Source organism: Hyaena hyaena, unplaced genomic scaffold (assembly GCF_003009895.1).
Source record: "Hyaena hyaena isolate Hyena2069 unplaced genomic scaffold, ASM300989v1 scaffold_1484, whole genome shotgun sequence".
Classification (NCBI taxonomy): domain Eukaryota; kingdom Metazoa; phylum Chordata; class Mammalia; order Carnivora; family Hyaenidae; genus Hyaena; species Hyaena hyaena.
The window spans coordinates 127,339-199,427 of record NW_024082116.1 but is presented as its reverse complement, the minus strand read 5'-3'; the positions used below and the strand labels follow the sequence as shown (position 1 = coordinate 199,427).

General features: G+C 38.0%; 1 pseudogene; it reads left to right on the top strand.

Annotated features, from left to right (window-relative positions):
* Nucleotides 1–23,670: 23,670 nt before the first annotated feature.
* Nucleotides 23,671–57,130, top strand: LOC120225709 (annotated as a pseudogene).
* The last annotated feature ends 14,959 nt before the right edge of the window (nt 57,131–72,089 follow it).

Below are 72,089 nucleotides of genomic sequence, written 5' to 3'. Positions count from 1 at the left end.
TCATTGATATGGTTTCATATTCCTCATTGTGACTAACCTTTAAGAAACTCCCACTTGCCAAGTTTTGGTATAGTATCAAAGAAGAATATTCTCAATTATAGGAAAGATTAAAAAACATTCTTATGTTTTTCTAACTATATTTCTGAACAAGTCTGCATTTTCTTCATATACTGAAATAACATATTACAGCATACTAAATCCAGATGCTGATGAGTATCCAGCTTTTATTAAGAAAGACATCAAAGGTACTTATAAATTTATAAAACAACATCACTTCTGAGCTTCTTCTTTTTCTTTGTAATGTTTTATTTATTTCTGAGAGACAGGGGAGGATCAGAGAGAGAGGGAGATACAGAATCCAAAACAGGCTCCAGGCTCTGAGCTGGCTGTAGCACAGAGCACGACCTGGGGCTTGAACCGATAAACTGTGAGATCATGACCTGAGCGGAAGACAGATGCTTAACCGACTGAGCCACCCAGGCGCCCCTAATCTTTTTCTTTTAAAAAGTTATTTCATATGAAATTTGCTTATTAGGGTAAATTTTAATGGATCTAATACAGATATTTTTAAATCAATTCATAAATATAATAAAATGCACACTATTAACATTCACACATTTTTAAAGTCTTATTTCACCTTACATCTTTCTACTAGTCAAAACATTTAACTGTAGACAAGAAACCATCCTATAATTGGGAGGGTCTTTAAAACATCCTATTATGCCCTTTTCTCTTTTCTCAATGCAGACTCCTGACACTCATGTCTTGATCCTTTCTAGCTCTCTACCCTGAGGGATTCAGATACAACAGCTAACTTCTCGTAAATTCAATTTCACACTTCATAAATATGTCTTAAGCAAAATAAAAAATAATGAAACCATCAAAACAAGAAAATCAAGAAGGTGACCAAGTATCTTAAGTAAATTCATTGGCTGCTAAAGAAAAAAATTATCAAAGTGGCTGCAAGAAAATTAGCCTAAAACTGAAATTTAAACAATCACAGGTTACCGCTTCATTTTGCCATATGTTAGGTAGGCTTTTAAAATCTTGCTACTTCTAAAATAAGTCAACGCAAATCTTAAGTGGTGTTCAAAGTGAGAAATGAACAATTTCTGGTGTTAGGCGTTTTCTTTTTGGTTAAGTGTGGGGTTGAAAATGAATCGTCTCAGCCACTGAACTGGTAGCACTTTATTTACAACATATTGTATTTACCCTAGCAGGTTACAGCCATAATCCTTTGCTTCTGACACCCAGGAAGAAAAATTTTCAGTGCCAGGCAGAAATAGTGATGAAAGAATCCATATGGTTCCATTTTTCAAGTTTGTGCAAGCATTTCCTTAACAAGAACTCAAAAGCAAATCTCTAGGAATCTAAAATAGAAAAATATAATGAAAAGGCATTTGGGAAAGCTAAATCATGTTTCCAATCCAATGTCTGTTAATGTTTTATTTTTTAACTTTGGAAAAATATTATCAATTCCTTAGAAACTTAAAACCTCTGCCTGGTCAACTAAGTTTTTAATCCTTTTTTGTGTCTTGAAAACTACAGATTTTCTTTCTTCTTCTTGTTCTCACCCACCCCCCACTCCACTGTGAAGACGCAATGTAATTAAAAACTATTAGTTGATTGACATTTTTATGTGTGTGAGTAATTTTAAAATTAGAAGAAATAGGAATAGGAGTAATGGAAGAAAGGTTGAGCCTCCTACTTTCATTAGCCATTTTTTCTTTTTTTCTTTTTTTTGGGGGGAGGTTAGGTTCCAGTTATAGGGGAGATTTTTACTATGAAATGTACATATTTATGAAAATGTATCATATTGCTTAGGATATTTATCTCATTTCTAAACAGAATCAATAGTTCTTTTCTTTCCTGATACATTATTTAAGGTGCTTCATTTGGAACTGTTGGTGATACCCTTAAAGAAGTGTCTATTTTTGTCAGATGTTTAGCATAGATAAACTTCAGATTTATACTGCCACCAGAGAAATACAGAACATCTGGCATTTTTGAAAATGAGGCTTCCTTGATTTATTTAAGTATAATAAATGTATTTACATGATTGTGATTCTGAATTTTATAGTAATAGACTCTAAGCCTAATGACTCTGAGAATAACTTAAATATCCATTCACTCCCAGGCTCACTGGAATGCCTCTCTAATCTATTTTTTTTTCTTTTAGCTATTCTTCTAATTCATTGCTTAATTGCCTAACATACAAAAAGGCATTTTGCCTAAATGAAGCAACATCAGTAAAATAAATGAGGCTAGACTTTGACTATGATATCCATTCTGGTGCTTAATCACTTATCCACAGAAGATTATCTCTGAAGGGCCCTATTCCCTCTTCTATTTCTCTCCAATGACACTCATGTATATATTCTAGAAGAGTTTGATTTGCATTTTAGTGAAAATAAGCTTATACTTGGGAAAGTTTATAAAGTTTAAATTCACATGGCCGATAATTTTTTTTAAGTATTGAACTATTACCTGAGCTTCCTACCCTAAATTCTTCTCTAAACAATATTCACAAAAGAGTTTTATATGACTAAGTAGAATTAACATCCTTGCTTTTGTCAAGAACAGAAAAAATATATCCACAAGTTTCCAGGAGGATAATCAGGAACTACTGTCAGATTTCACTGGAGATTCTATAGTAAGGGCATCACAGAATGAAGACAAAATAAACAGGTGTGGCCTCATTTTCCCCAGGTCTGTTTCCTATTGATTGCCACTCATTAGCTATTTTAATAGAAACTTCATCCATCCAATTCTATTCTGGAATTGTGTTAGTGGGTTCATTAAGTTCCCAGTAGAAATTGAGAGGCACACTAATCTGGAGTTTTTACAATCATTTAATGAAGAGACTAATTACAAAGAAGGGAAAAGGAACCAATAACGACTATTAAAACATGTCGGGACAAGCGAAAGTGAAAGCTAGCTATTGAACAGAGGCATGGGAAACAGAGGCATGGGAAACACAGTCCAGCCTCAAAATGAGAGTGACAACGTAACACGGTCTTGGCAATGGTATTTTGGGGGCACCTAATAAGCAGTGTGGACTACGTGCAACTTGTTGGCTGTATTGGAGAAAATGTCGAGACCTTAAAATAGTTATCTAATCAAAAAAAGTTATCTCCTGGCCCAACTACTGATGAATCCCTATGTTAGAAGTCACGTGTAGGGCCAAGGCACTCAGGGAACACCAGCCCCAAATACCGATTAGGCCAAAGTCTACAGAGACTGGTCAAGCTTTCTTCCTTCACATTATGTATTTCACAAAATTTGCTCATCAGGTCCACAAAGGTACCTTCCAAATGCAGGAAGGAGCAAGACAATTCTTTTATGTCTATAAATTTGGTTGCTATTACAGCAGAAGGTAACATGCTCTTAAATTCTTAACCTTATAGGTTGTACTGATCTCACTTTGTTTGCAATAGACTTAAGCCTGGGTATAAAAGAGTAGGGAAGGAAACAGTAGGAACCTGCTGAGAGTTGAAGCCACAGAAATTCCTGAAAGGAGATATAATTTTAGAGAGAGAATCAGACCAAAATTAGCCAACTAAAGCTGAGAGGGAGTAGGAAAAGATAGAACTCTTCCTTTCTCCTCCTTAATCTCCCATTGGCCAAACTCAACTGGAAGCCACAGTTCAGAGCAGTCCTGGTGATGATCTGAAGGTCAGCGCCCAGGCACCAAAACAGGGCAAGAAATTTGCATGGGAGGAGAGACACACAGAGACTAATGAAATCAACTAAGTTACTAAAATTGTTGTCATTTTGTAAAGTAAATCCAATATAAAATCAAAAGGGTAGTTGCCTGCCTAAAGAAATTAAGGTGTGAATTCTCATCTTAAGCAAATTTTCAATTATGTTATATTTTAAATATTTTATATCAATATGCAGTCTTTGAATTTATAAATACTTGAATGAAAAAATAATTTTTCTTTAATGTTTTATTTATTTTTGAGAGAGAGTGACACAGAGCACAAGTGGGAGAGCAGCAGACAGAAAAGGAGACACAGAATCTGAAGCAGGCTCCAGGCTCTGAGCTGTCAGCACAGAGCCGGATGCATGGATTGAACTCATGAATTGCAAGACCATGACCTGAGCCAAAGTCGGACGCTCAACAGACTGAGCCACCCAGGCACCCCCAAAATTAATTTCTTTTAAGGGAAAAACTTCTCATTTTCTTTTTTTTAATTTTTTTTATTTTTATTTATTTCTAGGAGAGAGAGAGCGAGCGAGCGTGTGAGCAGGGGAGGGTCAGAGAGAGAGGGAGTCACAGACTGAAACAGGCTCCAGGCTCTGAGCTGGCAGTCAGCACAGAGCCCGACGCGGGGCTCGAACCCACGAACCGCAAGATCATGACCTAAGTGAAAGTCGGACGCTTAACCGACTAAGCCACCCAGACGCCCCTCTCATTTTCTTTTTAGAAAATATTGACTTTAATTTCTTCATTTGAAAATAATTTAATGTTATTAAGTGACCACTAAATGCTCTTAGAGTTACGGTTCTAACTTTATAACACCAAATTGTCCTGACATTAAAAACTCTGCTGATGCAGTGTCATGCATCCTTAAGTTTTATGTAACATCTAAAGCTGTATATAATGCTGTATAACCAAGCAGCTAAGTTAGAGGTTTCTTTCCTTTTTGCCCTGTAGCTCTTTTTAATTTTTTGAGTATAATATGCATATAGTAAATGATAAAATATTAAGCACTATGAAAGTATATAAATATATACATTCAGAAAGAAAGACCCATGCATTCACCATAAAACCACCTCCAGAAAGAATAGGACATAAGTTAAAATTTGACTCAGTATTTGTCAGCCCTATTTATAAGAATCATGACACTGAGTTGCTATTTTGGGCTCAGGTAAATATCCCTTGGGCCTTCTTATCCTTGTCCTTGCCTATTTGACATAGTCATTCTAAAATGCCCTACTTAGAGCACTCAGTATTTGGCTCACATCTCATAGTACAAATAGACACAAGGGTAATGAAAGAGGAATTACCATTTGGCAACCATCATAATAAGAATTGATTTAGGCAAAAATCATCAACACATGTTCAACACTGGAAGTACAGTCAGGATTAGAATACTTATCTGGCCTCACAAGATCTATTTATTAATTACATAATATATGTGTTAATTTTAAGAGGAAATAGTAAGTTTACAGTGCAGAAGCCCATCAGAACCCAACTGATGTGACCTAACATCATCGGTAATTCTTTCTAATATCATGAACTGAGAAAAACCAAACAATACTTCCATGGTTTTCCTGTCAAAATCGAATTCATGAAGTCACTCATGGGGATACATTACACAAACCTATACTGATGGTCATTTTATAAAACATCAGGCCAGTTCTCTTCAATTATGCTAATACCATTAAAGATGCAGAGAAATGAGTAACTGTTCCAAAATAAAGGAGACTCATAAAGAAACGAAGGAGACATGATACCTGAATAAATTCAAATAAGTTCCAAATCTATGGTTTGGAACTCTCTTTCATGAATAAGATTAATACTGGGACAATTATAAAACTCTGAATATGTATACATGTTAATTCCCCATTTTAGTTATTATGCTGTGGCTATGTAAGGGAGTGTTCTTGCATTTAGGAAATACACCACAAACTGTACCACATCTGAGACATGAACTATTCCCATAAAATGATATGAAATGTATAACACAGAAGATATAAAGAGAAAAATATACAGTAAAACCTTGAATTGTGATTGACTTGTATGGCAAGTGTTTCACAAGATGAGCAATGTTTCTAGTAAATTTTAACCTGATAAATGAGAGATGTCTTACAAGTAGTACGTGATCCCAAATGTCACAGGATCATAACTGAGCCAATGACTCTAGAAATTCACTTTGACATACAAGTTCTTTGGATTACAAGCATGTTTCCAGAATGAATTGTGCTCACAAACCAAGGCTTTACTGTATATGTGTACATAGGCAGAGAACAGATGAGAGAAAGAGTGCAGTTGTTAACATTTAGAGGATCTTGAAGGAGGAGTGTAGGAACACATTGTACTATTCTTTTTTAAAAATTTTTAATGTTTATTTATTTTTGAGAGAGAAAGACAGAGTGCAAGTCGGGGAGAGGCAGAAAGAGAGGGAAACACAGAATCTAAAGCAGGCTCTGAGTTGTCAGCACAGAGCCTGACACGGGGCTTGAACCCATGAAGGTTTGCAAGTTTCTTCCTACCACAAAGCAAAGGTTACACTCTCTGTTCTAGCAAAACCAAGGGAAGGAAAGCTTTCAGGGCAGAATGACTGAGTGTTGCTACACAGAAAGCAAGATCCAGACACAGTATCTTTATTCACACATAGCGTAAGCTGTAAGACAGCTGCCTCAGAGGACACCAGGCTTGTTGCCACAATGGGTGCTCTCTGTTAACAGTGAGGACTGCTGGATGCTGATGAGAAAGTGCCCTCAGTGTCCCCCCATTTCACTAAGCCATGGTAGTAGATCCCCAAGAATGGTTGATATTAACACTTGCAGCAGCCAGGCAGAATGTAGACTGCAAGTCAGACTTGCAATGTTTTAAATAGAGAGTTCCATGGCACAAAAACAGGCACATAGACCCATGGAATCGAATAGAGAACTCAGAATTGGACCCACAAATGTATGGCCAACTAATCTTTGACAAAGTGGGAAAGAGTATCCAACGGAAAAAAGACAGCCTCTTTAACAGATGGTGCTGGCAGAACTGGACAGCAACATGCAGAAGAATGAAACTAGACCACTTTCTCACACCATACACAAAAAGAAACTCAAAATGGATAAAGGACCTGAATGTGAGACAGGAAACCATCAAAACCTGACAGGAGAAAGCAAGAAACAACCTCCTTGGCCTCAACCACAGCAATTTCTTACTTGACACATCCCCAAAGGCAAGGGAATCAAGAGCAAAAACGAACTATTGGGACCTCATCAAGAAAGAAAACTTCTGTACGGTAAGGGAAACAATCAATAAAGCTAATAGACGACCAATGAAAGGGGAGAAGATAGTTTCAAATGAGGGCTAGTATCCACAATCTATAAGGAACTCACCAAACTCCACACCTGAAATACAAATAATCTAGTGAAGAAATGGGCAGAAGACATGAACAGACACTTCTCCAAAGAGGACATCCAGATGGCCAACAGACACATGAAACGATGCTCAGCGTCCCTCATCATCAGGGAAATGCAGATCAAAACCACACTGAAATACCACCTCACACCAGTCAGAGTGGCTAAAATGAGCAAATCAGGAGACTCTAGATACTGGGAAGGATGTGGAGAAATGAGCACTCTCTTACAGTCTTGGTGGGAATGTAAACTGGTACAGCCCCTCTGGAAAACAGTGTGGAGGTTCCTCAAAAAATTAACAATAGAACTCCCCTATGACCCAGCAATAGCACTGCTAGGAATTTACCCAAGGGATATAGAGATGCTAATGCATAGGGGCACATGTACCCCAGTGTTCATAGCAGCACTCTCAACAATAGCCAAAACATGGAAAGAGCCTAAGTGTCCATCAACGGACGAATGGATCAAGAAGATGTGGTTTATCTATACGATAGAATACTACATGGCAATGAGAAAGAATGAAATCTGGCCATGTGTAGCAACATGGATGGAACTTGAGGGTGTTATGCTGAGCGAAATAAGTCAGGCAGAGAAGGACAGATACCATATGTTTGCATGTATAGGTGTATTAGGAGGAACTTAATGGAGGACCATGGGGGAGAAGCAAGGGAAAACTAGTTGGGGAGAGGGAGGGAGGCAAACCATGAGAGACTCTTGAATGCTGAGAACAAACTCAGGGCTGATGCTGGTGAGGGAGAGGGTATGAAGGGTGATGGGAATGGAGGAAGGAACTTGTTCGATGAGCACTGGTTTATAGGGAAAAGAACTTGGTTATAAACTATGAAGGGAATAAAAGAAAAAAAAGAAAAAAGAGAAAGAAATGGCTGCTTACAAAAGTATATATAATATAAAATATAGTTTTTAGCCATGAGATAATGAAATATTTTCTATTTATGTATATTTTATAGATTAAAAATTATTGCACCTGAAAAAAATAGAGAGTTCCAGTTTCTTTGCATTGTCACCAACACTTGTCATCTTTCGTGTTTTTGGTAATAGCCATTGTAACAGGCATGTAATATCTAATTGTGGTTTTGATTTGTACTTTCCTGATTATGAGTGATGTGGAACCCGTATTCATATGTCTTTTGGCCATTGGTAAATCTTCTTTGGAGAAATGTCAACTCAAGTCCTTAGCCCAAGTTTTAATTGGTTTATTAGTTGGTTTTTGCTACAGAGCTATAGGAGTTCCTTATATATTTTGGATATGAACCTCTTAACAGATATACAGTTTGCAAATATTTTCACTCATTCTGTAGGTTGCCTTTTCACTCTGTTGATTGTTTCCTTTACCACGTATTGGTGAGGATGTAGAGAAATTGAAACCCTGTGCATTGATGGTAGAAATGCCAAATGTGAGGAGGAGGCAAGATGGCGGAGAAGTAAGGAGCTCCGTACTTGCACTCGCACCCATATATCACACGGAAAAGATGTGAAGCCATTGGAAACCTTACAAAACCTGAGAGATTGGGAGAAAAAGGACCAGAATCCACTGAGAAAGACTTCTAATGTGAGTGCGAACTGGGGAAGATAAAATCGGGCGAGGATCGGAGTCTCCAGGGTCAGAGGCGATCCCCCTCTACCCTCTACAGGGACTGAGAGGGGAAAAGGAGAGTCTGAAACAGAAAAACCTCTGCTCATGGGGGGGGGGGACCTCCACTCGGGGCATAGAAAGACCGTACTTGCCAAATACCTGCACGCCAGGTCCCCTTGCACCAACTGGTCCCGTGGGGCTGAGCACACAGACTGCTCCTTTGTGCCGGCTCCTGGAGGCTGGACTTCAGAGTGGTGGCGCGCCTGCCGCCATTGTAGCTCCCAGGCGGCTGGGGCCCCAGAAAGAGCTGCGCGCGCAGACACCGGGCGTCCGCGCTCCTGGCTGGCTGGGGCTCTGGAGGGAAGGCAAAGAGCTAAAAACTGGGAAATTTGCCTGTGAGTTCGTGTTTCAGGTGACGAGCCATAGAGGGACCTGGTTTTCCTCACTCTAGCAGGCTCGGGCTCAGAGAACCCAGCAGGCAAGCCCCCGCCCATGCGCACCAGCCCGACCCAGAGAAGGAAGCAGCGATTCGGACTCCACCCCCAGAGCTCAGCAGAGGGCCTGGAAATGCCCCGACGGGGCTGTCTGGGAAACTGTGTCTAAGGCAATACCAGCGGGGCACACGGACTGGGATTTGGAGATGGGGACTGGCCTGAGTTGAAGAGCGCAACCAACTTTGGCTGCGCCCCCGGTATGGGGAGTTTACATGCCCAAAAAAGTGAGGTGCAGTGCTTGGTTCAAGAAGGGACTGGAGCACCTTCACTTCCTCCCCATAACCGCCAAGGCAGAGCTCCCGCCTGAGGCATTGGATCACGCCGCTATGCCCATCCCTGCTTGAGAGCTGCCCTCCTCCCTTTTTTTTTTCTTTTTTTCTTCTTCTTTCTCTTTTCTCTCTTTTTTCCCCAGAACACTGACCTGATTAACTCTGGTCGTCGGCTTGCTTAAACAATCACAACGAGTCCATTCTGTAGAAGTAAATTCTACACCTACCGACATTTTCATCTCTTTCTCTCAGGAGTAATTAGACTATATACTTTCTTTGGATAATACCAGCATCCTTCTCTCACCTATCCAAACATATTCTACCCTTTACCTCTTTGAAAAAAGCTTCTTATCCCTTCTGCCTGTTCATTCTATTTCCAATTTTGCCTTATCACCACCCTGTCTTCTCTCTTTCTCTATGCTCTTCAACCAGCACTGCATACACATAGCTATTTAACTGTAGCTGGGAAATCTGGTTACATGCTTTAAACCATTCTTTGTCCATCGGTTTTCTTCTTTTTTCCTTTTCTTTTCTCCTTCTTGACCCTTTTATGTGTTTTATACTCCCTATTATTCGCCCTCCCTCCTCCATCTTTTCTCTTAACTTTTTCGTTTTCCCACTCACTTTGCATGTTAGTTGAATTAGCCTGTGCGCTTGTGTGCTCCTGCTCCCTGTGTGTTTGTCTGTCTGTTTTCTTTTCCGGGCTACCTCAAGAAACAAGCCAGAGTACACAAGGTGGAGAGTCCCAAAAATCACTATGTATAGGAAAATAAAATAACCAAGGTCCCAACAAGAGAGACCAAGAGATACCATTCAAAAAACACTCTCTGAAAGGATATGACCTGGACAGTCAATGAGTCTTCTTGGATATAGCAGCGCTCATAGATACAGAGAGCATAACAGGTCTTTAAAACCAACAAGAGCCAGAAAGCTAACTAAAATGACGAAACAAAAGAGCTCTCCTCCAAAGAAACTCCAAGAAGAAATGACAGCTAATGAACTGCTCAAAACAGATATCAGCAGCATCACTGAACAAGATTTTAGAATAATAATGGTAAAATTAATAGCTGGGCTTGAAAAAAACATAGGGGACATCAAAGAAACTATGGCTACAGACAGAATGGAAAATAAAAATAGGCATGAAGAATTAAAAAATGCGATAAATGAGATCCATAATAAATTAGAGGCCTCCAATGCACGGATTGAAGAGGCAGAAAGGAGAATAAGTGATTTAGAAGACACCATTATAGAAAAACAAGAAGCTGACAAAAAAAGAGACAAACTGATCCAGGAACAGGAAAGAAGAATTCGAGAGCTCAGCGATACGGTCAAACGCAACAATATCCGTATCATAGGAATCCCAGAAGAGGAAGAGAGAGGGAAAGGTGCTGAAGGAGTCCTGGAACAAATTATAGCAGAGAACTTCCCCGACCTGGGGAAGGAAGTAAATGTGGAAGTACAAGAGGCTCAGAGGACTCCCCTCAGACGTAACCTGAATCGATCTTCTGCACGACATATCATAGTGAAAATGGCCAAATACAAGGACAAAGAGAGAATTTTGAAAGCAGCTAGGGAGAAAAGGGCCCTAACATACAAAGGGAAACCTATCAGAGTGGTGACAGACCTATCTACTGAAACTTGGCAGGCTAGAAAGGAATGGCAGGAAATCTTCAATGTGATGAACAGTAAAAATATGCAGCCAAGAATCCTCTATCCAGCAAGCCTGTCATTCAAAATAGAAGGAGAGATAAAAACCTTTCCAAATAAACAGAAATTGAAAGAATTTGTCACCACGAAGCCAGCCCTACAAGAAATCCTGAGGGGGATGCTCTGAAGGAAAGGTTGCAAGGAACAAAGATACCAGAGACACCACCACAAACATGAACCCTACAAAAGATACAAAGACTCTAAACCCACATATTTCAATAATAACACTGAATGTAAATGGGCTGAATGCTCCAATCAAAAGACATAGGGTAGCAGAATGGATTAAAAAACAAAATCCATCAATATGCTGTCTACAAGAAACTCATTTTAGACGGGAAGATACCTTCAGATTAAAAGTAAGGGGATGGAGAAATATATATCATGCTACAGGAAATCAAAAGAAAGCCGGAGTAGCGATACTTATATCAGACAAACTGGACTTTAAATTAAAGACAATCACAAGAGATGAAGAAGGGCACTACATAATAATTACAGGGTCCATCCATCAGGAAGAACTAACAATCATAAATGTCTACGCACCGAATATGGGAGCACCTAAATATCTAAAACAATTAATCACAAACAGAAACAAGCTTATAGATAAGAATGTGCTAATAGCAGGGGACTTTAATACTCCGCTTACAGCAATGGATAGGTCAACCAGACAGAAAATCACTAAAGAAATAATGGACTTGAAAGACACATTGGACCAGATGGATCTGACGGATATATTTAGAACTTTACATCCTGAGGCCAGGGAATTTACTTTCTTCTCAAGTGCGCATGGCACATTCTCCAAGATAGATCACATACTGGGACATAAAGCAGCCCTCAATAAATATAAAAGAATAGAGATCATACCATGCACACTGTCAGATCACAATGCTTTGAAACTTGAAATCAATTACAGGAAGAAGTCTGGAAAACCGCCAAAAACATGGAGGTTAAAGAACACCCTTCTAAAGAATGAATGGGCCAATCAGGCAATTAGAGAGGAAATTAAAAAATATATGGAAACAAATGAAAATGAAAACACAACAATTCAAAATCTATGGGATGCGGCCAAGGCAGTCCTAAGAGGAAAGTACATTGCTCTCCAGGCCTATTTCAAGAGATTAGAAAAAGCACAAGTCCAAAATCTAACAGCTCACCTAAAGGAGCTAGAGGCAGAGCAACAAGAACGCCCTAAACCCAGTAGAAGAAGAGAAATAGTAAAAATTAGAGCAGAAATAAACAACATAGAGACCAAAGAAACAATTGAACAGATCAATGAAACCAAGAGTTGGTTTTTTGAAAAAGTAAACAAAATTGACAAACCTCTAGCCAGGCTTATCAAAAAGAAAAGAGAGAGCACCCAAATAGACAAAATTATGAATGAAAATGGACTTATTACAACCAACCCCTCAGAAATACAAGCAATTATCAGGGAATACTATGAAAAATTATATGCCAACAAATTGGACAACTTAGAAGAAATGGACAAATTCCTAAACACACACTCACTACCAAAATTCACACGGGAAGAAATAGAAAACCTGAACAGACCCATAACGAGTGAAGAAATCGAATCAGTGATCAAAAATCTCCCAACAAATAAGAGCCCTGGACCTGATGGTTTCCCTGGGGAATTCTACCAGACATTTAAAACAGAATTAATCCCAATTCTTCTCAAGCTATTCCAAAAAATAGAAGTCGAAGGAAAACTCCCGGACTCATTTTATGAAGCCAGCATCACTCTGATTCCCAAGCCAGACAGAGATCCAGCAAAAAAAGAGAACTATAGGCCAATATCCTTGATGAATACGGATGCAAAAATTCTCAACAAGATCCTTGCAAATCGAATCCAGCAGCATATCAAAAGAATCATCCACCAAGATCAAGTGGGATTCATTCCTGGGTTACAGGGCTGGTTCAACATTCGCAAATCAATCAATGTGATCCATCATATCAATAAAAGAAAAGATAAAAACCATATGATCCTGTCAATAGATGCAGAAAAAGCATTTGACAAAATACAGCATCCCTTCTTAATAAAGACTCTCGAGAAAGTTGGGATAGAAGGAACCTACTTAAACATCATCAAAGCCATCTATGAGAAGCCTTCAGCTAACATCATCCTCAACGGGGAAAAACTGAGAGCTTTCCCCCTGAGATCAGGAACACGACAGGGATGTCCACTCTCACCACTGTTGTTTAACATAGTGCTGGAAGTCCTAGCATCAGCCATCAGACAACAAAAGGAAATCAAAGGCATCAGAATTGGCAAAGAGGAAGTCAAACTTTCACTCTTCGCAGATGACATGATACTCTACATAGAAAACCCGACAGACTCCACCAGAAGCCTACTAGAACTGATCCAAGAATTCAGCCAAGTTGCAGGGTACAAAATCAACGTACAGAAATCGGTTGCATTTTTATACACCAATAATGAAGCAACAGAAAGAGAAATCAAGAAACTGATCCCATTCACAATTGCACAAAAAACCATAAAATACCTCGGAATAAACCTAACCAAGGATACAAGAGATCTGTATGATGAAAACTATAGAAAACTTATGAAGGAAATTGAAGAAGACACAAAGAAATGGAAAAACATTCCATGCTCATGGATAGGAAGAATAAATATAGTTAAGATGTCATTACTACCTAAAGCACTCTACACATTCAATGCAATTCCAATCAAAATTGCACCAGCATACTTCTCAAAACTAGAACAAACTATCCAAAAATTTGTATGGAACCACAAAAGACCCCGAATAGCCAAAGTAATACTGAAAAATAAAACCAAAACGGGAGGTATCACCATCCCAGACTTCAGCCTCTACTACAAAGCTGTCATCCTCAAGACAGTATGGTATTGGCACAAAAACAGACACATAGACCAATGGAACAGAATTGAGAACTCAGAAGTGGACCCAAAAGTATACAGCCAACTGATCTTTGACAAAGCAGGAAAGAATATCCAATGGAAAAAAGACAGCCTTTTTAACAGATGGTGTTGGGAGAACTGGACAGCAACATGCAGAAGAATGAAACTAGATCATTTTCTCACACCATGCACAAAAATCAACTCAAAATGGATAAAGGACCTGAACGTGAGACAGGAAACTATCAACACCCTAGAGGAGAAAGCAGGAAACAACCTCCTTGACCTCCACCGCAGCAACTTCTTACTTGACACATCCCCAAAAGCAAGGGAATCAAGAGCAAAAATAAACTGTTGGGACCTCATCAAGATTAAAAGCTTCTGCACAGCCAAGGAAACAACCCAGAAAATTAATAGGCAACCAACGGAATGGGAAAAGATAGTTGCAAATGACATATCAGATAAAGGGTTAATATCCAGAATCTATAAGGAACTCACCAAACTACACGCCCGAAAAACAAACAACCCAGTGAAGAAATGGGCAGAAGACATGAACAGACACTTCTCCAAAGAGGACATCCAGATGGCCAACAGACACATGAAACGATGCTCAGCATCCCTCCTCATCAGGGAAATACAAATCAAAACCACACTGAGATACCACCTCACGCCAGTCAGAGTGGCTAAAATGAGCAAATCAGAGAACTCTAGATGCTGGCGAGGATGTGGAGAAACGGGCACCCTCCTACACTGTTGGTGGGAATGTAAACTGGTACAGCCCCTCTGGAAAACAGTGTGGAGGTTCCTCAGGAAACTAACAATAGAACTCCCTTATGACCCAGCAATAGCACTGCTAGGAATTTACCCAAGGGATACAGAAATGCTGAGGCATAGGAGCACATGTACCCCAATGTTCATAGCAGCACTCTCCACAATAGCTAAAACATGGAAAGAGCCTAAGTGTCCATCAACAGATGAATGGATCAAGAAGATGTGGTTTATCTATACCATGGAATACTACATGGCAATGAGAAACAATGAAATCTGGCCATGTGTAGCAACATGGATGGACCTTGAGGGTGTTATGCTGAGCGAAATAAGTCAGGCAGAGAAGGACAAATATCATATGTTTGCACGTATAGGAGGATTAGGAGGAACTTGACGGAGGAACAAGGGGGAGAAGAAGGGCGGAAATGGTGGGGGAAAGGGAGAGAGGCAAACCATGAGAGACTCTTGAATGCTGACAAAAACTGAGGACTGATGGATGTGGGGGGGAGGGGGAATGGGCATGGAGGAGGGCACTTGTGGGAATGGGCACTGGGTGTTATGTGGAAACTAATTTGACAATAAACTAATTGTAAAAAAAAAAAAGAAGAAGAAGAAATGCCTAATGTAACCACTATAAAACCAGTATGGATGTTCCTAAAAAAATGAAAAACAGAACACGTGATCCAGCAATCCCATTTCTAGATATTTATCTAAACAAAATAAAAGCCAAGATCTCAAGAAGATATTTGCCCTCCCATGTTTATAATAACCATGATGTAGACACAATGTAAATGTTCATAGATAAAGTTAGGTAAAGAAAATGAGGCGTATACATACATTAGAATATTATTCAGCCTTAAAAAAGGAATCCTACAACATGTGACAACATGGATTAATCTTGAGGACATTATGGTATGTGAAATAAAGCAGTCACAGAAGGGAAAATATTGAATAATTTTACTTCTAGGAGGTATTTAAAACAGTCAACTTCAGAAACTGAGTACAATGGTGGTTTCCAGGGACTGGTAGGAGGGGGAAATATGAAGTTGTTAATGGCTATAAATTTTGTAACAAAAGGATAAATAGTTCTAGAGACTCCTGCACACCTCATGACTTAGTTAATACTGTACTGTACACTTAAAAGTCTGTTGAGAATAGGGGCACCTGTGTGACCCAGTTGATTAAGCCTCAGACTTGAGCTCAGGTCATGACCTCACAGTTTGTGGCTTTGAGCCCCACATCCCGTTCCCTGCTGTCAGCACAGAGCCTAGAGCCTGCTTCAGATCCTCTGTCGCCCTCTCTCTCTCTGCTCCTCCCCCACTCATGCCCCCCCTCTCTCTTTCTCTCTCAAAAATACACATTAAAAATGTTTCAAAATAATTTTTAAAAACCCGATGAGAGTCGATATCAAGTGTTCTTACCCCAACAAAGTAAAAACTAAAAAGATCCCTTGAGCTGCCCCTGCCTCCCAAAAAAGAAAGAAAGAAATGTTGGGGACACCTGGGTGGCTCAGTCGGTTAAGCGTCTGACTTCGGCTCAGGTCATGATCTCGTGGATCGTGGGTTCGAGCCCCACCTTGGGCTCTGTGCTGACAGCCAGCTCAGAGTCTGGAGACTGTTTCAGATTCTGTATCTCCCTCTCTCTCTGACCTTCTCCTGCTCATGCTGTCTCTCTCTCTCAGAAATAAATAAAACATTAAAAAAGTTTTTTTAAAAAGAAAGAAAGAAATGTTTTAAATTTTGGGTTAAATTCCTGTGATGAATTAAGAATGGTCTCAAATTATGACTCTCCCATAAAGAAGGGAGGTCTGTGGTGGTGGTGAGGGTGTTATTGTTCTCAATGATTCTGAAATGGGCCCATGATTTCTTTGACTAATAGAATATGGCAGGAATAGCACTGGACCAGGTTTTCACCCAGTCTTTAAAAAATCTAACAGTCCCACTTCCTCTCTTTGAATGCTCTTTCCGGAAGCCCTTGACTGCTAAGAAATCTATGTGCTGCAGAGAACAAGTGCAGAGCCCATGTACAAAGGGGAAGAACCTGAGATTACATGTGGGAGAAGCCAGGCAGCCCTAGCATCCTAACCAAAAACAGCCATCCAGTCCTACCCTCCCAAGGCACCAGACATATGAAGGAGCCATCTTGAATATCAGCCCAAGTTGAGCCCCCAGGTGGCTGCAGTCCCTGGAACAGAAGATACACCCAGGTGAGGCTAGTCAACCCTCAGAATCACAAGAGGTCATCAAATAGTTACTGCTTTAAACAACTAAGTGTTAGGGTGTTGTTATGCAGCAAACAATAACGAGGATAGACATATTCATTCACATTCATAATTATTTCCTTCATTAAATATTTTATTAAGCATTTAATAAGGAGCCCAGGGATAGGCTCCTTGCTGGCGATTTCTGTCTAGCTGGAAAAGAGACATCAAACACGCAAGAACGTAACAATACATCTATGATAATGTGCAACTAGAAGGAGGTGAATGGAATAAAGAGAGGAGTTTGGTCCCAAGCATGAAAGTCAAGGCAGTAAGGATTAAACAGAGACCAGAAGAGGTAATAGGAGAGATGACTCCACATGAGAAAAGGTGCCACCTGTGAGAAATCCGTATAGCATTTTAAAGCGTGGCACAGAGAGGACTAAGAGAAGGTTATTGTACCTGGGGTTCAGCATTCTGGGGGATATGTGGTCAGGTGAGGCCACCATCAAAGACTGAGGCCAGAACTGACTTAATAAACATGTACACAGGGACCATCTTGTTCACCTTATATTTTTACTACCTGGTACATTACCTGACACATAGTAGATGTTCAATAAATGCTAAATACTTCCAGAAAGGCAGGAAAGGAAAGGGCGAAAGGTGGAAGTAAGTTGTTCTTTGCTCTTAAATAATTGGCTCACACAGGAGTATGTTTTCATTCAGTGGTTTCCAAATTTTGCTGCATATTAAAATAATTTGGGGTTTGTTTTAAATCTCCATACCCAAGCTGGACTGTATTCATATCTAATGAATTCGAATCTCCTGAGTGGGACTCAGACACCACAGGAGATTCCAGTGCACAGCCCACTTTGAGGAGTGGTGTTCCCATGAGTCTGTGCTCCTCATAGTAAAGTGGGGAATGATGCTCCCTGAATAATTTTCTGCACTGACCTTGCAGTTTTAAAGGTCAGCAAATTAATGTCGAGCCTAATGCAACCAGATGTTAGTAAGAAATGGCGAACAAAAGACTAGCCCGAAATATCATCAAATCTGATATTACTGAAAGAATAAAACCCAGTTTGAAAAATAGGTCTCCATTCCTGTGTGCTAATGAATTATGTAAGTAGACTATGTAGCAGTTATTTACTGAAACAATCACTCAATGGAATATATTGAAAAAATATGCCCAGAAAAAATGAGCAAATCTGGTGCAATGACCACTATATCATGGACTGTTCAATGGAAAAAATATGTTTGATCATAGGTCTCTGCACCAGTCCGGCATAAAAATGTAATTAGTGTTCCAATTGATGGCCGTATTGTTGCTGAGAAATTAGCATGCTAACTTAATTACTAAATCAGTAATAACTGTGGGAAAGAGCCACAAATGGACACACTATTTTCATTTGTTTATAAAATGCAGTTTTGATACAGATGCTGGATAATCTTGTTCATTTTTCTCACTCCTTCTTGTGCCTTATCCTGAAGTGTTCTATGAAAAGTTGTAACTGCACTAACTTTATGGAGAACTTTTGCATGGAGGATTTGAATGTAAGAATTCCTTAGCATTTTTTTGGGTCTGTCTTTATTCTGAAATTCATATATCTATTTATATACATACATGTATATGGCAGGTTTGATGCTCTGAAACACAAAAACGTCTATCATTCAAAAACAAAAAACTACCTAACTTTTTATAAACAGTAAGTGTACCTATGATACTAGTTGCCTCTTAGACTGAAGTCTTATGTTCTAATAAAGAGCAATTTTCATGGAAAGAATATGTCTATTTATTGGAGTTCCAGTGCTCATGGCAAGGCAAGTCTGTTATCTTGGCTGGTAGGCTCTGCTTTCATGTTTTCATTAGTTCAGAAAGCCATGCTTCCTTTATAGCTGAATTATTTGGAGTTGACTATTTAACAGTTTTCATCCGAGTCTCATATCTGTGTAAATGTAACCCTGAAGTTAAACTCCTCACTGTCCTCATCTCCTTACTACTGATCAGATGTGGGTCTACCATCCTCTCTCTGTGTGTCATGAGTTGATACACAGATACTTTGATGACACTGATGGCCTGAAGTCTCAACACCTTTCCAGTTTACTCTGATCTCCGTGGTATCTTGGTACCGTTCCCCCTCTGTCCACATACATTTTCCACCATGCCACATGATCATCCTACTGACTTCCTAGTAGGGTCTATTTCTCTGCTATGGAATTGTTAGGTGTTGACATGTATTGTTAACTCATCTTCACAACAAATCTGTGAGATAGACACTATTATTCTGATTCTAAAAATGAGGAAATGAACACACAGAGATTCTTAGTGACTTGCACAAATTCCCTGAGCCACAAAAGCCAAAAAAAGAGAAAAAAATATAAACCATAACTCCCTAGAATAAGTCCAGTATTATTTAATTGTATTGCATTCTAACTGGAGGGGATTGTTTTACTCAATTAAGTAGATACTGTCTCAACAGTCATTTTGATGAGTTAAAAACTTGCTTTTGAAAGTCCCCAGCACTTAAAATAATAATATTAAATCCAGTTCTCATTTCTAAATATTTACTGTCTTTATTTTAAAAAGAGGAAGTATAACACATTAAACCAAAAACAGACTGCCTCCTTTCCTTGCTACTTTATTACTGCTTTATGGCATTTTCCCCCCATAAATTTTCTATAGCACGCTTTTAGTTTGACATTGTTAACTCCTTGAAAGTATGGAATCAGAAATCAGGCAAACCCAATTCAAGTTTCACTATAACCTGCCTGAGTAAATTTAGTCAAGCTCCTTAGCCTCTTGATGTCTCAATTTTCTCATCTATAAAATAACATTAAAAGTAGAGTCCAAAGCCCAGTTTATTGAGTGTTAAAGAGAGAGATAATACTTACAGAAAACTTAGCACAGTGCTCCAACAATTCCTATGATGATGATGATGATGATGAAGAAGAAGAAGAAGAAGAAGGAGGAGGAGGAGGAAGAGGAGAATAATACTTAGAGAATTCTTTGTATTCAATGAAAGAGGTCTTTCATTGAATGGGCTTGGGTGAATTTGTTTTCAGCAAATTAATATAATACGTAACCTCACCAACTTTAATCCAGAGAAGGTAACAATACAATTTCTTTCTCTCTCTCTTTCTCCCAGTTTCTTTATAACAAGAACCATGCCTTCCTCATTTTTGTGTCTAACACAACTAAGACTATTCACAAAGCAGTTAGTTAGGTCATACAAAAATGGCTGAATAACCAAATCCCTGATCCATGATTTCTGTGCTTCTGGGTCCCACCCTCATTCAATACCATCTTTTCCTGACATATCATTCATAGCCCTTTCTAACTTCTCCCCACCTCCAATACATATACTGCCTTAGTACTTAACCTTTTTAAAAAACATATGTTTTCTTTATATGAATATCATTAAAAACTCTTTGTAGCATTCCGTCAGCTACCATAGAAATTACACCCTCCCTGTATAAGCTTTTATACTCTATATACTGCTTTTCTACAGTATGTGTTTTATTCACTTGTTTTTGTTTGTTTCTGAATTGGTACTTATTACCCTATCTTCTTGAAACATTATCCTGATGCCAACTCATCTCTTCTTTGATTCCATGTACCGAGCATATATAAATTTTTCATTTTACAATATACCTTTCATTACTTTTCTACCTCTCCTTTTGGTTTAGATGTCTCTTTCTCCATGCTTCTTTTTTTTTTTTTTTTTTAAATGTTTTATTTATTTCTAGGAGACAGAGAGAGACAGCGTGAGCAGGGGAGGGTCAGAGAGAGAGGGAGTCACAGACTGAAACAGGCTCCAGGCTCTGAGCTGGCAGTCAGCACAGAGCCCGACGCGGGGCTCGAACCCACGAACCGCGAGATCATGACCTAAGCGAAAGTCGGACGCTTAACCGACTAAGCCACCCAGGCGCCCCTCTTTCTCCATGCTTCTATTATACCATCTACTTGTCCTTTCATTTCACTCATCATACTTTTAAAAAAATATTTTTTTTGAGAGAGTGAGAGAGCACATGAGCAGCGTAGGGGAGAGAGAGAAGGGGGAGAGAGAGAATCCCACGCAGGTTCCACACTGTCAGTGCAGAGCCCAACATGGGGCTCAATCCCACAAACTGTGAGATGATGACCAAAGCCTAAATCAAGAATCAGATGCTTAACAGACTGGACCACTCAGACACCCTGATTATACTTTCATTACAAGTTCAATGTCTCTCTTCTCCACCAGTCTGTAAGCTCCATCAGGCAAAGCCAAACTGTCCTATTTATCATAGTTTCCCCCAAGTCCAGCAAAATGCTCAGCACTTAACAGAAATCCAGTGCATGTTTATGACTGAATACATAGATGAATTAAGTGCACACGGAGAGTATTAAAGACAATTTGTATTTTACATTCTTATGGACCTTTCAGAAAAATTCTGCTCAGCCACTTGCTGGAAGAGATCCAGGTGAGAGGCTGGGAGGAGAGCAGTGACTGCAGCCTCTTACTGTAATCTGAAAACTTGCCTTGCATGGAACTCTTGGGCTCACTCAGCTGTGGCTTATTGTCCTGGCAGTGCCTACCAGTATATGGTTAGTTTGGAAACATTTGGGATCAATACGTCTTCTGGCAGTCCCCAGGCCTGAACATTTAATATTCTAATGATCTATTTAAGTGTCTTCATATATACTTATGACACTTGACTTGATTAGTGTTTCTTTTGGCCACATGATGAGCAAATTTATATTAGGCGTACCTGATTTCTCTCTTCTTAGGGATATCACATCTCACGTTGTGGCTTATTAATACATATAGAAAAAATGAAAGGTAAAATGAGAGGCAACCAAAGGTAAATTTTTTATAATGAAATAATGGCAGTAGAGATATTAACGATATCTGTAGAAGGAGCTTGTATTTTTAAAGTATATACTATGGGTCATTCATTTTGCTAAATGCTTTATGTATATTAATTTTCACAACATCCTTATAAACAGTATTCTATTATCTTCTCCCAGTGTACAGGTAAGTAAACAGGTTATATGGATTAAGATAATCACCAGCCAAACAGAATATTACATATGGCTAATAGGGACACCAATTGAGGTCTCTTTGCTTGGACACAAAGACAACACGTCCATGATAATTGGGAACAATGGCTCTAGGTCCAGAACCCAGTTATCCTGGACATTTTTGGCAGAATTACTTTATTTGCATCATCCCCTTTGGAAGTGTGCAGACAAGTTAACGGAATGCAATTTCATACTGACTTCCTTTGCAAAAGTAGGCTCAGTCAGGATCTATGATATGCACTCCAAATTGGACAGATGACACCATTTTACACAATAAGAACACTGAGTATGTTTACAAATAACTGTCTAATATCATCCTAGAAAATATCATCTTGTCTCCACAAACCCACTGAAAACAGTTATATCCATCTAGATAAAAGTGCTTTATGTTAACACAAAAGGCAATAGTTCTGTTCTCTAAAAGTATCCCTAGATATATCATCTTTTAAATGACTGTCAATATTCCTGGTATGTTGCAGTTTTAATGCTACACTTAGCCATGGAATAAAACTGAAAATCAAATCACTCTAATGAGAGTTTTCTGTTTTCTTTCAATAAAGACAAAAAAAACCACAACAAAACCCAAAACACTGTCTTAGCTATAATACAAGAGGTGTCTGATGTCTTTAAGAACACAGCACTTGCTTTTGGTTAATAGTGATTTCCAAACCCTTGAATGTTAATACATTTTTGTGAGATTAAAAGAATTGTATTAGCCACTGATATTGGTGAGTGAGTCTCAAAGCATGTAGGAACAATTTTCGGTGTTTGCAAAGAAAAGACAGTCACCATAATGCTAAATGATGAGAACTGGATAATGATGGGCTGTTCTCTTGCTTCCTTTAAAGAACATGAGTGCCAGAAAGGGTCTGATCCAGGATCTTGCCCAGGGTACAACGTTATCGGGAGGTCCTGTCCTGTTCAGTACTGGCATGGAAGGCTTTCAGAAAGCCAGAATGTTTCCAAGGATCCTCAGAAAGCATGAAGTCTTCAAATCTAATGTTGCACCAAGGTGATATTTGTTACTCACTGTTTTTTTTTTTCACATTTTAAAAATACTTAACATATACCCAAAAATGTAGTAACTTCCCTAAATAGTTCACTTAATGTTAACCCTCCCCTAAGTGTATGAGATGAAATGACTTCCCTAGAAAGAGTGGTAGAGAAAGGATGTAAGCTCTGTTCATATGAGTGTAGGCCCCCTGGTCTTAGCTGCCATACTCTTCTCTGTCCCAGAAGGAAGCACTACACCCTTCAGCACCATGAGTCCAAATTACAAAGGAAAAGTCACATGAAAAGAAGGGACTTAAAGCTGACCTGAAACCAGACTGTTCCCAGTTGCTTATTCATTTGGTATAGAGGAACATCTGCTCCCTGGCATCCACTGGCATGGATTCCCTCAAGAAACAGGGCCATCTTGACATGCTGAGGTACACTGTTACTGAACAGAACTAGTTGGAGTACCCAGCAGAATGTAATGGTATAAAGATGTGTCTGACAGAAGCAAAGTCAGATCCAAAGTAGTTAGGTCCAAATCACAGAAGCAAACAGCTTGCTCCATCTCCAGAATAATGGAGGTCTCAGTGTGGTTCCGATATTTAGAGAAGAACGCTAAGAGATGAGGTGGAACACTGTACCAGACTGTCAACAAGAACATGAATCTCACAGAGTTACACTTCAGACAAACATGTTCCAAGAAATGTGCCTACAGAGAAGTGAATATGAAAACCAGGGAGTGCCTTTGTGGAGAAAGAGCTGTGTTTCAGGTACCAAGTGACCAAAGAGAGGGCAAGCCCTCAGTGAATCTATGAACTTGATTTCTGATGGACTCAGAGCTACTGGCTCTTTTTATAAAAATAATTCAGGAAGAAAACATCTATGGAAAGAGTGAAGCTACAAGTTCAGTACAGATCTCACGAGCATGTCTACCCGGAACATATTAGGTTCTTATACAGAAAAAAAATTAACATGTTCATTCATAAGTGAAAATAAATGGCACACATAAGTATGTTGAGAACAAAACTAAATCCAAATTTATATTTAAATCATCCCATTTAAAAGGCCTAGGAAACAGGCATTTATCTTCAGTAGGGAAAGAGAGAAAGGCTGCCTGACTGCACAGCTTGGTCAATTCGGTTCTACTTTCTAGAAACATTTACAGTGGGAGAAAGGTTAATGAGCTCCCCTGGCGGTAGTCAGGGCACATACACCAGAGAGGAAGAAGAATGAATTCTTCTTGTTTCCATCCAATCTGTTTTCCTTTTCACTGTAACGCAACATGCCAAGTGCTCCTATTACAGTAATTTACCATAATATATATGGTGAGATGACCCTGACACCAGGCAAAGCAATGAATGTGACTTTTTCTCAAATAATTGAAAAACAGACACTGAAACATTTTCTTTAGAAATGGGCCATTAGACTGTCTACGCACCATGGTGACTAGTGGAATACTTAAGGAACAATGCCACTGGTATTTATATATTTCTGGACAGGTACAGCTGACAGTATAAACTCATTTTATGGGATAGCTAAAACAGCTGCAGGAAAGAGATAAAGACATTTTATCATTTTAATTTTCTATCACCTAAACATAACAGCAGTGTAACAAAATTGCCTGGGATTATTGAAAATAATCTGTCATCAGAATTGATGGTATTTACCCAAGCAGTTTCACTAGCAAACTTCAGTCTGTTCTTGGGCTTAAAAAATAAAAATCTACTTCATGCCATGTGAAAATGCCCTTGGTCCTATCTACACTAATAAATAATAATAAAGCAAACTGCAACAAAACAGATTTGGGATAAAGAAGATTCTTCTTCTGAAAAACACAATTATCCTGGAAAGGTATATCAGAAGAAAGTATATCCAGACTGTTTGAGTTAATAGAATTACCACTTAAAGCCACATTTACACCTATATTTTAAAAGCATCTGCATTCTTATTTACCAAAAAACAAACATCTCTGTTTACAAAATGTTTTGCATTTCTTGCAACCTTGTAAACCTGGTAAAGAGAAATTCATTCCCAGAGACTTATTATCAGTGCTAAGCCACATCATTTCTATGTTGAATTTTGTACCAAACAGATACCTTAAGTGGTCAAACACAGCCTATCAGGTATGATGGCAACATAAAAAATAGGATAACTCTATCAGGGATCACTATGAGTTTATCTTTTCCATTATGAGAAGAACTTTTGCTGACAAGGACCTAAGAACCTAAGACACATAAGCCCTATTTTGTACTTTCCTATAAGAATCATCTCCCAGTCTTTCATGGTGAGTTATTGTTTCCTCCTTGAGATACAAATAGCACTTATCGTTAAACATAGATTATCATCTGTTTCCATAGTCACAAAACTGAGAAAGATTTTCAGGAGAAGGAAATCTAAAAATAATATTGTTATTTTTTTAATGGGCATAATATGCTAGGCATTGCTCATAGACAGAGAGCTAATGTGGGGGAAAACGGGGAAGAACATTTTCCTCTGAGTCCAAAACCTCTCCAAAATCTCTCCATAATTATATCGGTGTTTGTGTCAAATGTCCAGATAGGTTGGTAAGTAATCTGCAATCAGGGAAAAGGATTTATATATATCTATGTACCCAGTACTACCCACTCAACTGTGTTATATAAACTATTCAGTTGAGATTTCACTTTTTACATCTAAAGAAATGTAGGTAAGAGTAATACTTGGGAATTTGGCCTAGTAGCATTTTAGACTTTAAACTATATTTAAAATTGTCTCATTCAACTCTCATTTTATGTTAGTATTTATTGTATCAAAACAATACACATATAGGGGTGCCTGGGTGGCTCGGTTGGTTGAGTGAGCGACTCTTGATTTTGGCTCTGGTCACGGGCTCAGCGCAGAACATGGAGCCTGCTTAAGACTCTCCCTCTCTGCCCCTCCTCTGCTCATGCTTACTCTCTCCCTCTCAAAAACTACAAGTACATAATTTTAAAAGTCAAATTATAAATGTTGATATCAAAATATTAATTCTGCCCCTCCCTTCCATCCAATGGTTCTCAACCAAGGATAATTTTGCTGCCTAGGAGACACTAGGTAATGTCCAGAGACACTATAAGAGGAGAGAGTTGATAATGGTATTTGGTGCCCAGAGGCCAGGGATACTGCACATGACAAATTTCACACGGCACCAAGGTTTAGAGACCCTGCCACAGATCCCTCCACAGAGGCAACTACCTTCTATTTTTTAAGATTTTATGACATTCACACATCTCCATGTTTCTAAATAACTTATATACCCTGCTACCCTTCGTAGCACCAATTATGTATATTATCTATTGACTCTAAATCATGAAGATGATAATTCAGTTCTCTTTTGCTATTATTTTCTCTGCTTTTCCACAACATCCTCCTGAAAGTCATATGCAAATTGATTAAATAATTTCAAATATTTTAAATATTTTCAAAACTGAGCACTCTTTTGTTGATTCAGTGTTTGACTTTTTCATCACTAATGTTTCTTTGTACATGTTGTTAATTCTTCCTACACCTTCCTAAAGTTTTGAAGCCTTTAAATGAAATGTTACACATAATCCATCACAGCATTTACACTATTAGTCCTATTTGTTTAAAGATACCTCTTCTGGGGTGCCTGAGTGGTTCAGTCAGTTAAGCAACCGACTTTAGCTCAGGTCATGATCTCACAGTTCATGAGTTTAAGTCCCACTTCAGGCTCTGTGCTGACAGCTGAGAGCCTGGAGCCTGCTTCAGATTCTGTGCCTCCCTCTCTCTCTCAAAAATAAATAAGCATTAAGTAAATTTTTTCTAAAAAGGATCTCTTCTGAAACTTCCATGCTCTTGATACTTAGACTGGCTTCTCTCTAATTTTAGCATTTATCTAGAAACTTCCTCTGCTAAGATCCTTGAAATTTCTTTTGTCCTCCTCCTGATTTGAGGGTTTTTTTTCCCCCTCTAGGGTCTGTTTATCTTCCTCCTTCTTTCTTTGATGAACCATATCCAACCTCCCAGTTACATCTAATTCAAAAGTCAGAGCAATATGAGAAATCTTGGTAATTTTTTCCCCTGTTGAGGGAATCCTGAATCACACAAATACAAAATAGAGTCACTCTATCCAGTTTCAGTACATTAGAATTATTGGGCTGCCACTTAAATTAGAATCTCTGGATGTGGTACTTACTTATCCCCCCCTTTTTTTTCATCTTCCAATATTACATTCTTGTTTTCTCCTTCTTTGTTCTTTTATATTTTGTTTTGTCTTGACAATAAACATACCATTCCTGCTAGTTTAGGGAAAACTAAAGGTCTTTCTCCAATCCCTCAGCTCCACACAGATCTGAGATCTGAGAAGTCCAAGGACTTGTCCAGGGTCCCATAGCTGGCAACACATTCAGAACCAGAAGCCAGTCTTCTAAATATAAGCTTGGCATTTATATACTTTCCACAGACCATCAGATCTACTTCATTAAATTCTTCTAAAACATATACTAATGACACATAATGTTATCTCTCTTCTACAACCACAGGATACATATATTCCTATACTCAGCAATTCTCTTTTGGTGTCTTCATATGTATGAGGCATGATTTAGAGACTGGAAAAAACAGTAGAAAATCAGACCAATGTGCTGATTCTATTGCAAGTTCCAAATTAGTGAACAAAGATTGAAAAATTTTGTTTTTAAAAGGTAAATTATTATATTCAAATAGTTACTCAGACAAAAAGCAAAGGCAGACCTATAAATACAGAGAAGTGATGGTTGCCAGAGGGATAAGGATTGGGGGAATGGGCAAAATGGGTGAAGGAGAGTGGGAGACACAGGCTTCCAGTTATATGATAAATAAGTCATGGGGATAAAAGGTACTGCAAAGCCAACGTTATCAACGGTATTGTAATAACACTGTATGGTGACAGATGGCAGCTATACTGGAGGTGAGCACAGCACAATGCAGAGACATGTGGAACCACTATGCTGTATGCCTGAAACTTATGTAACCTTTATGTCAGCTCTACTCCAATCTAAAACATAGTGGAAGAAAGAATAAATGGTCATGGATATACAGCAAATTCCACACATACACAGATACATCAAGTACGAATCCTGCAATCTATATCGATGTATCTTATATTTCTATCTTTACCTCAGTCTAAAAATAGCTAAGGCTGTATCCACTAAACAGAGCAAAATAAAATATCTACAAAAATCTCTACTCCTCTTATTTTGCCTTTACGGATCATGAGCACCTGGAATTTGGCCCTTCAGGACATTGCATCCTTTACCTACCATATTGAGTCAACCTATAATTTCTTAAAACTTCTAAATCTTTTTATCAGTTTACTCCAGGGTTCCTGTCTTATTTTGGCATATCTTCATTTGTGAATGAAACTATTGCTATAGACTAATACCAGATTTATCTGTTTTTAATCCTGACCCCTCTTCTTTGCCTTATTCTTTAATCACACTGGCACCAAAGTGTTCTTCCCATGCACACGTTTCACTGCTCTACAGGAAGGGCTGTTGTGCCTCCCTAATATGTACAGAATAAAACCAAAGCTTCTTGCTACATCATAGATTGCCCTCTACGATTAGTATTCTTCATTCGGGACCCTGGTAACTTTTGAAGGCTTCTGGTATCATTTTAGGGTAGCCACAACGACTGAAGGGATTAAGAGCATTAAGAGGGTAGGGAACAGAGGTGCTATATGTGCAGGGCAGATTTGTATAAGGAAGACTTGTCATACACCCTACACAACCTTCAAGTGACTCAGCAGCCATTGAGGTAGAAGAAAGCCTATTTAAAATACTCTGAGCCAAGTAGGGGCTTATTTTTCCTCAATTTGTTTTAGGCTATTTTTATATACATTTAATTTCCATGGAATAGAACTTCAAATAAAGAAAAGATGAAGTTTTGTTCAGAACTTCACCAAGGGTTATTCGTGATTTTGTGAAAATATCTCTTCAGCAATTCCTCTCATGTGTTTGAGTTGTGAATGCAACACATGTGTCAATCAGCAATTGTGGCTGTCTCATTAAAGGTGGCTTAGTGTGGACATCTGACTCTGTACGTTGTCCAAGATGGTCTTTCCCAATCACTGATTTAGGCTGGGATCTTTGGGAAACAGATTCTAAAATTCTGATATTTTAGTGCAAGACGATTATTGGGTGTACTCCCAGAGACAATAATTTGTGGGCTAAAGGATGCAGGACTGGGTAAGGGAGAAGATGATTTGTGATTTTGTTACAACAGGGGACTCCGCCTACCTTGCCAGGAATTTTGCAGCCATCATACTTGGAGGCAGGGACCCGTTCTTTAAAGCCCCATTGATGACTCATTAGTTGCATCATGTCTCCTGTGATGGATTTTTAGTTAATTCTTATGTATGGCCTGAGACAAAGTCAAGTGTTTTTGTTTGTTTGTTTGGTATTCTAATTGTTCCAGTACTGTTTGATGAAAACACTATTCTTTCTCCACTGAAGTACCTCTGTACATTTTTTAAAGAGCAGTCTCTTTTATTTTTATTTATTTTTAATATGTATTTATTTTTGAAAGAGCATAAGTAGGGGAGAGGCAGAGAGAGAAGGAGACAGATGATCTGAAGCAGGCTCTGTGCTGACAGCAGAGATCCCCATGTGGGCCTTGAACTCACAAACTGTGAGATTATGACCTGAGCCAAAGTCGGAAGCTTAACTGACTGAGCCACCCAGGTGCCCCATACCTTTGCACATATTGCAAAACTCCCATCTTCATATGTGTGTGTCATTTTTTCCCTCTCTATTCTATTCCATTGGATATATCTGTTTTTACATCAATACCATCTTTTCTTGATTACTGTAGTTTCATAATGTCTTCCAAGAGATAGCATTGGGTCTCTACTTTGGTTCTTTTTCAGGGCTGATTTGGCTATTTAGTTGTTTTGATTTTCATACCAATTTCTTATACATTTTAAAATAATCTTATCAATTTCCAGAACTTTCTACTGGGGTCTTAACTGGAATTTTATTGCATCTGTAAATCAATTTGGGGCAAAATGGCATCTTAATAATTTTGAGTCATCACAAGTGAACCCAGTACATCTTTATTTAGAGTTTCTTAATTCCTCTCAGGACTGCTGAATAATTTTCAGTGTACCAAGTTCCTCATATCTTTTGACAGATTTATTCCTATATATTTCATCATTGTTGTCTCTACTTATTTGTTGCTAACATAAAAGTATCATTTTACATACCAGTCACTCATTCTGCAGTATTGCTAAACATACTTGTTAGCCCCTGTTTTAGAGTTCATGAGATTCCTACATAGAACATCATGTCTTCTGCAAAGAAAGACAATTTTATTTCTTCCTTTCCATTCTGGGGGCTTTTCCTTGTTTTACTGGCTAGAACCAGAACCACCAATCCAATATAAAATAGAAGTAGCGAGAGCACACGGCCTTGATTTGCTTCTAACCTTAAGGTGAAAGCATTCAATCTTTTGCCATTAAATATGATGTTAGCTATACTTTTGTTTTGTTTTTGAAGATGTTCCCCAAATTGGTGAAGATCCCTTCTATGCCTCATTCTCTGAGTGGTTTAACCAGAAATGGATCTTGTCAACTATTTTTCTGTAATACTATAACATTTCTCATGACTCCAGTCTATGTCTTGACCTTCTTTACCCAGTGCTTCAAGGACCAATTCAATGCCAAAGTGTTGACAGTCTCTGACCTGCCCCCAAGCCTAGGAAGAATTGGCTGTGATGTCCCCTGTATTTCCACCTCACTGAATGTATTCCTTTAGTACGGCCCTTGTAATTTTGTATGATTTGTATCGTGCCTGTCTCTTCTGAAGGCAACCATGAGGCAGATCACTACTCCGAATTCACACGATTTGCTCAACACCTGGCATGTAGGAGACAATCAGTGTTTGATTAGCTGAATTGAATTCCAGACTGTCAGCAGTATCTTAATGTCTCAGTTCACTCCACCCAACAGGAGTAGAGAACATGACTGGAACGGACTTACTGCGTTTCTGTCACTCACTTCCACTTGCATCCGCAGCCAGAATATGTGAGTGCAAAGCTGTGTGAAATTAAAAAAATCATAGTCCAGAGATTTTAGGTGTGTGGACCATTTCATTATTTTACACCAACAACCTTATCAACAGGCTTTATACCAAGGAAGCCGTTCAGTCAAATTAAAAAGAATAGGGAAAGAAAGTGTTAGTGAATTCTTTCAGCAACAGAAAACTGAAAGATATGTTTTGTCAGTTTTCTTGGAAGATAGTCTCCAAATTCTCATTTACTGAAAGATATTAAGAATTTTGATACTTACATCGAATTATTGGCCACGGTTACTCATCTACTTATTTTGTTTCGGTTTATAAACATCTCTGACGCTAAATTTTTTTTTAATGTTTTATTTATTTCTGCGAGAGAGAGAGAGAGAGCGCGCGCGACCAGGGGAGGGTCAGAAAGAGAGAGAGACACACAGAAATCTGAAACAGGCTCCAGGCTCTGAGCTAGCTTTCAGCACAGAGCCCAACGCGACTCGAACCCAGGAACAGCGAGATCATGACCTGAGCCGAAGTCGGACGCTTAACCGACTGAGCCACCTAAACATCTCTGATGCTAAAAGACCTTGTCAAATATGGAATAGAGGATTCTTTAGAAAAATTGATTTTTGTAAACCAATGCCATAGCCAAATGAAGACTAAATCATTATGAGTCTTTTTAAAATATCACAATTTTGGGGACCTGGGGGGCTCAGCCAGTTAAGTGCCTGACTTTTGATTGTGGCTCAGGTCATGATCTCAAAGTTCCAGGTACTGAGCATCATGTCGAGCTCTGTGCTGTCAACAGCTTGGGACTCTCTCTCTCTCTACCTCTCTCTCTGCTCTTTGTGTATGTGTGCACTCTGTCTCTTTTAAACTTGAGAAAATAAGTAAAATAAAAAATAAAAATTCACAGTATCATTATTATAAACCCTGAAAACCACTTCTAAAATGTCTTAAAAACTAACCATTTTTGTTGCTCACTTGTAGTTTATTCATACCTCAAATTCAACTTTAAAACCTGTTTTTTACATAATATTACATATGGATTTTAAATTCTTCCCTAGTTTTCGTAATGACCCCATGAATGGTTGAACACAGTTCATGTTGATATCTTTTGTTTTTAATGCAAATCATTTTGAGGATAGTATGAAACTACTTCATTTATATAATAAAGCTTCAATGAATATCTTTTTTTTTTTTTTGCTTTTAAAATTATTTGGATTTTTTCTGTAGGGCATATGCCTACAAGTTAATTATTATATCAAAAGATGTGAACAGGCTGTCTTGGTGGCTCCGTCAGTTAAGTGTCTGACTCTTGGTTTTGGCTCAGCTCATGATCTCACGGTTTGTGAGTTTGAGCCCCGTATCCAGCTTAGGGCTGCTTGGAATCCTCTCTCCCTCTCTCGGCCCCTCCCACCATCCCACTCCGCTCCCCCATCCCCGCTTCAAAATAAACATTTTTTTTAAAAAGATATGATCATTTGCATAGTTCTCAACAGATTTTGTGAACTTTCTTGAAACAAGTTGTGCCAATTTACCGTGACTCTAGAATATATAGGCATATCATGTTTCCTGGGCCCTTCTCCTAATGACGCACTGAAAAGCAGAGTTTGTGACTCCTGGTGTATCTTGGACTATGACTACCTTGGGGGGAAATTAGCAGGAGACAAGAGCCACCATCACCCCCCACCTTTTGTGGCTCATACCACCACTTTGCCTGCAACAGAGTTGCAGTCTCATTGGTGACACTCTCCTAGGATGCAAACAAGGAAAGTCTTAAGAGTTCTGTCCTATAACATACCTTCTTCCTGGTCCTCTGACAAAAGGGGCTTTTCTGTCTATATCTCTTCATAATTCCAGTAGATACACATGTCCAAGCACAGAGACAAAGGCAAAACAAACAAGCAAATAAAATTAAAAATAGACTAGATCTCCAAAGCATGGTCATTCTTCAAGCTCTGACAGCTCTACCTCATCCACCTGCTCTTTTTTATTTTTTATTTTCATTTTTATTTTGGGTATAGTTGACATACAATGTTACATTAGTTTCAGGTGTACAACATAGTGACTCAACAGGTTTATACCTCAGACTCTGTTTTATGCTGCGCTGGCACACGTAGCTGCCATCCACCACCAGACAACAGTATTACAGTATTGTTGACTATATTCCCTATGTGGTTCCTTTTATTCCTGTGACTCATTCATTCCATAACTGAAAGCCTGTATCTCCCACTCCCCTTCTCCTATTTTGTCTAATCACTGACGCCCCTCTCCTCCCTGCAACGATCAGTCCACCTGCTATTTAATATTTAGCGACCTCCAGTAGCTACTTTATGAATTTTGTCTGAGGATTTTAGCTATTTTCAGTGGGAGAGGTAAAATGAAGTATGTTTATTCCTTTTTCACTGGAACCAGAATCTATCAGCTTTTACTTGGGAAAGTGGGAAAACAGATGTTACTCTTTGTGTCATTTGTTGATTTCAAAGACTGTGGACTGACGACCACATCTATTAGTTTTGAGCTAAACTGACCCTCTGACTGAGATTTACCATTGGTTCATTTCTTTGATATGTGTTAAGCTAGAATTATATCAGTTGGGCCACTTAATCCTGTATTAAATAGTATAAGATGAAAATTATGACCGTAGTTTTTCTTTCTTCTTTTTTTCCTACCTAAATAGGAGAGCCCAAATCCAGGGTTGGTTTTTTTTCTGTAAAGGGTCAGATAGTATTTTAGGATTTTCAGGATAGTATTTCAGGATTTTAGGACTGTAGGGACATCTAGTCTCTTTTGCAACTTCTCAGCTTTGTTGTAGCATGCAAGCAGTTCTGAACATCACGGGAGTAAACAGACATGGCTGGATTTGGCCAACAAGCTGAACTTTATCACCTTCTGGCTTAGAATACTGAACTAACATCTCTGTGCTTTGGTACTGATGACCCACTCATAAAACTGCTATCGTAAAAACCCATCATCACACTTCATGTGGATTCAAAAATTTCTCAGGTGAAATGTGCATGCGTGTTATTTTGAGATGAGTGATGCCTGCATGAGATGGATCCCTGGGACACATGGGTCTCAGTTCTGAGGTTTCTGGGAGCTGGTTAACAATCACTCTAATTTACATTTCTTTTACTATTTATGGGTGTGTTTTTCTTGCGACCTCCTCATGAATTAAATACCCTAAATTAAATGTCATATATGATCCTAGGCTATTTGAAAAAAAAAAAGTGTGGGCGTGGGCGCTTCCTAATTTTATTCCAAAGGTTAAAGATACAGCAAAACGGGGCGCCTGGGTGGCTTAGTCGGTTAAGCGTCTGACTTTCGCTTAGGTCATGATCTCGCGGTTCATGGGTTCAAGCCCCGCGTCGGGCTCTGTGGCTGACTGCCAGCTCAGAGCGACTGTTTCAGATTTTCTGTCTCTGCCTCTCTCACACTCTCTCTCTCTCTCTCTCTCTCTCTCTCTCTCTCCTAGAAATAAATAAAACATTAAAAAAAGATTAAAAACAAAAGATACAGCAAAACAGCATTTAGGTTGGCTTGCATTGATAGTTGCTAGATTCCAAATTGAAATGTCATTTTACTAGAGACAGGAGTTTAGAAGATTCAAGTAGTTACTAGCACTTCGTAAGAAATTGTGTAGGCTCCACACAAGAAAGAAACTGCCTAAGGTGCTTGGGTGGCTCAGTAAGTAGAGCGACCGACTTCGGCTCATGTCATGATCTCACTGTTTGTGGGTTCCAGCCCAGTGTTGGGCTCTGTGCTGACAGTCAACTCAGAGCCTGAAGCCTGTTTCTGATTTTGTGTCTCCCTCTCCCTCTGACCCTCCCGTGCTAATGCTGTCTCTCTCTCTCTCTCTCAGAAATAAATAAAATTAAAAAAAAAAAAATTTTTTTTTAAAACTGCTTTCAGCTTTTTTTTACTATGGCACCTCATAAAGTCCTTTCTGCCTTCATATGAAACCCATCTTTAAAACAGAAGTAGTGTTGCTTTACTATCCTCACAAAGCACCCATAAAATTACAGTTGGCCTAAGTTAAGGGACTTCTGTGTAAATCAAGACCAGTCTCCATTTTTCAAGTTCACAGTTCCTAACTGTCTAGCTCTATTAACATCACATTTCTTTACCATGGTTCCAGCTCTCATATTTCAAAAAACAGTTGTGACGGGACAAGAAATTACAAGACAAAACATAAATTTGGGGGTGGAAAATATCTAAAGAAAGGTGATCACCAAAGCCACCAAACATTATATATTTTACTACGTAAATATGACCAGTATGTGGATGGCAATTCCTGCCATAAACTAAGTCACCCCACAAACACCCAGAAGACACTTCCTTCTGAATAACTACAGTTCAAGAAGGAAAAGAACCCAATAGAAAACTTCATGAAGTTTATAGAGGATTCATAAAGAAGTACAATTGTGTAAAATATAAATGTAAAGATGTTGAAACACAGAGAAGAGGATTATACACCAGGCAAATAAGGATAAGGATAAATGAAAGAAAATGTAAGGCATCAGAATACTTCCTGAAATTATGACAGAGATGGACCCTATCTCTTTTCTCCCAGCTTGTAGTCATCTATTTCCTTGCCCCAAAAGTTATTTCAAATCATATTTGTCACTGCTCAGAGTAGCAGAATGCGTACCCATTAAACCCCTCTTGCTTAAAGAGATGATGTACTCCAAATATGAATATTAGCCACAGAGAGGGGTTCACTGTCTATACAGAAGCACAGAACATCATAAGAGTTGGCAGTATTAAACTGCGATTTTTTTAATGACACTACCGAAGCAACTTTAACTCCAATGAGTAGAAATTACATGGTTCTGTAAATAGCAGCAGCATTAGTATTTATAAGAATCACATTGCCTGATGAAGTATGCCTTACTTGGTTTCTCAATATACTCACAGTACATGTTAGGACTCCCAGGGGCTACATAGCAAAGCATATGAAGAAAAGTTTACAGATTGGTTTGTTCTGAAAATTCATTCTTTCATGAAGTTCTACATGTCACGATATGGACCAGATTTCACAAACTTATCCACCTTGTGACCATTATAAGCAAGAAATGGAAGTGACTTGGTCATTATACATATTCTTGCTCATATGTCAAGCCATAGCTCACACTTGGCTTATCAAGATCCACTGAGAAGAACTACAGCAAGTCTCTGTACTTCCAGAAAGAAGATTACACCAATCCCTGTATCATCTCCTCCTTTTCTAATTTCAGTTAATATGATTTGGGGGACTGGACAAATCTTCACCTTGAGTAAAGCAAGCCTAGCAAGGTTTTTGTTTATTTTAAAAGAGCAGAAAACAAAGAAAAATACAAACAAAAAACCATCAACAGTATCCCTTGCTTCCTTCATCATGATATTTTTTAAAGTTTATTTTTCATGTTGACAAAGAGAGAGAATGTGAGTGGTGGTGGAGCAGAAAGAGATGGAGAGAAAGAATTCTAAGCAGGGTCTGTGCTGTTGGCACAGAGCCCAATGCCAAGCTCAATCCCACAAACTGTGAGATCATGACCTCATCCAAAATTAAAAGCTGGACACTTAACTGACTGAGCCACCCAGGGACCCCCTCATAGCATTTTAGAAAAATAATAATGTCCCCTGAAATATTGCTGAGTTTTGGAAAACCCAATATCATGAACTATCGGGGAAGGATTAGGGAAGAATTAGGGAAGAATGATAGCATGTTCATCCAATCTCTACATCTATTTAAATTTTGGCGTATTAATTACTGGACTATTTAACTCTATTCTTAAGTTTTCTCATCTAAAAATAATAGCATCTACTTGAGAATTATATAACAGACTCTAGGAAATATTGGAATAGGAATAAATACAATAACAGCCAAGAGCGTGATAAATTTGCCTTGGGGAGCAGCGGTTGGCTGATTATATAAAATGTAAAATACATTTCTGGGCCTGGAAGCATGAATAGGGCCTTATGTAACAGAAGAATAAGAGCTATTCAGAGGGAAAAACAAGACTAATACACTAATACATAACTAGAAACAGCTAATTCATTGTGGAAGAACATAGGGTTACAGGTCATGATGTGAAAGACTTAATGTGGGGTACAAATGTGAAGTGTTTCATGGCTTCACTAAGGAGTTTGAAATTTGTTGTTTCCATGGAAATCTATAAAATATTTTTAATGAACAGAGTGATAGGAACAGACCAAGGGTTATTTGACGATCCTCACAAAAGCACTGCAGTTTGGGGAGAACAATGATGAAAATAAGTCATTTGGCTCTTTGGAAATAAATCAGATCATACAAAAATCGATTCCAGAGAGACTATAGATCTAAGTGCAAAGGGTAAATATAAAGCTTTTAGAAGAAAATATGAAATGTCTTCACGACCTTGGATTAGGCAAATATTTCTTAAAGACATACAAAAGAACTAATCGTAAGGGAAATTTTTTGAAAAATCAGACTATTAAAATAAAGAACGCTTCTTCATCAAAAGACAGCATTGAGAGACAAGCCACAAAGAAGGTATCTTCAATATTTGTATCTGGCAAAGAATACACTTCTAGAAAACATAAAGAACTCCACAAATCAATAGAATACAGACAACCCAACCTATCAGAGAGTAAAAATGTGCACAATGACACAGATATTATACTCTTACAATAAAATGTGTATATGTTTACCAAAAAATATGTCCGAGAATGAGCAGAATAGGACTATTAACCAAGTATCCATCAAAAAGAATAAGTGCCTGGAGTGCCTGGGTGACTCAGTTGGTTAAGTGTCTGGCTCTTGATTTCAGCTCCAGGTCATGATCTCACAGTTCATGGGATCAAGCCCTGAGTCAGGCTCTGTGTTGACAGCATGAAGCCTGCTTGAGATCCTCTCCCTCTCTGTCTCTCCTCCACTCGTGTGCATATTCTCACACGTGTGCTCTCTCTCAAAAATAACTGTTTTTTTTTTTTTTAAAAAGGGTGAGTTCTCATACATGATAGAATGCTACATAGCAATAAGAATAAACAGCTACACATACATATAATACGCGCAAATCTCACAAACATAATGCGGTGTTTGAGAAGTTTGACACGTAAGGTATATACTCTAGGAGATCCCATTTCTATGAAGCTCAGAGAGAACTGTCGTACAGTGTTAGAAGTGAGCATAAGCTTCCTTGTGTGGACAGGCATGGTGATTAAAAGGAGCAGTGGTGAGACTTCTCAGATGTCAATAATGTTCTGTGTCTCAATCTGATGTTACATTTTGTGTTTACCCTGAAATCCATAAAGTTGCATTTAGGATTTATGCACTTTTCTGTGCAGACACTTGAATAAAACTTTATATATATATATATATATATATATATAGCATTGTGGCTAGCTCAATATTCTGAAAAGGACTCCAATGCAAACACCAAGATACTGGATAAATTACAATAACCATTTTTAAATGCTCACAAGAGAGTATAGGAAATATGCACGGGACTGATAAAAACCAGAAGTGAACTAACACCAAAGAAATTTAAAATGTGAAGCCCATGTCACCCTGATGGCACAAATTTTCTAAGAATCTGGAGTTTGGAGCTTACGTAGCCATCCTTGTGGTCAGACTATAGAGTCTGACTCTCCTCTTCACCTTCCAGTCCCTCTTCCTGTCCCTCTTTCTCACTCATTGATAGAACTTTAAGATAGCAACACAGTTAAAACCTGACTAACTGTAAAGAATTCTTCAAAGGAAACATGTCAATTTCAAATTGAGTGCCTCCTCCCCCAATCTTCCCTAAAATATACAAACAATGCTCCCACTCTTCTCATTTTTTGACAGTAAGGGAGGTTACCCTCAGCAATCTTGCGATTGAGTTTCAACCCACCCCTTATGGACACTTTTTGTTCTAACCTTATTTAAGGTATCCGATGACCTTCTGTTTAACAGATACCTCATGTACATCTAATTCTGGGGAAAAAAATAATACCACAAAAGAGTTCTGCACTGAAATTCAGAGGGGAGATGAAAGCACCTGGCACCAGCCCCGACACTTCCACTAAATCTATGATGACTTCGGGCAACTTACCTGACTTCGTTGGGTCTCAGAAGCTTCATTTGTCAGCTTTAGTGAGTGGACACTGATTTTCCAGGCATTATGTTGTAGGAGAAAAAAAGCATTAGCTTTGAGTTCAGGCAAACTGAAAATCTGTCTCTGCTCTAGATCAGGTAGGTAATTGATAGAAGCACACACTGAAACCCCAGGCAGCCCTTAAAGAGATGAAGTAGACTACATGCCTTGAAATGGAAAGATTTTCAAGACCTATTGTTAAGTAACAAAGAGCAGAGCGATATACATGGTATTTCATTTGTAAAAAAATAAGTATTATAAATAAAAAATATATTATCCCTAAAATTTTCTGCAAGGGGATACATTAATCAAGCTTCTTCTGTAGATCTAAAAGAAGGGGGAGTATGATTTTCTGTATTCACTGAATAATTAACATGTGGATATAGAACTCATATAATTTTATGATTACATATTTAATTAAAATTTTTTCAATGGCTGGCACAAAGTTGTACTTAAATCAAATTCATTTCACTTTTGCAGGACAAAGGGCCTATAAAGCTACTGATTTTTGGAGTTTTAAAAAAAATGCTAAGAATGAAAATACTTGACATAAGTAGATTATCTGACAATATCATAATGTTTTGAAAAACCAAGTATTACAGTAAGTCCTACTTATTCAGGGTTGAGTGGGGCATAGATGTACAATCAAGGTTGAACAAGAACTTTGGGTACAGGCAGAGTAAAAGGATAAAACATTTAGTCATGTCATTTTTCTTTGGGAAAAAAGACTGAGACAGAACAGGTGATGAATGGGATGGAGACAGAGCAGAACAAAGGATGTTGTTGTGGCATCTTCCTGAGATTACAGAGGCAGCCAAGTAAGTGTCTCAGGTGGAGGGTTGTAGAAGCTACTAAACGTGATTACACATTTCTAAAATAGGGTCTCTAAGTAACTACAACAGTGAGAGCTAAGTAGCATTAAGCAACCTGACATGTGGGGAGGCGGGTGGCTCAGTCAGGTAAGGGTCAGACTTTGATTCAGGTCATGATCTCAAGGTTCATGAGTTCAAGCCCCCCACTGGGCTCCCTGCTGACAGCTAGGAGCTGGAGCCTATTTTGGATTCTGTGTCTCCCTCTCTCTCAAAAGTAAATAAACATCAAAAAAAATTTTTTTTAGTAACCTGATATAAAGTTTTTAGTCTAATTATCAAATTCAATGTAGGGAATTAAACACAAAGTATACCAGAGAGAGAAAATACTTAAGTATAAGTTTTTCTGACCACAGAGGAGCTATTGAATAGGACAGCATTTGGGGAGGCGCAGTCCAGAAAAAAGAACAATTTTTCTGGCAATGAGACTGAATCAAATAACTACCCTGTGCCCAGAGTGACATAAACGAGCATTATTTCTCATAAGTGTCCCTTTTGCCAACTGCTCACAGATTGTAGGTTGGCTTATTGAAGGACTCCTGTGTCAATGGTGCTGTTACTTTGTCTTTGGCCTTTTATAAAGCCAGTCATTTTAGCTCTTTTTAAAGAACATTCCTCTTTTCTCAGGTTTATTAGATCCCAAATATCCATCAGAAGTTCTTTAATTCCTATCATATTTTTCTTTTTCTTCAACCAAGTTTGTAGAGGAATACAGAGGACATTTATATGATATTCAAGTAAGGAAGGCCTTTCTAAGCCTGACAGGAAACTAAATAACCTCAAAAAGATGAAACAGGCCAAATGCAAATGATAACACCTTTCTAGCCACAACTAACTTAAAACTCTCTGGAAGCAGCCAAAACATGATCTCATAGAAAAAATAAGTATCTTCAGAAATGGCAAAATCCCTTCCCCAAAACAGATAGACAAAGAAATGCCTCCATTACATTAGGTTAAGAACATACCTAAAAATCCACAAAACAAAATCATCATAAGATGTAAAAATTCTCTAATAAATTTATTTAAATTTAAATGAGAGTGGTGAATTTTTCCTATGCCAAAATGAAAATTCTGAGAAAGGTTTTAAACACAGTTAAAGAGAAATTTATTAATACAATATATCAAAATTAAGACATAAAATTGCTCAATCAGAATTAAATCATAAGTATCCTCAGTTACAGCAAGGAGCAAACATGGACATCAGCATCAATGAGGAGGTGAGACATTTACTGAAACTGTTCAGTAGTGCGAGCCAAGTAAAGGCCAGTCAGTGGGTAGCAAATACTGTTAGTGTTCATGAAACCCACATAGTTCTCACATTTCCCAGCCTCCTTTGCAGTTAGACTGGTGCCATGTGCCTAAGTTGTAGCCAGTTCACTGTAGACAGTGAACATGTGCAATATATACTATGTTCAAGCTTTAATTAAAACCCCTGCTCAAGCATCCATTTTCTATCTACAGTGACCGTGGAGACCATGTACTAATAGCATCATGAGATGAAAGGATCTCTGAACCTGGGGAACAGCCCCCAATGAGAGCCACCTTACTCAAGATGTCACTGAGAAAAAATCCTTTATTCTGTTAAGTCATTGTTATTTCAAAGTTTGCTTTAAATATTATAGAATTGCCCAGAAAAGTGCTTCTGAAATTTTGGTGGGCATAAAAATTATCTGAAGATCTTGTTAAAACATGTTTCTGAGTGATCTTTTTTTTTCTTTTGTTAATAAGGCTTCATGTCCAGCATGGAGCCCAACACAGGGCTTCAACTCACAACCCTGAGATCAAGACCTGAGCAGAGATCAAGAGTCAGACACTTAACTGACTGAGCTACCTAGGCACCCTTCATTCTTATTTCTAACAAATTCTCAGTTTTTCTTGATGCTGATGGTAAACATTGGCCTAAATATAAATATAAGTAAATGTAAGATTATAAAAACTATCTAAACCTAGAATAAAAAATAAATAATACACAATATGTTAGCATTAGCAAATATATGTTTAAAGATATTTACTGCAAAATGTCTATAGACCCATCCTTGGGAACCCTCATAACTTATAATTCAAAAGTATTTTCTTTTCTTTTTTTTTTTTTAAATTTTTTTTAATGTTTTTTATTTATTTCTAGGAGAGAGAGAGAGACAGCGTGAGCAGGGGAGGGTCAGAGAGAGAGGGAGTCACAGACTGAAACAGGCTCCAGGCTCTGAGCCGGCAGTCAGCACAGAGCCCGACGCGGGGCCCGAACCCACGAACCGCGAGATCTTGACCTAAGCGAAAGTCGGACGCTCAACCGACTAAGCCACCCAGGCGCCCCTTCAAAAGTATTTTCTGATTTTGGAACATACACATGGTACATACATTATGTAAATCAAAGAAGCATTTCATGATCAAACAACATTAATATTTCTGCAGTAAAACCTCTGAATATTCACACTAAGTGGGATAAATATAGACTATAAATAATTTCAAGCAAGTTGTAGTAATGTGTTGATCTCAAATGAATTTGGGTAAGTTTAGGTTTGAATTCCAACATTTTCAATTTCAAGCGCAGGACTATGGACCAATATTAGAAAAAAAAATCTGGAAACAAATGATCATCGAAGAGTTATCTTCAAGTTATGGTTCTTCTTAACATTTATACTAAGCAATCATTTTTCAGTGGTTATAGAATCAACATTCAAAATATGAATGTCAAAGATAAACAATAAAGTGAGATAAAGAAGTTTCAAACCAGCACCATTAACCATTTCTTTTGTACAGCAGGCTTTCTGGTGACATTTCCTTTTCTGTGAGAAAAATTATTGACATGCAAGAACTGAAGGCTACTGAGAGGAGACTTACAGATTTTATAGGTTGTCCAGAGCCTATTTTTGAGCCTTGGCTTCTTCTTCTAATAAATAACATCCTTTTGTTACCTATAGGTAATAAAATTTATTAAAATGAATCAAGATGAACCTGAATGACCAAAAGCGAGTGACAGTGAGGACAGTAGGGGTCCAGATAGCATCTCCATGAAGGTAGAAAGAGTCAAGTGTCCAGGGTAAATATAAACTGAGGCACACCTGAAATTCCTGCCCATACACAAGGGCTATTGTCTGAGTGAATTAAAGATCTCTGATTTGAAAAGCATAGGACACTAAAACTCATACCAATGATAAAAGTTCAAATTCCTTAACATACAAAAACACAGCAAGTCAAGAAAAACACTAAAATCTCTTTAGAAATAAATTTAAAACATGAAAATTCACATACAAAAGAATATGTAATTCCTAAAAAATTTTTTTAATCATCTTTTCCCTCCACGTCCTCTTTTGAATAGTTTCTATGGCTATGTCTTTAAGTTTATATAAGAGACCTCACCTTATTCATGATATGATGGTTGCAGGTTAAAACTACAGTGAGGACTTTACCATCCAACCAGATAATACAACTAGAAGATTTGCCCTCCCACATGAAACAACCAAAAATGGACACAATATCTGAAATCACGATTTTCAAGACACAAGACATCACACATTGTGACAAGTAGGAAACAAACAAGGCGATTCCTTTGGTAGCCCCAGCTTACCACTCTGGGAAAGCGCGAGAGCTGCTGTCCAGCTGGTAGTCCTGAACAGAGCAGATGGAGCAAGAAACTACAACTACAGGTGGCAGCAATTCTCAGGATAGTTCATCAGAAAGGACAGAGCTACACAGGGAGAGAACTCTAGAAAGCTGTAGAGATCTGCCTCTGGTAGTCTCCTTACACGGACTTTAAAAGATCTCCCTTGCAGGGCACCTGGGTGGCTCAGTTGAGCGTCCAACTTTAGCTCAGGTCATAATCTGCAGTTCGTGGGTTTGAGCCCTGCATTGGGCTCTGTCCTGACCACTCAGAGCCTGGAGCCTGTTTCGGATTCTGTGTCTCCCTCTCTTTTGCTCTGCCCCTTCCCTTACTCGCACTCTGTCTGTCTCTCTCTCAAAAATAAATAAATATTTTTTTAAAAAGATCTTCATTGCTCTGTAAGTAATATGTCACTTTTCCCCTGGCTGTTTGAGATTTTGTTTCTCCTTATCCATGGTTTTGAACAATTTGATTTTGATTTAATGTGGTATAGTTTTATGTTTCATATGCTGAGTTTTATTGATATTCTTGGTTCTGTGGATTTGTAGTTCCACCAAATTTTGAAAATGTTTGATGATAATTTCTCCAAATATTTGTTCTATTTCCCTACACACACACCCATCTTTGGAGCTTCTATTACTTGTATTATTATTATTATTATTATTATTATTATTATTTGGCTGCTTGAAGTTGTCCCATGGTTCATTGGTGCTGTTATTTGTTTAATTCAGAGAAGGGAATGTTTTTTTCTTTCCTCTGAATTTCAGTTTAGATTGCTTCTACTGTTAGGTCTTTAGGTTCTTTTTTTCTTTTTTCTTTTGCAATGTCTAATCTGCCACGAATCCTATCTTGTAATTTTGTTTCTCACACAAATTACATTTTTCATCTCTAGAAGTTCAGTTTAGGTCTTTTGCATATCACCTATTCCTCTTTTTAATTTTTGAAACTACTAAAGTGTTATTATAACTGTTTTAGTGTCCTTGTCTGTTAATTCTAACATCTGTGTCAGTTCTCGGCCAGTTTTAATTCATTGATTTTTATTATCATATGGGTAGTGCTTTCTTGCTTATTTGTATATCTGATAATTTTGCATTGGATGCCTTATTTAGCAAATTTTGTCCTGTTGGGTGTTAGATATTTCTGCATTCTCACAAATATTCTTGAGCTTTTTCTGGGATGTGATTCAATAACTTGGAAATAAGTTGATCTTTTTAGGTCTTTGAAAAAAAAATTTGTTAAATAGAAGCAGAACAGTGCTCAAACTAATTTGGTCACACAAATCCTTCTGGGTACATTATCAAATATCCTGTGAATGTAATGTTTTCAAGACTGATGAGACTATACACTGTTTTTGCTTCAGTGTGAATACCAGAAAGTGTTTCTTCGAATCTTTTGGAATGATGGTTCTTTTTTGGCCATGGGGACATTTCCTCAAATGTATCTTAATTTTCTGAAAGGAAAACAAGAATTGATAACCTAGAATTCTTTAATCAGCAAAAATATCTGTCAAAAACAAGGTGAAATACTTCTTCAAAAATATAAAAACTGAAAGAATTCATCAGCAGCACACTCTCATAATAGAAATGTCAAAAGAAGTCCTCCAGGCAGAAGGAAAGTGATTACTGACATAAATATAGATCTATACAAAGAAATGAAGAGCATCGAGGGGCAACAACATGTATAAATATATAAAATTTTTCTCATCTTTAAGATCTCCCTAAAGTGTAATTGACCTTAAACAAAGACAGTAACAACGTAGTGTGACTTTTTAACCTATATCAAAGTAAAATGTATGCAAAAACAGGACAAAGATTGGGTGAAAAGAAATGCAAGTTCACTGGTTCAAGGTTCTTTTAGTATAGGTAAAGTGTCATAATATCATCTGAAAGTATACAGACACAGATTATATAAACAAAAATCTTAAAGCAGTTGTTTAAAGAACAGAGTTATAGCCAGTAAGTTGATAAAGGAGACAGAAATTATAAAAAATACTCAACTAATATGGAAGAAGGCATAAACTATGATAAATGAATATAAGAAGAGATGGGGCAAATAAGAAAAGTTATAGAATACATGTAAAGAAGTTTCTCTCAATAACACATGCCACAGTTAAAAAGCAGAGATTATCAGATTGATCCCAAAGTAAGGTGCAAATCTATGCTGCCTACATGAAAAGAACTTTAAATACAAGCAACAAATAATAAGTTCAAGAGTTGAATAATGAAGAAAATTACATACCATGCTTATACTAATCCAAAGAAAGCTGGAATAAACATATTAATGTCAAAAAGGTAGTTCAGAGCAATGAATATCATCAAAATGTTTTAAAAGTAATTCCATAATGTAAATGGGTCATTTTAGCAAGCAGGCCTAACACCCCTAAATGTTTCTGCATCAATAACAGAGCTGTAAAATACACAACAGAACTCCAAGGGAGTTGTATGTACCTTGACCATTACAGTTGGAGATTTTGATAATGCTCTCTTTATTAATCTACAGAAACAATAGACACAAGATCAATAAAAATATAGAAAAGTTAAGCTATACCATTAGTTAACTCAGTCCAATTGGTATTTAAATAACATTCATACCAAACAGCAGAATACAAGTTACTTCTAGGTGCACAAGAAACATGTAACAAAATAGACTCTATCCTGGACTACAAAACAAATCTCAACAAGTATGGAAAAGGTACAAGGCATACATATTATATTCTCTAACCACAGAAAAATTAAGCTAGAAACCAATTTTGAAAGTGTCTCAGGAAAATCCTCCAATTTTGAAACTAATGCATTTACAAATAAACCTAGGTCAAGAGTAAATTTTTAAAAATATGTATTTTAAAAATAATTTTGAACTGAACAAAAATTTTAAAGTATCAAATACTATAAGATCCTGCTATGTAGTATTTATGAGTAAATTTATAGGGGCACCTGGGTGACTCAGTCAGTTAAGTATCAGACTCTTGATTTTGGCTCATGTCATGATCTCATGGTTTTGTGAGTTTGAGCCCCTTGTCGGGCTCTGTACAAACAGCGCAGAGCCTGCTTGGGACTCTCTATCTCTCTCCCTCTCTCTCTACCCCTCTACCATTCACACTATCTCTGTCTCTCTAAAAATAAACAAACATAAAATTTTTTTTAAAAAGAGTAAATTTATAGCACTGAATCCCTTAACTAAAAAAGAAATTTCCTAAGTTAATGGTCTCAGTTTCTACCTTAAGAAACTAGAAAATGAGAAAATTAAACCCAAAGTCAGTTGAAGAAAAGAAACACTAAAAATTAAGACAGAATGAGTGAAATCGAAAATAGAAAATATCAATGAAATGAAAAAACATTGAACTATTGTTGATAAATGCACCAGTATGAATGAATCTCAAAATAACTATGCTGACTAAAGAAACTGGCCTAAACAAACAAAAGAAGGAAGCAAACTCTATGAGTCCATTTACACAGATTTATGGGAAATGAAAAGCAATCCCTGGTGAAAGAAAGTAGATCCGTGACTACCTGGTGGGGAGGGGGTGGGCAGTGGAAGGCAGGGGGGATAGAGGGGGACGGATTACACAGAAGCATGAGGAAACCTTTGGGGGTGATGGGTATGATCATTATTTTGGTCACAGGAATGGCTTCAGGGTCATATACATATGTCACAACCCATCACACTGTACACTTTAAATATGTTCAGTTTAGGGGATATCCGTTATTTTCCAACAAGGGTGTTACCAATATACTACACTGAAAAATCAAATGACAAATTACATGTGCATAAAATCATTCCACATAAGGTATAAAAATAATAAATTCAAGGCATCCTAATGTCTAGAAACAAGAGACTTTTTAAATTATGCTCATCTAAGAGAGAAAGCAAAACATCTTTATGCATGACTATGAACCAAGCCCCCAATATATTGTTATGAACACACACCCATACACACACACACCTCAAGAATAAAAACAAAAAAAAGGGGGAGGGGTGCCTGAGTGGATCAGTTGGTTGAGCATCTGATCTGGCAATTCTTGGGTTTGAGCCTTGCTTTGGGCTTTCTGTTATCAGCACAGTGCAGGATTTGGATCCTCTGTCCCTCTCCATCTCTGCCCCTACTGCATTTGTGCGGGCATGCTCTCTCTCTCAAAAATAACCATCAAAAGAAAAAGAATAAAAACAAAATGCAGATCAGATTATATTCTAACTGATGTAAAAAGCAAGGACAGATTTTGTACCATTGAAATGAATCTAATGTCGTGTGTTAACTATACTTCAATCAAAAAAAGGGACAGACAAGAAACATTTGCCATATCTTTAAAGTATACATGAGAAAGTAAAAAATATCAGCATCAGCAAGGTGACATGGGTGGCCAAAAGATGAGAATGAGGACAAACTGTTTCTTATATATTATCTGATCTTTTCTCTCTGAAACACACAAATGTCTGACCTATATAAACAAATTTTTAAGAGCCCTGGGAATGTATCATACTAAATTAAAATTAGTTAAGCTCTGGATTGAGATAGCTTGTACTGTGTGATTTGGGGCAACTTATTTGAACTCGGTCTCCATTTCCTCACAAGTGTAACACAGATAATGATAGTGTCCCCTTACAGGATCCTTATGAATATTAAATGATCACTTAGAACAGAACTGGCCACTATGGGGCCCCCCTGGGTGGCTCAGTCAGTTCAGCCTCCAACTTCGGCTCAGGTGATGATCTCAGGCTTTGTGAGTTCGAGCTCCGCATCAGGCTCTGTGCTGACAGCTCAGAGCCTGGAGCCTGCTTCAGATTCTGTGTCTCCCCCTCTCTCTGTCCCTCCCATGCTCATGCTCTGTCTCTCTCTGTCTCTCAATAATAAATAAACACTAAAAGAAAAAGAAAAAGAACTTGCCACTATGGTAAACATGCAATATATTTAAAGTATTATTTGCAAAGGTTTAGTTAAAAATGACTGGTTCAGAATGTGCCTGATTTGGATTTGATTAACATTCATAAATTACAGGTAACTCCAAATGCTTGAAGGTTGATTGATTTTATTCCCATTTCTTTGCTCACACTGGACCAACTCAACAAGTCTAGAAAGGGAATTCAATGTCCAGAGGAACACAGCAATTGTTTCAGATAGACAATGCTTCCAGGTAGGTGAGGGTCCTTGGAAACAATTTGTCATCTTCCTCATTCTAAAGAACCACACAAAACGTTACTATTATTGATTTTGCAATCCATTATGAAGTCACACATAAGTCTCAACAGCTTACTCAATACTCTGAAGAGTAAGTATTCACCTACTTATATATATGAATATATATAGAATAATTATATATAGACATTATACAACACACACACACACACACACACACACACACCTCAAGGAGGAAAAAAAAGCTCTGAGTTTAAGGGATTCATCTACGGTCATGCAGCTCATTTAACAGGAGCTGGGAATTGAACCTTTGCATGGAACCAAAGTTGCAGTATCTTGTAGCATATAACCTCTAGCTATTTATATCCCCTTCTCTTTCCAAATATTTATCATACAGTTAAGAGTTCAAATCCATTTTATCATTCCTAAGAGGAGTGAGCAGATCTCACTCCTGGTCCATGAAATGAATCAAACAAACAAACAGTAAACTGAAGGGCCTAGAAAGGAGACCAAATTTATAGAGCAAATTACTCTTAAGAAGTGGATCAAGATCCCAGGTTTCCTGACATCATTTTTTTCTTTCTTTAGAACCATATTATCTTCTATTTCCTCCTCTTGACCCCAAATAGGTCAAGTAGAAAAAAACCACAGAATCTCAGAAAAACGTGGGTTCCTGCACTTCCCCCTTCTGAAGTACCCATGACGTATCTCCTAGCTGAGTAGTAGTGCACTGATCTTTCCAACTTTATAAAGCAAGAGTTTTATGACAAGAAAGGAAGAAGAAAGAGGAAGAGGGGGTGAAGAGATTTAAAACAATGTCACACATCACATACAGTTCTATTATATTGTATGTTATTTTGTGTAGAGTGCAATGCATTATGAGGCTAAATTGTCAATGAAATATGTGTATACATCAAGTTTTGTGGATCTAGGCCATCATTTGGTTATTTTTGATTCCTGTTGTAGGCTGCAAGGATTTATTGTGGAGACAGACAAGGGTAAATTTTGTCTCTTCAAAGAGCTGTGGCTAAAAGGCTCTCATTCAGTACTTACAATATTCTGGAACCAAGTGGAAGCAAGGTGTTTATCAAGTGTCTCTGACACTTGTCTGAATGCTGGTATCCTCCTAATATTGCAGTGGTTTTTTTTAAGTAAGGAAAACTAGATCAATTCACATGTTCTGTATAAAAAATAGCTAAATCTTATCTATACTGAATCTGTTAAGTCTCAGAGACCATGCATTATTTCATTTAATCAAAACAGTACACTAAGGTGGATATTATTTTCATCCCCCTTTAATGATGAAGCTATTAGGCACAGAGCAGTACAATAACTTTCCCAAGGTCACACAGCTAGTATGTGGGCAAATCTATGACTTGAACCAGAGTATTCTGATTTTCCAGTACCCTGCTCTTCTTCCTGGTCTAAGAATCAGAAATTAGCATCCTTGTCTTAAACAATGATTATTGGTACCTGATAGACACAAGGGGCTGTGAAATTTACCAGGATCTTGCCAGAATCCATGAACGTGATGAAGCTTACTTACCTCAACTTTTAATTTCAGATCCCTGTGCTATTCATTGGCCTTACTTCCTAGATTTCCCCTCGTTTTGTTGTTGTTGTTTGTTTTCTTTTTGTTTTTGTTTATTTTAATTTGGTGGGTTTTTTTGTTTCTCATCCACCCTTGACTGGTGTTATCTTGCTGTATTTTATGCATCCCCAGCTAGTGGCTTACATTCCTTCTATAGTAAATAAATACATGTATAAATATACACCAAAGCAGTCATCTCAGAAGGAGGATGGTAGCTTGTGACATATGAATTATAAATCTGCAATGAGCAAGTAATTACTTCATTATGTTTCTCTCATTCCCTTTAATTAAAAATTCAGTCTGTAGTTAAAGATGCCTGCAAAACACTCACCAATTTCTCATAAATTAAGGATTTAAAATCCCTGAACTTGGAGCAAAGATTCCATACCAATATCAATAAATCCACCATTTAGCAAAGCCGATGAGACTCCAGAATCAATCCAGAAAAAGGAAAAACACCTCCAGAAAAACTTCTGACAAATTCATCGTATATGCTACATTGTAAAAGTAAAATTAAAGAAATGACTCACCAAGACTGCACAGTGCATTGTTTAGCATTGTTAATTTTGTTCTCAGGCAGTAGATTCAAATAACTTTCCACACCTCATATCCTATCTCATAATGGATCTCTATCTCATATGCAGACTACAACATATTTTCCTTTCCCTCCTTTTTAATCAAATAAGCATGGATCTGGAATTTATGTTCTAAAAGGACCTTACAGATAATGTAGTGTCATCCCTGTATTTCACTAAAGGGAGTAAGTTACAGGGTGGTTAAGTAATTGTGTACTATCACAATGCCAGTTAGACTCAATATCCAAACTCGGATCCAGATCCCAGAACTTTAATTTTTTTATGTTTCTAGTAAAATCACACTATTTCCCAGAAAAATAATGTTTTGACTTTTATGGCTACTGTTATATTTTACAGAGTATGAATTAACTCTACAGAGTTTAGCAAGCTTGTTCATTTATTTTTATTTTTTCAATTTTTTTATAGTTTATTTACTTTTGAGACAGAACATGAGCAGGGGAGGGGCAGAGAGAGAGGGAGACACAGATTCTGAAACAGGCTCCAGGCTCTGAGCTGCCAGCACAGAACCCAATGCGGGGCTCAAACCCACAAACCGCGAGATCATGACCTGAGCAAAAGTCGGACGTTTAACCAACTGAGCCACCCAGGCGCCCCTGCAAGCTTGTTCATTTAATCAGCAGGCCTACATTTTCAAAACTTTATTTCTAAAAAAGAAAGAACAGGAATTTTTTAGAAAATGTCTTCTACCTGTTGGAAATTCCACCTAACATGAAAGCATTGAGAATCAAAGTACACTAGAGAAAGACACAGAAGTACTTAGCCACTGAGCACTTTGCACTGCCCATCACATCATGGCCACCCTACTCTCTTAAGGTTTCCATCTCAGGGAAACAAGTTGAGTGTGACAGGCATAAGCAGGTGGAATGGCTGGTTTTCTCCACACAAAAACAACTGCTTTGTTTTTGTGCCCCCTGCTCAGCCCACCCTGCAGCAAGTACATATGTCGAAGTCCTAATCCCTACTGTGATGGTACATGAAATTGGGGCCTTTGGGTGGTAACTAGTTCATGAAGGTGGATGTTAGTGTCCGTATAAGAAACATAAGAGAAATTATCTTTCTCTCTGCGATGTGAGAATACACCAACAGGGTGGCCATCTGCAAACCAGCGAGAGCCTTCACCAGACACTGACCATGCTGATACCATGACCTTGGACTTCCAGCCTCCAGCACTAGGAGTTTGTTGCTTAAGCCCCCTATTGCATGGTATTCTGATATAGTGACTTAAACAAAAACACTTTTAAAAATTCATTTATTTATGAAAGGGAACAGGTTTAAAGAGGTTCTATATGACTGGCATATCAAATTAATAGTAATGTCATTAGAAGACTTCCAGGAGGAAATCTTGTTGAGAGAGACTTTTGTGTGTGTGAATGAACACAGCTAACAAACTGGGGAAAGGGTGAAAGATAGAAAAGATGTGAGTATCTAGATTGGTGGAAGTTTGTTTGTGGTGGTGGAAACTTAATTTATATATATATTATTCTCAACCAACAGAAAGGACATTAAGAATCAGGTTTCCCAAATACCACTTTTCAAAGGTCAAGAGAATATTTTTAAATTTACAATTTGATGGGGAGAAAATATCAAGTTCTAGCAAGAAGGATTTGCTGTCAGAAGTAGCTGAGTTCGCTGTGGAGCTTGAGTAAAATAAAACACAGTCACACGATACAACATAATGCTTTTGCCTTTACTTGATTTCCGGGATGTCCATGGTGATTTAAAAAAACAAGAAACAAACAAACAAAAAATCCCTATACAATGCCTTCAGGATTAAATAATTGATTTTCTGGTCTGGAGAGACCAGATGTTCTTATTAATCATAATTTAAAACTTTTGAATCTCAGAAGACAATAAGGATACAACTGATTTATAAATAAAAGGTCAGCTCTACGTAGAGCTTAATGAGAAAAAGCACATTAAGTGTAGCTGCGACTATTATTTCAGTGCAACCTGCTTTGGCCAAGTTTTAAACAAGTGCACAGACATCTGTAGCTCACTGAGGGGTGACAAAGTGGCTGGAGAGAAAATGGGGCTGTCAGAGTCACCTATGATTTGTGTCTCTCAAACCTAGGTATAAAGAGCAGTCCTCTATATTTAAGTGTGAGAGTGAGGAATGAGAAGCCTTGGTTTGATTTCTGTTACTTCACTGACCCACATGGAGGACATGGAGGACGTGTCTGGTGTTTTACTTATAAATAATCTTATAAAATGCATTTCCTTAAATAACGTGTCACTTCCCTGTGAAAAATAATTGTAACTTTCCCTACTGTTCATTCCATCTGTCATTCCATAAAATCAAAACACTGAAAGGTGTCATCCTACTTTCGACCAAGTAAGTACAGTAGCAGGAGTTAGAGTTACCCAATCACATAAAAATACTAAGTAGACAAAAGATATGAAATAAATAGTACGGATGTTGGACATCAAGCAGCAGAGGACGATGACATCTGCGAAAGGGGAAACGAAATGAGCCCTGTGGCTGCCATAGCTTAATGAATGGAGTGAGTTTCCAGACCACGTGATGCAAGAAAAGGAACCCCAGATGTGCCCAGCAGTTTCTGTGAGGGAGGGAGATAGAGTTGGGAGCTCAGGGAGGCCAAAACGGCTAGAGTATACAATTCCAGAGAACCAGAGAGGAGTATACCGCACAGGAAGCAGGTTCTGTGTGTGTGTGTGTGTGTGTGTGTGTGTGTGTGTGTGTGTGTAGCACAAATAAAGTTAAGATGTATAACATTTGTAACATTTGTATTTTAATAAAAAAAAAAGTAAGAATGCAAAGCAGCAGGAAAATACCACCATTAAGATCAGGGGGTGGGGGGTAATTACTAGCAATGGTTACAAAATGACACAGATGAGAGATATTAGACAAGGATATTTTTTAAGTTGTGGTAATTTTATTACACATTTACAAAAGGTGGAGAGAAAATGGACACTGCTAGAAACATGGAAGATATGGGGCACCTGGGTGGCTGAGTCGGTGGCCATTCAACTCTTTCCACTCAGGTCATGTGGGACTCGATCCCACACCAGACCCGCAACAAGCGTGGAGCCTGCTAAGATTCTCTCTCTCTCTCTCTCTCTCTCTCTCTTTCCCCCTCTCTCTTTCCACCCTCTCTTTCTCTCCTCCTCCCCTCCTTCTCCTACTCACGCTCTCTCTAAAGAGAGAGAGAGAGAGAAGATATAAGACATAACTCAAATTTTAAGAGATGAAAATTAGTATCTGAGATAAAAACATATACTGGATGGGTTTAATGGCATATTAAGACACTGGAGAATAAAGAGTTCGTGAAATTAACGGTAAAAGAATATAAAATATAAAATGAGAAAAAGAGTAAGGAAAGTGCACAGTTATGTTATAAAAAGCCTCAAGCACCCTAATATGTGTACAGCTGTAGTTCCAAGAAGACAAAGGGAGAATTAAAAAAAAAAAAAACTTTAAGTGTCCAATTTTAACAAACTTAATGAAAACTATAAACCTACAGATACAAGAAGGTTAAAAAAAGGTCAAAGCAAAAGAAACAAAGAAAATTATACAAATGCACTTGATTAATAAACTTCTTAACACCTGTAACAAAGAAAAAATCTTAAAAAAGAGAGAAGCCAAATTATATACAAGCACAGGTAGGAATGAAAAGTTTATTTACAGGAAGTAAAACAGGATGGTACTGGCCTAATGATAGATATATAGACCAAAAGAATAGAACAAAAAGCCTAGAAATAAATCCACGCATACTCAGTCAACTCATCTTTCACGAAGTGCCAAGAACACACAATGGGGAAAGGACAGTCTTTTTTTTTTTTTTAATGTTTTATTTCTGAAAGAGATAGAGAGAGAGAGAGAGAGTGTGTGAGGCAGGGGAGGGTCAGAGAGAGAGGAAGACACAGAATCCAAAGCAGGCTCCAGGCTCTGAGCTAGCTGTCAGCATAGAGCCTGACACGGGGCTCGAACCCATGAACTGCGAGATCATGACCTGAGCCGGAGTCAGATGCTTAACCAACTGAGCCACCCAGGCGCCCCAAGGACAGTCTTTTCAACAAGTGGTATTGGGAATACGAAACATACACCTGCAAGAAAATGCAACTGGATCCTTGTTTTACACCATACACAAAAAATCAACTCAAAATGGATTAAAGACTTAAAGCTAAGACCTGAAAGTGCAAAACTTAAGGTGAAAACATAGGGGGAAAGTTTTAGGACAATGGTCTGGGCAGTCATTTCTTGAATATGACACCAAAAGAACAGCAACACCACCACAAATAGACAAGTGGGAAGATACCAAAACAACAAATTTCTGCACAGCAAAGCCAAGAATCTATGGAGTGAAAAGGTCCATCTATGGAACGGGAGATATTTAAGGATGTTGATGTATTCTCTCACCGACACTTATCCTTACACTTGGCAAAGGGAGTCTCCTTTGGGCCCTTCCTGGTCGGGGCATCATTAGGGAATTGCCCTGAGCAAGCAGATAACAGATTCCACCTTCCTTTTGCCCAGAACCTTCAGATTCCTTCTTCTGTGTCCTACCAAGGAAGTTCCAACTCTTCTACCACACGGACTGTAGGCGGCTTCTAAGTCCAGCCTTCATTATTATTCAGACTTCAGATGTCACCAATACTCCCGGGTGCTGGACAATGCATGAGATCCCATTACTTCTAATACTGTAGAAGGAGTGACAGGGTGAAAAGTCTCGGCATGGGTGCCCATTGCTCGAGATGAGGTAACTCCCAGTGATAGGAGGCAATCCTGTGAGTACACTTTTAATGTTGTGTGGCTGCTTTTGCTATGACCTCAGCAGGTGTCTCAGCATCTTTCCATCTGCATAAGATGAAATAACTTTTAAATACTCAGCAGTAATTCCTTGTGGCTTCTCTTCTTCATCCTCACAAATACCAAATCCCTTAGTAATAAGTTATTTGCCTATGAGGATATCCATTATTTGTTACTTTCACTGATCTTTTCACTAAATCTAGGCTTCTTAGAAAATCTCATGCTTTTCTGCTTCACGGCCATTTTTATGGCAAGGTCTACATGACCATACGAATACATTCACTTCTCTCTGTGCATTTCTTTGACATTTTTTCCTTCTAATACCTGTGTAAGGGGGCTACACCTTTAAAAATCTGTTATGTTCTTTCTAAAGTGACTTGCTTAGAAGGCATTTTCACTTAAAAAGGAAGGCAAGGATGCAAATATGTTTAAGCAACACATAAACAAGATATAGTTCTCTCATAAGAGAAGCTAAGGTAGAGGGTAGTGTCTTCTACACCTTCTTACCAAGACTGAAAGAGATCTTAAATGCTTTATTTAGCTTCACTTGTGGCTTTGTTTTAGGTTTTCTTATTCTGGTTGTGAAACAATTTTGTAAGTCCTCATTTTGAAGATTTAGAGACTTCCAATGTGGTCATCACAGAAAAGAGCATCTCAGACTTAGCTCAGCACTATCTCCTGCAGGCCAATGACACAGCAGGCAGCAGGGTCCGGAAGACAATCATTGCACTGCTCAAACCTGTGGGATCCGGATGGTCAGCTGGCCAGAGCTGCGAGAAGATGTCAGGAGACATAATTACATGTAGGAAGTCAAGAAAATTGGCAATGATTACCTTACACTCATCACCGAGTACAAAGGCCCCAAGGCCTGCACCATTCTCCTCCACGGGGCCAGCAAAGAGATTCTCTCAGAAGTGGAATGCACCCTCCGGGATGCCACACAATTGTGCCACAATGTCCTCCTGGAGCCCTGGCTGTTTCCAGTGGGTGGAGCCTCTGAAATGGCTATGGCCCATGCTTTGACAGAGTAGTCCAAGGTCATGACTGATGTGGAATAACAGCCATACAGAGCAGATGCCCAGGCCTTACAGGGCATCCCTCATACCCTTATCCAGGACTGTGGGGCCAGCACCATTCTCTGCTTACCTCTCCCTACCTCTCTTTGGGGCCAAGCACAATCTACAACAACTGTGAGACCTGGGGCATAAATGGTGAGACAGGAACCTTGGTGGACATGAAAGAACTGGGCGTCTGGGAGCCATTGGCTGTCAAGCTGCAAACACAAGACAATAATGGAGACAGCAGTTCTGCTACTGTGGGTTGATGACATCATCTCAGGCCACAAAAAGAAGGGTGATGACCAGAGCCAGCAGGGCAGGGCTCCCAATGCTGCCCAGGAGTGAGTGTCAGGGAAGGCGACGTCCACACACAGAGCCAGCAGAGGGTTCCTCTTCCCTAAGCCAGACTGCTAGGGACACTTCTAACATCTTTGTTTGAAAGTGATCTGGTTGAGGGGCAGCCCCACCCCCTTCTGTCCCAGCTCAGTCTGCAAAAGGCGCTGACATGTAATTCTTTAAGGTAAACTTTCCATTTAGTTTGCTTCCAATGACTACATCTAAGTCATTTGGGGGAAAAAATAACCTGTTAATATAGATTGTTACAAACGTGGAGACAGAATGTAGAACTCAGTGAACTAAGTTGGCAGTGGGGTCAGGAGATTAGTACACTAATATTTATTCAGCACTGTCCAAATAACAGGGTAGTTGGAAAACAAGAGGATTCTGATCCTTAAATACCAGAGGTCTGCTGTGAGACAGGAAAAAAAAGTCCATCAAGGTTTTTCTTTGTCTTATGAGCCACAGAAAAAGCCCCTTGAAAACTGTTCTGATTTTCTGGTCACTACAATCTTTTAATAACCAAGCCCTCAGGCCAGGAATGTCCCACAAATCTCCCAGAGAACTGCCACCTCGCTCGTTTCTTGTTAGAATGACATGAGGAGATAATAAAGAAAACATCCCCTCCCCAGTTCCTGGCACTCACTGCTGTGCTTAGGAATACCTTAGTCCAAAGACTATTATTTAAGCTGTCAACAAGACAACTGAATTCTATCTCCAATAAAGTAAAAAGGTGGCACAACTGGGATTTTATCTGGCTTTATAATTCTTCCCTACGAAGTGAAATAGAATAGAAGGTTGGAAGATCTTTACTTCTTTTGTCTTAGAGTGGTCTGCAGGTCGAGGATATGGAACGAGCTGAAACAACAATCAGTCTTTAATTCTCAGCACTGAGAGAGCAATGCCACTTTGGGAACTATGATTATATGAACCACCAAAGACTCGCACTGTTCAGAAGCAATGCAGTAGTCATTACCCTACTAAACACCCACCACCACCACTTTCTCCTGCCCTAAGGAACTGATTCATTCATGTAAGCACGTGTAGATCTTTCAGATTTGGGGAAAATATGTCCTTTTGCCTCTTTTGATAGGACGTATATCTGGAACTGTATATATGAAAATATATTTATATTTTATATAAATATTTTAAGATATAAAATGACATAAGAAAGAGTTCTTCGGGGGAAATCTAGAGAGAGATGATCTCTACAGATAAACATGCATAACTTTCAGGAAAGAAAGGCATTTTCCTTAGATCTGTCTTTTTATCTTAAGATGTAGGGATGAAAATGTGATGCCTGGAGCTGTGACAACTATATTGTCACAGTGAGGCAATAAAGCCCCAGGATGAAAAGCCAACACTCCGAGCACTACAGGGCAGAAGCGTGGAAATCCTGCATCCTTGACATCATTGCACCTCTGAAATAAATCTGGACATACCTACCATTAGTCTTCTTTTGCTAATGTTAAGTATGTTTGCAACTTGAGACATTTGGTGCATTTGTAGTTATTTGTAGCCAAATCAATCCCTACACACTCAACTTCAATCAGAGAGCTGGAGGAAATACAGATAACAGTCAAATATTATTTGATAAAGGTGTATGAAATCTGTTCTCTATGTATTTAAGTTTGTTCCATTTCATTTTTTAATTTATTTTTAAATATTTTATTTATTTTTGAGAGAGGAAGAGAGAGAGGGAAAATCTGAAGCAGGCTCCAGGCTCTGAGCTGTCAGCGCAGAGCCCAACGCAGGGCTCAAACTCACGAACTGCAAGATCATGACCTGAGCTGAAGTCAGGCACTTAACTGACTGAGCCACCTAGGTGCCCCTATTCCATTTTATTTTAAATACGATAAATTGCATTTTTACCCAAAGAAAAGTAGCATTCCAAAGCCTGGCAACTCCCAGAATATTTGGGGAGGCTTTAGACTTAAACTCACTGCCTGCACTTATACTCTTCACAGACATAGTTTCACTAACACAAAGATATGATCCTGACCACCATAAATGGATATTTTAATGTCAGGCTCCTGAATCAAGGTCCCTGTCCTGCTATATGAAGTCAGTGCAGAAGACAAAGGTAATCTTAGTGTAGAGATCTTAATAAACAAATGGGGTTAATTTTTGAACTGTCATTTTGTTTGTTCCAAACCCCACTTTGGTTCTACTTTTCAACTCTCTGAGCTGGAAGGTAGTTCACTGGCATAATAACATTGGCTAGAAATGTAGATTAGACTTATTTTTTAAATAAGTATTTTTGGTTAACCAAATAATTTAATCTTTCACATAGTTAAACGGTCAAGTAATACAAATAAAGTCAAAGTGCTTGTTGCTGTTCTAAAAGTGACTTCTATTGTATGTTGGTGATTCTCCCAGACCCTTTCTATTGATTTATTTACAAAAGCTCTGTCTAAATATATAAATTATATATACATATATGGTTCTATCATTGTTTATATATGTATAAAATGCATAGCTTGTGCTTTCTATTTACATACAGGATTTCTACTCTACATGTCATTCTTTTCTTCCATCCTATATGTCTCTTTGATTATTGCATAGAATTTTATATAGGGTGCGTGTACTATAGTTTACCACCTATTATTAGATTAGGGGGTTTCTGATACTTTGCTTTATAAACAATACTGCAGTGAAGATTCTTCTCTATGCATCAAGCATAAGTGAATCTCAGGAGAGATAAGGGAAAGTAGAATGCTTGAACACACACAGTTTAAATTTTAATAGAGTTTGCCCAAATAATAGTCAAAACTTTATTTCCACATGGAAAGTTCATAAAAGTAACTATTGCTCAATCACTTGATATTAGAGGATCTTTGAACTTCTGATCATCTGATCTATGAAAGTAGGCATCTGAGAATTATTTTAATTCAGGTTTCAGAATGTGGACAAAGTTAAGCATCTCTTCATGTTTACAGGCCATTTGCATTTCCTCTTCATATAATAACTTCATATGTGTTTAATTTTCTACTGGTTTTAAATCTTGTACTTAGTTTTAGGAGCTCTTTATGAACTCTGAATATGAACCTTTATCTTTAATAAACAATTATTTTTATCCAAAATATTTTATGCAAATAGTCTTCACTTTTATGGTAACTTTTTGGCATAAAGAATATAATTTGGCATAGTCAATTTTTCAGTGTCTTTATTACCTCTGCTTTTTGGTTAGAATTTATGCATGCTTTCCATAACCCGCAAGTATATTATATACTTTATATATTTACATAATATGTATTAACCACTATTTATTATATAATTTATATTTAAATATATAAATGTATACTATGCTAATGGAGACACAATTGTATTTTTGGAACGATTCCTATATATTTGGAGAATACATGCAAATAGATTCATCCCTTCCCCACCACACCTAAAAAAATAAAATTCAGCCAGACTTAAAACCTGAAGGTATTATGTACATTAGAATCAATCTGTACTGAACAGGCATCTGTCACATACAGCCAGCACAGTGTTAATGTGGCTTAGATTTACAGCAGTAGCTCACCTGAAATTCTAGGAAACATACACTGAAATCTGTAACACAACCCCATGAGACCCTGTTTACATGCAAATCTAATAATCACAATATATGGATACTTGAGGCCTCATGTATTTTAGCCGTACTAAGAAGACATGACTACAAGCACAATCTTTTATGGCCACAATTCTGTGAACACAAGTTAGCTTTCACAGTGGAGAGTTACATATTCCACTGAGAAAAAAGAATTTTGTAACAATACCATTTTGTTAAAAGAAATTTCTAGAGTCGGAAGATAGAAAAGTAATTGAAAAGATTTTTTTCAAGTGAAAGAGAAAGAGCTGACTTCCTGCCACATTAGAAGACGCTAAGTTTTGTACAATGCAATTTATTTCATTATCGGTACCAGCTTCCCAGAATGTGGTCAAAAGACAGTGGATATGTTGCTGGAACATGGAAACCAGAACAGGTTAAAAATGTTGTGACAGCTTTTTTTTTTTTTTAATGGCTTCATATCCTGTAAAAGGCACTAGTTTTCAAAAGAGTGATTGTGGTTTATCTTTTATGTACCATTATATCTAATTTGTTTTATGCTCCAGCAGTGAAAATAATTTTCCTCCCTCCAATTTCTATGGCAAACACAAATGAATATTCAAGTAAAAAAAAAAAAATCTGTTTGATTTAACTTGAACATTCTCTGTCTCACCATAAAAGTACAGACTTTATCCTGAACTAAGTGGGTAGAAATAATAACTGGTCTTAAATCACTGTAATTCACTCAGCGCCAAAAAACATGATTCTTGAAAATAAGTAACCATTCGCATTCCAGGAAGGTAAGAAGGTCAATGCACCTAGGAGAAACTAAAGCGATAGTAATATTTAAAAACCGATGGCTTGATGTGGTCTCAGCCTTCTCATGAGGAAGAGGCAGACAACCCAGATAGCTAGGAAAACTTAGCAGGGTATGTCTAATAAAATTAGGACTGAAAAATTCTTGTTCAAATATGCACACACTTGTGTGTATATTCATTTTTGTAAAAAAGCAAGGTCTGTCCCATTGCTGTAAGAGCTGAAGGAAGTGGGGGAGTCGGTGAAGAGTTTTGTTATTTTTTTTTTAAGTTTATTTATTTTGAGAGAGAGAGAGTGTGAGTAAGTGAGGGAGGGGCCGAGATGGGGAGAGAGAAAGAGAATCCCAGGCAGGCTCTGCACTGTCAGCAAAGAGCCCAATGTGGAGCTAGAACTCAGATACCATGAAATCATAACCTAAGCCAAAGTTGGACACTTAACCAACTCAGCCACCCAGGTGCCCTGAAGGTGTGAAGAGATTTTGTCATAAGTTTCCTTTCCTACCTAATACTCATTAGGTAGGTATTAGCCTAAGATTTTGGTTAAAACCTAAGGTTAATACTTTATTATCGAGATTAATTATAAATTTTCAGAGATCAGTTTTCATATCCTTTACAGACTAGGGAACTCACACCCTTCCTTTAGTAGTGCAACAAAAATCCTCAGCCTAGATAACAGGATCCACAAGCCTGGAAATGAAGAGCAATGACACATCGCTCTGAAACCATAGGGTTAATTCTAGGAGGTGTGAGAAGCACATATGATGTAACATGATGGGCTCGGCATGATGACATCTACTTTAATGAGTGCAAGTTTCTGGGAAAGGGAGGGTGAGGCCTATGAATAAAAAATACTAAGTATGTAATTTGAAATTGAATCCAGCCCTAGGCTGCAGTGGAGAAGAGACTCTCTGGGGCCAATATACCAAGTCCTGGCCCTTGACATTATTTTGTGTCTCAGATAAGCCAGTTCATCATCCTTGATTCTTTTGCATGTACTCTGTGATAGTGCCTTTCAAATACTATTCCCAAGGGCGCCTTGGTGGCATAGTTGGTTAAGTGTCTGACTTCGGCTCAGGTCATGATCTCATGGCTCCTGAGTTCGAGCCCCATGTCAGGCTCTGTACTGACAGCTAAGAGCCTGGAGCCTGCTTCAGATTCTGTCTCCCTCTGTCTCTGCCCCTCCTCCTTTCTCTCTTGCTCTTGTTCTCTCTTAAAAATAAAAACATTAAAAACTTTTTAAATAAAAAGTTCATATATATATGTATATATGTATATATACATATATATATATATATGTACATATATATATGACTTCCAGATGAGTGCTAGACCCAGGCAAAACTTCCAATAATTCTTGGGAAGTAAAAAGAAGAAACATGCATTTTCAAAAAGTTACAATTATTCTGGTAGCAAAAGAAGTCCTCTTACTCTGAGATACTTATTTATAAAATTATGGTGACGTACATAATGGTAGTATATAAGCCCCCCTTGTTCTTATTCAGGAAAGATAATTGCAATTAAGGTGTTTTTTTCCCTATGAAATATAAGTATCTGGGAAATACTAGTCTATCTTTAGTAAAGATTAGACAAGTAATTTGGGGAGGCTAAAGCAGGACTGGTGGATGTTGCTACTAAAAAAAAGTTGCGATTTTTTGCTTTTTGTAGTTAAGGAAAGAATTCGTCTATTCTATCAATTCAGGTGAGAAAAGTCCTTTAGGCAAAAGGAAAATAATAATAAATGGAGTTCTAATCAACAGAGAAGAATGAAGGGCACTGGAGTATTAATTGGTCTAATATGAAGTTTTTTATTTCTGAGCAATAAAACAGATCTTAATCACATTTTAAAAATTCAAATCAAAAGGTACTCTTAACAGAATGCATGGACAAGCCAGAGCAGATTAATGACAGGGCCTTGAATGGAGCCACGCTGTGTAACTCTCAGGGAAATTTTTTTCCTGTGACCCAGACTAATTCTAGAAAAATATAAGCCTTTTAATGTTTTCCCAAAACTCTAGAGATACCTTTTATGTCAGATACTAACCTGGTCACTAGCAATGTTAGACTTTTCCCTTAACTGGGTTTCACATATTTCTAACTAAATTCATGTATTTTTTTTTTAAAGTTTATGTTATTTTTGAAAGAGAGTGCAGAGGAGGGGCAGAAAGAGAGGGGGAGAGAGAGAATCCCAAGTGCAATCCCGATTGTCATTCACCAGTGAAGAAACGGAGTTTCAGAAATGTTAAGAAACCTGACACTGGGTCCTCAACGAGTCTGTGACATACATCTTTAAACTTGAGATTTCTAATTAAAAAAAAAAAAAAAAGAACCTATTACAGGCTGGGGCACACACAGCTCTTCAGTGACTGTTAGGTCATTTCCTTTCATCCCCTCTCTGCCCCTCCGTAAAACCACCCTGATTTAAGAAAATGCTAAATTTAACATGCATCAGACCTCGTGATTCACGAAGCGTATTCACACGAGATAAATAAGACATCTATAAAATGCAAGAGTAACTAGACAGGTGTAAACAGTGTGGATAAAAAGCCGGGGGATAGGTATCAACTCTATCTACCTTTGTGGATCTGCTTAGAACCTTGTGTTTGTGCTCCGGAACTGGGCCCCTGAGGGATGGGAGCCCCTCTCCTGGATCACTTCCTGAAGACGAGGAGAACACTAATGTGGAACCATGGGTTTCCTGCCACAGGAGTGTGGGAACCTCATGAACGCGGTGTCACAAAAACACTTAGTTGGACGCCAAGGCCGGAGGGAGTCCCTGCCGGTACCCAGGAAGCATGACGATCAAGGCTTGCTCGCAGGCACGACCCCAGCGATGCCCCCCTTCTCTGGGCTTTCCCCTGGGAACGTCCGGAGGACCTCTGCCCCCCACCCTGCCCCCCACACCCCACAGGCTACATGCCGGGGTGGCTGCTCAGACACGGCCTGCCTCGTTCTCCCTGATAACCCCTTCTTGCCAGATGTCATGGCCTCTTTCACTCTGTTAAGAGCAGCCTAGGGACACCTTCTCGACACTGCTCGGGGAGGCACCTCTGTTTCTTCTCTATTAAATCCTCAGAGTGATGTAACCCTCACTCTGCATTTCACTCAATTCTAATTTTTTAAAAGTAGGCCTGGTTCTTTCCTTAGGAGGAAGCTGGAAGCTTCCCATCCTCCCAGCTGTGCCTTCAGCCCTACCTTGTCTGCTGATCCACAGGCTCCTTCTCTGGCACAGGAATGGTTTCTCCAGGACAGAGGAGAAAATCCATAAAACCACTTAACCTCTCTCAGCCCGTCCTAGTGGAAGCTGTAAGAAATCAGACCCTTCATGAACCACTTGTCTTCTTTGGAATATAAGAAGGTGTGTGTGAGATTCAGCAAGAAAATCAGCATCTGTGGACATCTTATGTACCTGGGAAATAGAAATGTCGGGGCCGACCGGTGTTGCATTGCAAAGAACCGTGTGGAGCGGGAGGGAGGGTTGTCCTACTCTGAGTAGGAAACGGGTGTTGTTCGAACGCTGCCCAGGGGTCGGGGAAACACACAAAGAATGACCTTTATAGTGTCTCAGAGACCTTGACACAAGAAACTGGGCAAGAATCCCAAGCTATATCGTGAAGTCTAAATTTCATGTGCTGCCTGCATCTCCAGCTTCACAGGGCTCCGAAGGCCCGGCAGGTGGTGTCCTGCTGCGGCCAGATACACTCCACACCTAATGCATATGCCTTGCCACAGCCTAGTCCCTTCTCTCAGCTGGACAGCTGCCTTCCCCCTGGTCATCAGCCTAATGGGCTTCGCTTCCCTGACAGCCCATGGAAGTGTTCTGGTAAGCCGATCACACCCTCCCGTATCGACCAGAGAGCACCTCACCTGCTCGTTACAACAGAGCCCACCTCCTACGGCCCCGACTCTGGATTGTATCCCCATGTCCCCCTGCATAGCTTCCGGTGTCCTCTACTCCTGGAATGTGAGTATGGTGACCAGTGTTGAAAGTCATTGTCCTGTGTTTGCCCACCTTATACTGTTCAGAGCATGTGAGCCTCCCTCACCAATGGGGGCAAGAGGAGGTAATCAGAACACAAGCCTGTACTGGAATGTCAGAAACATACATTTGTTTTTTAGTGTTTGTTTATTTTTGAGAGAGAGAGAGAATGCACAAGCAGGGGAGGGGCAGAGAGGGAGACACAGAATCTGAAGCAGGATCCACGATCTGAGACATCTGCACGGAGGCAGATGCAGGGCTTGAACCCATGAACTGGAAGATCATGACCTGAGCCGAAGTCAGATGCTTAACAGACTGAGCCACCCAGGCACCCCAGAAACATACATTTTTAAGAGCAAATCTTTTCAAAATAACTTTTTAGTTAAGAATTAATCCATTGTAGTCACTGGGAGAGTATCTAGGTAAAACGCATACATGAACATCAAGAAATCGTGTACACAGGAATCAACGTCATCACAGCATTTTGCAAGAGCACATTAAACACATTAGAATAGTTATTTATTAGGATGCTGGGGAGTGAGAGGTGGATACAGAGATAATAGGCAATAAACAATTCACTAAAGAGAGGGGCCATAGACTCTACACCATAATGGGCTATGGAGTGAAGACAGGACCAAGAAACCTCTCCTATTCCAGGAACTCCTTGCTCAAAAAAGCCAGTAATTCATGCACATGGTGATGTCTGTGTGCATTTTAAAAATGGCTCTTTGTTTTCTGTCTTGGAAACCGATTAATTTTTATACATCAATCTTATGACCAGTACCTTTATTAACCTAGTTTATGTTCTCTAGTAGTGTTCAATGTCATTTGCTAGGCTAAAGATCTCTGGGAATGCAAACTGATCGTCCGCAAATAAAGATAATCATCCCGTTGCCTCCTTTCTCATTTGTTTTCCTCATATTTCTTTCTCTTCTCTAATTGAAATGGCTAGTACATCTGAAGCAATGTTAAATAATCAATGACAGTGCCTCCCTTTTATCCTTTTATGAGAATGCTTCCAGCACTTAATGATTAAGGATGCTGAATGGTGTTTTATAAATATTCAGCTTTCTACTTCATTATGAAGCAATAGAAATATTCTTACAGTCATGGTAAAGGAGCATTTTATTAGGACCTGTGTTTTGTTTGTAAACCAGGAATGGGAGTTGGGTTTTATCACATGTCATTGTTCTACCTCTGGAATGAATTGTGTGGCTTTTCCGCCTAGGCCTCTTCTTAAAGTGACAGAGTTATCTGTGCTATCGTTTTGAAGATGGAGAGTGTATTTTTTAAAATTAATTTTGAGAAAGACAGAGACAACATGAATGAGGAAGGGGCAGAGAGAGAGGGAGAGAGAATTCCAAGCAGGCTCCACACTGTCAGCGCAGAGCCTGACATGGGCCTAGAGTGAGATCATGATCTGAGCTGAAACCGAGAGTTGGATGCTTAACTGACAGAGCTGCCCAGGCACCCCACAGAGCGTATTTCATAATATGAAATGCAAGCAGTCTAAATCTGTCGCTGTTCTCAAAGTAGCATGTTGAGGTGTATTACTACATGAGCATGCAAGTCTAATAGAAATAGATGCCCAGTGAAATTTGGACGTCCATATATGTGTGGCATTGCAGGTGCTTCATTTTTGCATCACTCCATTTTGAATCAAAGGAGTGATTCCTTTGGAAAAGCTGGCTCATACCTCAGCCACATTTCCCCCAGAATACCCATCACTATTATGGCCCCTTTGCTTATGGTACAGTTTTAGTTCTGTGCAATCAACAGCATGGCTATCTGTTTCCCCAAGAGGAGCCGCTTCAATGCCTAAATTTTGTCCTGATTATGAACCACATGATATATTCATCTGTGTTTACACTGTAAATTTTCTTCAATGCTTTCATGATTTATTCAGAATTTGATGTTTGGGAGCAATTACTCTGATAGAAAACCTATAAGCTTTGTGAAGGCGGAGACAGCATCTGTTTTATCTCCAGGGACTTCCCAGCACAGAACTTGGTACATAGAAGATGCTCAATAAATATTTGATTATCTCGTTTGAAATTGTTTTGAAACATGGGTTTTCATTACAGAGGTTATACGGTTATATCTTTAGAAAATACTAATTTTATAGGAAACTGTCTTTGAAAGTGCTATAAGGATGCTGTAATACTATACTATCCTCCATGCATTTTTCCAGCTTTATTGAGACACAATTGACATTGAACATTGTAAAAGTTTAAGATGTACAGCATGTTAATTAGCCACATTTATATGCTGTGAAATGGTTACCAGCCTGGTGTTAGTGAATGCCTTCATCCTCATATAGTTATCTTATTTTGTGTGTGGTGACAATGTTTAAGACCTATTCTCTTAGCAACTCTCTTGTATCTAACACAGTATTATTTACTCTAATCACCATGCTGTGCATTATGTCCCCAAAACTTGTTTTATAACTGAAAGTTTGTAAGGGCTTTAAAAGTGCTTCTATGGCTAAGATTTTCTTACTCTTTAAAGTGAACAAAGCATGTTTATATTTTACTTCAATTGATTTACATCCAGAAACCTGGAGGGGAGTATCCTTGGTATTCTATTTTGAATGTGAAACAAGTCATCACAGAGATGAGGGAATTTACACAAAAGCACTAACTTGGTAATCCCGGAGAAAACATTCCCAGGAATTTGAAGCCCCAGATCTCTGAATCTTGCACTAAATGTCTATTTTTATGAAACATCCCTGTTCTTTTTATTTCCATCTCTAAATGCTACATTCATAAGAAAATAATATTTAAAATAAATACTAAAGTCAATCAGAAAACCAAAAGGATAGACAGGTCACAAAACAACAGTGTTTGGTCTAAGGGCAACTACGTAGAAGGTGGTAGAAGTTTATTATTGGCAGAAAAAAGGTGCATTTGAGATGCTTTAAAAGAAGAGAAAAATAGTATTGAACAATTCCAATGAAGAAAATCACCAGAAAAAATTAAGGTAATGCATTTATGAATAATCCCTCAGCATAGAAAATACATTTCATCTTTGCTTTTCTTTTGCCTAGAGCAATTAATATTTGGCATTTAGAAGGTGTTCAAAAATGTTCTACTGATTGCTGAATAAGTAATCATAATAATTTACTTCTAGGTTTATGTAAAACGGTTTGAAAGCACAGTAAAATTTCAAAATGTATGTGTTAGGTTCAGTCTATTATTATTAAAAAATCACCAGTGCCTTAGTTATAATAACTTGAATATTATTCCCATAATGCATCACTAAGAAGTCAGTTTTTATTTACTTTTGTGGTCTTAAAGAAGGATAATACACAATTTTTGCATATAGAGTTTGGTATTTAACTCCCGGGTTTTTATGACTTCCCTCTGGACTTCCTGCTCTTGTGATTCCCATCTGAGGAGTAAAATAATCTCCTATGACTACTTCTTTTGATGTGACCTTTCTCTTATGCCATGTACGCCTCAGAAAGTACAACATCAGTAGAAACCCAGACTCTGCAGCTCAACAAACTCATTCTAGTTACAGAAATTAAAAATAAGTATGGATACAGCAAATAATGGAGAAATTGGTGTCATTCCATTTAGAATTATATGATCTCAGAGTTGTAAGGCAACATACACTCGGTTTATTCCAATGACTCATAGAAGGCATAAAGGTGCACCATAATAGCCTTCATTGAATGGTTTGGCTTCTAATTTTTATTTTACTTCATTTGAGGTTTTAAACTGCAGTGAGAATTCTTGCTTATTTTATCAAGTCAAATAATTCAAAGTATAAAGTTAATAATCTGCAAAAATCCACCCCTCTTTACAGTCCTCCTTTGGAGCAACTATTATTAATAGTTTGGCATATATCACTTCACATCTTTTTTTTTACACTTAGGCAAACATCAATAGGCATACTCAGAATTACTTTCAAACATAAGTCATTCTGACCTTGAATGAAACATGACCTTTAAGAAACTTCCTAAAATATCATTTTACCTAAGAGACTGACATCTATATTAATACATAATTATTTTTTAACAGACAAATTTCATTTTAAAAGAATTGTGCCCTGGGGTGCGTGGGTGGCTCAATTGGTTAAGCGTCTGACTTTGGCTCACATCATGATTTCACGGTTCCTGAGTTTGAGCCCCACATCGGGCTCTGTGCTGGCAGCTCAGAGCCTGGACCCTGAGTCTGATTCTGTGTGTGTCTCTCTCTCACTCTGTCCCTCCTTGCTTATGCTCTGTCTCTCTGTCTCTCACTCAAAACTAACCATTAAAAATTTTTTTTAAAAAATTGTGCCTTTTGATTTTCTCTGTGCATAATCATGCTTACTATAAAGGAATTGTAGTTTACCTTATACAAAACACTAACAATTTTTAAAGTAGTTTTTAAAATACCTATTAAGTAAATACATGACATAAACATTTACGTTTAACTTTTACGTTTCCATTTAACTTTATGGTTTTATAGTACTACGGAATTAAATTTAGGATCATGGTAAGAATGTCTCTCTCAGTGCTCCAATTCAACACCGTTTTGTATCAAGACAGATACAAAACAGCATTAGAAAGAAAAAAATTGATGACCTATTAAGTTTATGATTGCTATAAAAATCCAAGAGCATCAACACTTACATGTTTACAATCAGTATAAGTTCCACAATGTTATAAAAGAGCAATATGCAAAAATCATTTTTTGTACACCAGCAACAATTGATTAGAACTTATAATTAAATTGAAATGAATCATATTGATAAGAGAAAAAAAGGCAATTCGATATACAGTAAAACCTTGGTTTGTGAACATTTTTCTTTCTGGAAACATGCTTGTAATCCAAACCACTTGTTGTTAAAGCGAATTTCCCCATAAGAAATCATGGAAACTCAGATGATTCATTCCACAACCCACAAGTATTCATATAAAAATGATTACGATATTGTAGTATAATACAAGATAATAAAGAAAATACAAAAGAAAAAGAAACAAATTAGCCTGTACTTACCTTTGAAAACCTTCCTGGCAGTTGTGAGGGAGACAAGAGAGAGGAGGATTATTGTGTAGGACAACTTTCACTATCATTAATGGAATCACTCTATTGGCTCAATGGAATCATTTTCTTTTTGTGTAACTTTAACAAGGAACCTATCCAATGACACTTGATTTTGCCTCCTTTTGGGGATTTCTCAGAAATGTGACCATTGCATTGATGATCACCCACAATCCCACAGGAAGAGTGAGAAGGAAGAACCATTGGCTCATTTTGATCATGTGACATTCAGTGTCACATAATATTCTTATTGCAAGACATCACTCGTTTATCAATTTAAAATTTATTTAAAATGCTTGCTCGTTTTGCAGAACATTCACAGAACATGTTACTCACAATCAAAGGTTTTACTATGCTTCAAAGCAATTATGCAAATCCTATAAGGATAACATTTTACTGAAAGATATTAAATAACTATCTCAAGAAATAAAGAGCTTCCAGGTTCTTAGGTAGAAAAACTTAAAATCTTATAAAGTTAGTTATCCACTAATTACTTTATAAGAATCCAAATCCAAACATTGCTTTTTTCTTTTGGAACTACCCATTGATTCTACAGTTTATACGGAAATCCAAAAATCAACAACACCCTCTTACAAAAGAACAAGGTGAAAGGAAATGGTGATGACACTCCCACTAAATCTCAAGGTTTCAGAGAATGACAGAATGTGCCCGTTTACACAGGTTTATGTAAATGGACAAAACAGACTCATCTATGACAAAGGTGGTGTTACTCAACAAAGAAAGAATGGACTGCACACCAACTTGTTCTAAGACAACTGTATATCTATCAAGAAAAAAATAAATAAAATGGGATTCTTGCTGCTTTCAAGATACAAATTTAGCGGCAAAAACCCTTCAAAAGATTTAGACTGTGTTTATTCTATCAGAAACTTCTTAAATGTACCACAAAGAATACAACCATAAAGTAAACTGTTGATAAAGTTGACTGTCTAGATAACTTCTCTGAATCAAAAGTTTATCTAGAGACATACAGAGGACTATTTACCTAGAGAAACATACTCATTTGAACAAAAAAACCTCTATCAGACTGTGCACTGTAGCATTGCTTGCCATGGTAAAAGATTGAAAAATTAAAATTTAGTTTCCATCCACAGAAGGATGGATATATAGATTCACAATAGGGTGGGCAAATATTTTGTAAATAAGACATGATATTCATTAAGTATAAATTAAAATTAACTTGGGCATTATCATAAAGCCTCGTTCTTCAAAAGACACTATTAAGAAAAAACAAAGGCAAGTCACAGAAAGTATTTACAAAAGTAGATATCCACAAAGGGCATATGTTCATATTTTATCCAAAAGTTAAAATACATTGCCTTCTTTTACTGGTTGTCTTCTGATTATGGATTTTACATTCCATATATATATAATCATATATATGAAATATGAAATTATATATGAAATATATAATTACATATATGAAGTAGAATATATATTAAGTTATAGATTTTATATGTAATATATTTAATATTTATTTTATCAAATAGTTGTATTTAATTTACATATTTAATATCTTAATATATAATAAATATTAAAAGTATATACATTTGAAATCCCTAAGAGAAGAAAACCAATGAAGGCAAAA